At 45.9% G+C, this 69,682-nt stretch overlaps 4 protein-coding genes across 17 annotated transcripts in view; 3 read left to right on the forward strand and 1 right to left on the reverse strand.

Moving 5' to 3' along the window:
* The first annotated feature begins 483 nt into the window (after window positions 1-483).
* OXA1L (OXA1L mitochondrial inner membrane protein) lies at window positions 484-22,211 on the forward strand. The gene is made up of 10 exons (XM_047864390.1): window positions 484-602; window positions 1,034-1,195; window positions 1,911-2,124; window positions 20,208-20,351; window positions 20,604-20,689; window positions 20,865-21,029; window positions 21,200-21,304; window positions 21,417-21,579; window positions 21,665-21,745; window positions 21,828-22,211. Exons 1-10 carry the CDS (start codon window positions 540-542, stop codon window positions 21,953-21,955), a joined length of 1,311 nt encoding a protein of 436 aa, XP_047720346.1. The 5' UTR covers window positions 484-539; the 3' UTR covers window positions 21,956-22,211.
* Window positions 20,278-56,764, reverse strand: SLC7A7 (solute carrier family 7 member 7). Of its 7 annotated transcripts, none has more exons than XR_007153343.1 (11): window positions 54,700-56,063; window positions 49,860-50,403; window positions 28,188-28,313; window positions 27,072-27,216; window positions 25,572-25,695; window positions 24,918-25,021; window positions 24,513-24,609; window positions 23,837-23,986; window positions 23,470-23,653; window positions 22,879-23,109; window positions 20,278-20,411 (listed from the first exon to the last, which is right to left on the reverse strand). XR_007153343.1 is itself a non-coding variant. In XM_047864386.1 (10 exons), exons 2-10 carry the CDS (start codon window positions 50,356-50,358, stop codon window positions 23,003-23,005), a joined length of 1,536 nt encoding a protein of 511 aa, XP_047720342.1. In that variant the 5' UTR covers window positions 50,359-50,403; window positions 56,216-56,764; the 3' UTR covers window positions 22,574-23,002. The 7 variants fall into 7 exon arrangements, 5 of the variants coding, with proteins under 5 accessions (XP_047720342.1, XP_047720344.1, XP_047720341.1 ...); XR_007153342.1 differs by having other exon boundaries at window positions 20,286-20,408; XM_047864386.1 differs by lacking the exons at window positions 20,278-20,411; window positions 54,700-56,063 and adding an exon at window positions 56,216-56,764 and having other exon boundaries at window positions 22,574-23,109.
* Window positions 56,765-63,195: 6,431 nt separating this feature from the next.
* On the forward strand, window positions 63,196-66,670 carry MRPL52 (mitochondrial ribosomal protein L52). 8 transcript variants are annotated; one of them, XM_047864397.1, is made up of 5 exons: window positions 63,212-63,580; window positions 63,688-63,745; window positions 63,824-63,891; window positions 65,675-65,746; window positions 66,116-66,222. In XM_047864397.1, exons 1-5 carry the CDS (start codon window positions 63,553-63,555, stop codon window positions 66,220-66,222), a joined length of 333 nt encoding a protein of 110 aa, XP_047720353.1. In that variant the 5' UTR covers window positions 63,212-63,552. The 8 variants fall into 8 exon arrangements, with proteins under 8 accessions (XP_047720355.1, XP_047720353.1, XP_047720347.1 ...); XM_047864391.1 differs by having other exon boundaries at window positions 63,500-63,580; window positions 63,685-63,745; window positions 65,675-65,739; window positions 66,116-66,670; XM_047864392.1 differs by having other exon boundaries at window positions 63,536-63,580; window positions 65,675-65,739; window positions 66,116-66,670.
* A 1,498-nt stretch (window positions 66,671-68,168) lies between these two features.
* MMP14 (matrix metallopeptidase 14) overlaps window positions 68,169-69,682 on the forward strand; it is a 10,735-nt gene continuing 9,221 nt past the window's right edge. The window contains exon 1 of the mRNA XM_047864384.1: window positions 68,169-68,551. Coding sequence (XP_047720340.1) covers window positions 68,447-68,551 — 105 coding nt within the window. The 5' untranslated portion in view covers window positions 68,169-68,446. The remainder of the gene's footprint in view (window positions 68,552-69,682) is intronic.

Genomic DNA, 69,682 nt, shown 5'->3' on the forward strand with positions numbered 1-69,682 from the left:
AAGGTAGAGTCCCCTCTTGAAGCTTTGTCTTTTTATCTGGGAGGAAAATATTTCCTTCCTATAAGTTGCCTTCCCTCCATTTTTGTCAGACGCCAGACTATCCTCACATTTCACTTAATCTGCAATTACAATATTATCTAGCAATAAAAGTCGAACATCACTGGGCAGGAAAAATCTACGCCAAGCACAGCCAAGACTGTCTCGAAGCTATTTTTTAACTCTACAAATCAGAGGTGAATCGCGGATTTACGAGACGGAGGAAAAGAGCCCAAGCCCCAAAGTTTGCAGTCACTACCAGACCGCCTCTCCCGGGGCTCTTAATTTAAATCTTTCAAAGTCCTGAAAACACTGCACGATCTTGTTAAAAGGACCCTTAGCGTCTTCGTACCCACTTCAAATATGGCCGCCAGGTTTCAGTCCCATTTACCACCTGATCGTGGCAATAGCTCTGGCTTCAAGCCCATTTCCAAAAGGGCCTCTTCCCGCGAGGCTAAAGGTCTGAGTGCGCAGGCGCGAGCGCAAGGCTTCTTCCCGATAAAATGGCGATGGGATTGATGTGCGGACGCCGGGAGCTTCTTCGCCTATTACGGCCACAGCGTCAGGTAAGGATGCCCCAGGGCTGAGCGCCCGAATGCTACCCTGTCCCTGTGGCCCGAGCCCGAGACAGCTTGTGCCAGGGACAGCATGACCTGCCCACCAGGACCTGTCTCTCTTGACCTCGGCTCGCCTGAGGACGCGGGAGGGTTACGGCCCCGGCCGTGCGGCCTCAGCGGCCGCGTATAGTTAACTATTCACGGGTCCCGTTGTCACCCCTGCCACGGAAACCTTAGCCTCGACCTCTGTGCTCCCGGGTGGGTCTGTGGTAACTGAGAGCCAGGACTGAACAAGTTGCATGCCTTCGGGCCAGCCATCTGCGCGCGGAGAGTAGCAGTGCCCTCACCTGTGGTGGCGGGCTGCCTGCTTCGTGGCAAATGAGCATGATGAACGACATCTGCTCCGGTAAGAGGGCCCCATCCTCCTTTTACCCTCTCAGTTCCACAGCGTCGCAGGGCCCTCACATTGGCCCCGAAAACCGCTGACCGCGGGGCACCTCTTCCCAGCCGGCCGGTGCTGCGAGCGCCCGCACTATGTCCTCCTCGCGGCCCCTGGCCCACGGGGCCTCAGTACCTCTGTGATCTTGTTCTCAGAAGCCCAGGTAAGAGGCGATTAGTCCCTGCGACGTTAGGAGTGGGGTTTGTTGGTTGATTTGTTTCTATTTTGTTTTAACTACATGGAGAGGGAATGTGGCAAAGAGTTCTTGGCCACACTCCACACAGCTCCCCAAAATGGTAGTATCTCTGCCTGGGATAGATTTTCAAGTCAGTGGGGAAATGACTGACAGTACAGCAGGAGAGATTTAAGTGCTATACAAGGCATTGTTTGCCATAATGGTGGCAAGCTACTGATGGTTTAGATGTGATTCCAGGTGTGCGTGTGTATTAGAAAAGTTATAACTTGCAAATCAAGGACTTCATGGCTATTAATATTTCTGATGGTGAGACCAAGTAAATATTTTGGTCTTAAAAACTAAATTGTTTTAAGTAAAAATTTTGATAGTTTCAGTATCTGCAAAATCATGCCAGTGATGCTCAAATGACTGAAGTTTGGAAAACACTGATAGAAGAAATAACTTCCTAATAGGAAGAGAAGTCATGAAATCTTACTCTAAGTAACTTATCTTCCTGCCTAGAGGAGAAAGTAAAATGTCCTTTTTAAGCTTTGAATTCCATGTACACTGGAGACTAACCTGGGAGAATGAGAAATAGAAAGTCAATAGAACAACCTGATTTGATATTAGTTATTATTTTAGGGGACCTGTGATTTCTTATGTCCCCCCTACTGAGTATTACACATGGCTTCCTTTTGCACAGGTTCAGGCCCCTCCTGTCATTCCTGCAACTCCCCCACCCACAGCTATAACGGAGGTGGCTTCTGGAGAGACTGCAGATGTAATCCAAACTGCTGCAGAACAGAGCTTCGCTGAACTGGGGCTGGGGTCATACACCCCAGTGGGACTAATTCAGAACTTACTGGAATTTATGCATGTTAACCTGGGCCTACCTTGGTGGGGGGCCATTGCTGCATGTAAGGGGAATACATCCTGGTCAAGGGTAGAGGAAATGGGAACTTAGAAGTAGAACTTTAAAGATAGCAGTTCTATACGTGGATGGGAGGGATTACAGCTGACCCTTGAATAACCTGGGGGTTAGGGGTGCCAGCCCCACTCAACAGTTGAAAATCCATGTATAACTTTTCACTTCTCAAAACTTAACTGCTAAAAGCCAACTGTTAGAAGCCTTACTGATAGCATAAACAACTAATACATATTTTGTGTGTTATATGTATTCTATATTATATTCTTACAATAAAGTAAGGTAGAGAAAATACAGTGCTATAAAAAAAAAAAATCCCTGTATGAGGGGGCCCATGCGGTTCAAACCCCTGTTGTTCAAAGGTCAACTGTAGTTGCAGAAGTTTAGGGGTCAGAAAAGGAGATGACTCAGGTGACAGAGATTCTTGATACTTAGATACACTCTACTTATCTTTCCCTAACAGGTATTATCAAATCACTAGATCATCTGAGATTCAAGAAATGTGGATATTTGAATGTGAGCATGGGGTTAGATTAAGGAGACCTTGTTAACAGTGATGAAGCTGCCCTGGTTTAGGTGAATAGAAGGTCAGGCCAGGCACTTAAAACCCCCCAAAGTGGAAGATGCCCACATTGTTCCTCCTGTAGGCGAAGACTATAAATTCTGTTTCTTCCTACACCGTGCGCCAGAGATCATCCTGTCTCTTGTGTCTTTTTACTGCCCTATTCTGAAAATATAAACATGTTCAAACATACCATGTATTTCTTGAGGAAAAAGTCCCTCCATCCTTTGTTCTTTCTCCTTTCATAGCTGTTATTTTAAAAGACTATCCTGCATGCAGTGGACTTCTTTCCACTCTTTGACACTCAACAATCTGACTTATTAATAACACCTCATTTTAACTGTCTGTGACATCAGCTAAGCCCATATTTCTTTTCATATTCAGCCTTTCTGTGTTAGACTTTCTCCCCCAGTTTATTCTATTGGAGTGTAGTTGGTACACAATATTATGTTAGTTTCAGGTGTACAACATAGTGATTCAACATTTATACCTTATGAAGTAACCACGATGTCACCATATAAAGTTGTTAACAGTGTTATTAACTATATTCCCTGTGCTGTACATTGCATACCTATGTCTTCTTTATTTATAACTGGAAGTTTGTACCTTTGTTTTTTATTTATTTAAGCAATACCTGGCTCAGTCGGTATAGCATGCAGCTCTTGATCTCAGGGCTCAAACTCAACAACCCCGAGATCAAGAGTCGCATGCTCTACCAGCTGAGCCAACCTAGCACCCCTGGAAGTTTGTACCATTTAATTAATTAATTTACTTATTTTGAGAGCAAGTGGGGGGCGGGAGGGGGGAACACAAGCAAGCTCCTCGCTGTCAGCACAGAGCCTATTGTGGGGCTCAAACTCAGAAGCCATGAGATCATGACCTGAGGCAAATGCAAGATGCTTAGGGGCACCTGGGTGTCTCAGTCGGTTAAGTATCTGACTTCGGTTCAGGTCATGATCTGCTGGTTCATGGGTTTGAACCCTGCATCAGGCTTTCTGCTATCAGTGAGGAGCCCGCTTTGGATCCTCTGTCCCCCTCTCTTTTGCTTGTCCCCAACTTGTGCTCTGTCTCTCTCAAAATAAATAAATTTAAAAAAAAAAAAAAGATTTGGACACTTAACCGACTGAGCCACCCAGGTGCCCCAAGTTTGTGCCTTTTCACCTCCTATTCTACCCATCTCTGCCAACCCCCTCCCTTTTGACATCCAGATTGTTCTCTATATCTACGGTCTGTTTGGTTTTCTAGATTCCACTTATAAGTGAAATTATACTGTATTTGTCTTTCTCCTTCTGACTATACATAGCATAATACCCTGTAGGTCCATCCATGTCACAAATGGCAAGATCTCATTCTTTTTTATGGCTGCATAATATTCTGCTGTGTGTGTATACACTACACCTTTTTTAGCCATTCACCTATGAATGGACAGTTGCTTCCATATCTTAGCTCTTGTAGATAATGCTGCAATGAACTTAGGGGTGTATATATATTTTCGAAGTCTGTTTTCATTTTCTTTGGGTAAATCCCCAGCAGTGGGATGATTAGATCATATGGTATTTCTATTATTAGTTTTTTAAGGAACTGCCATGCTGTTTTCCACAGTGGCTGTACTATTTTACATTCTCACCAGCAGTGCACAATGAGTTTCTTTTCTCCACATCCTTATCAACACTTACTTCTTTTTTATTCTAGCCATTCTGACAGATGTTGAGGTGATAACTCATTTTGGCTCTGATTTGCATTTCCCTGATGATTAGTGATGTTTAGCATGTTTTCTTTTTTTTTTTTTTTTTATGTTTGTATATTTTATTTTTGAGAGGGGGGAGGGGCAGAGAGAGACTCCCAAGCAGGCTCTGCACTATCAGCACAGAGCACAATACAGGTCTCAAATTTATAAACCCATGAGATCATGACCTGAGCTGAAACCAAGTCAGCCACTTAATCAACTGAGCCACCTAGGCACCCCTCTGTCTCTTTTTTGTTGTTGTTTTTTTAATACTTATTTATTTTTGAGAGGGAGAGAGAAAAAGAGCAAGCAGGGGAAGGGCAGAGAGAGAGAGGGAGACAGAATCCCAAGCAGGCTCTGCGCTGTCAGGGTAGAGCCCGACAAGGGGCTCAAACTCACGAATCTTGATTTCATGACCTGAGCCGAAATCAAGAGTCAGATGCCTAACCCACTGAGCCACTCAGACACCCCTAGCACGTTTTCATTTGTCTGTTGGCCATCTGCATGTGTTTGTAGAAATGCCTATTCAGGGCCTCTACCCATTTTTTAATTGTACTGTTTTTTGGATATTGAGTTGTAGAAGTTCTTTATTTTGGATATTAACCCCTTATTGATTATATCATTTGCGAATATCTTCTCCCATTCAGTAGTTAACCTTTTTGGTTTGTTGATGGTTTCATTCACTGTGCAAAAACTTTTTGTTTTGGTGTAGTTTCAATAGTTTATTTTGCTTTTATTTCTCTTGCCTGGGAAGACATACCCAGAAAAATATTGCTAAAGCTGATGTCCAAAAATTTACTGCCTATATTTTCTTCTAGGAATTTTATGGCTTCTGGTCTCCCATTGAAGTCTTTAATCTAGTTTTGTTTATTTTTTATATGGTGTCGGAAAGTAATTCCAGTTTCATTCTTTTGCATGTGGCTGTCCAATTTTAACAACACCGTTTATTAAAGAGGCTGTCTTTTCTCCATTGTATATTTTTGCCACCTTTGTCAAAGATTAATTGACCATGTAAATGTAGGTTTATTTCTGGATTCTATTGTGTTCGCATTAGTTTATGTGTCTGTTTTTGTGCCAGTACCTACTGTTTTATAACGTTGTAATAGATCTTGAAATCTGGGATTGTGATACTTTCATTTTTGTTCTTATGATTGTTTTGGCTATTTAAGGTCTTATGTGGTTCCATACAAATTTTAGAATTCTTCTAGTTGTGTGAAAAATGTAATTGGTATTTTATTTGATAGGGATTGCATTGAATCTGTAGATTGCTTTGGGTGTATGGACATTTTAGCAGTTTTCTTCCAATCCATGAGCATGGTGTATCTTTTCAGTTATTTGTGTTGTCTTCAGTTTCTTTCATCAGTCTTCTACAGTTTTCAGACAGGTCTTTCACTTGCTTAGTTAAATTTATCCCTAGATATTTTATTCTTTTTGGTGCAGTTGTAAATGGAGTTGTTTCTTAATTTCTCTTTCTGCTACTTCATAATTAGTCTGTAGAAATGCAAGACATTTTTGTATGTTAATTTTGTATCTTGCAGCTTTATTTTCATTTATTAATTTTCATATATTACTTGTAATCATTTTTTTAGTGGAGTTCTAAGGTTTTTCTATGTATGTCATTTGAAAATAGTGACAGTTTTACTTCTTCCTTACTGATTTAGATGCCTTTTATTTCTTTTTTTTATCTGATTGCTGTGGCTAGAATGTCCAGTGCTGTGTTGAATACAAGTGGCAAGAGGGGACATACTTGGCATGTTCCTGATCTTAAAGCAAAAGTTCTTGGGGTGCCTGGGTGGCTCAGTTGGGGAAATATCTGACTCTTGATTTCGGCTCAGATCATAATCTCACATTTTGTGAGTTTGAGCCCTGCGTTGACAGCACAGAGCCTGCTTGGGATGCTCTGTCTCCCTCTCCTGCCCCTCCCCTACTCACTGGCTGTCTTTCATAAATGAGTAAATAAACTTTTTTTTTTTAATGTATTCTTGAATGCGATTCGGTAATATTTTGTTGAGGTTTTTTTGCATCTGCGTTCATCACAGATATCGGCCAGGTAGTTTTTTTTTGGTAGTGTCTTTGGTTTTGGTATCAGGGTAATACTGGCCTTATAGAATGAGTTTGGAACGCTTCCCTTCATCTTCAGTTTTTTGAATAGTTTAAGAAGGATAGGTTAAGAAGGATAAGATTAGCTCTTCTTTAAATGTTTGGTAAAATTCACCTATGAAGTTCTCTGGTCTTGGACTTTTGTTTTTTGGGAGTTTGATTGCCAGTTTCATTACTAGTAATCAGTCTGTTCAGATTTTCTGTTTCTTCCTGATTCAGTATTGGAAGATTGTATGTTTCTAGGAATTTATTTCTTCCAGGTTGTCCCATATAATGTTGGCATGTAATTATTTATAGTAATGTCTTACAATCCTTTGTGTTTCTGTGGTATTATTCTCTTTCTTTTTTATTTTTTTATTTTTTTAATTTACATCCAAATTAGTATATAGTGCAACAATGATTTCAGGAGTAGATTCCTTAATGCCCCTTACCCATTTAGCCCATTCCCGTCCCACAACCCCTTCAGTAGCCCCCTGTTTGTTCTTCATATTAAAGAGTCTCTTATGTTTTGTCCCCCTCCCTGTTTTTATATATTATTTTTGCTTCCCTTCCCTTATGTTCATCTGTTTTGTCTCTTAAAGTCCACATATGAATGGAGTCATATATTTGTCTTTCTCTAATTTCACTCAGCATGATACCCTCTAGTTCCATCCACGTAGTTGCAAATGGCAAGGTTTCATTCTTTTTCATTGCCAAGTAATACTCCAGGGTGTGTGTGTGTGTGTGTGTGTGTATAGTATTATTCTCTTTCATTTCTGATTTTATTTATTTAGATCCTCTTTGTGATGAGTCCGGCTAAAGGTTTATTAATTTGGTTTATCTTTTCAAGGAACCAATTCTTGATTTCACTGATCTTTTTTTTTTTTTTAATTTTTTTTTTAATGTTTTATTTATATTTGAGAAAGAAACAGAGCATGAGTGGGGAAGGGGCAGAGAGAGACAGAGACAGAATCTGAAGCAGGCTTCAGGCTCTGAGCTGTCAGCACAGAGCCCAGTGTGGGGCTTGAACTCATGAACCACGAGATCATGACCTGAGCCGAAGTCAGACGCTTAACCGACTGAGCCACCCAGGCGCCCCTCACTGATCTTTTCTGTCATTTTTATTCAGTCTCCATTTCATTTATTTCTGCTCTGATCTTTATTATTTCCTTCCTTCTACTAATTTTGGTCTCTTTTTTTCTGGTTCACTTAGGTGTAAGGTTAGATCATATGAAATTTTTCTTTTTTCTTGTATCGCTGTAAGTTTCCCTCTTAGAACTACTTTTGCTTCTAAAGATATTTGTTCCAAAGATTTTGAACCATTATGTTTTCATTTTCACTAATCTCAAGGTATTTTTCATATCCTCTTTGATTTCATTGGTTGTTCAGTAGCATGTTTTAGCCCCCACGTGTTTGTGGGGGTTTTGGGGTTTAGTTTCATACTCTTGTGGTCAGAAAAGATGATCTCAATCTTTTTAAAGTTCTTCACACAGAGGGTGTCCCAGCAGGACAGCTGAAGCTAAAGTGGATTTAGGCTGGGGGAGGGAAGGTGTTTTGGGGAGTTCCACACAGGGAGCACCCTGGCAGGATGGGTGGAGGCAAAGCAAGCATGTGCTGGGAGGTCCCAGAGCACTCTGCACCAGGGATGCCCTAGGAAGTCCTCTGAAGCTGAAGTGTTGCAGGTCTGGGATGTTTCAGGCTACTTTGTGCCTATGGCACCTTGGCCAGACAACTGGAATTATAGTAAGCACTAACTAGCATGTGCCACACAAGGGCTGCTTTGGTGGGATGGCTTGGACTGTTATGGGCTAAGATCTTGGGGCTCACTGAAGAGGTAGGCTGGCTAGGGTACTCAGACCTGGCTCCTGTCCATGCGATCAAGGTGGAAGGGGAACATAAATTGTGGCACTCGCAAGCCCCACTGACCTGAAGAGAGTTCCAGCAGCTGCCCTGTCATTTGGCGGAGTTCTACAACTGGAACCTTTTTAAACCACAGCTTTTATTTTTTCTGTAACCTAGTTTATCCAGGGTTGGTATGGGTTAGTGTCCTGGGGCTCGTGCGGCAGCAGGCCAGCTATGGCACCTAGACCCTGCCTCCCATCAGTGCTATCAAGGTGGAAGGACAATGTAAACTCTGACATTCTCCAGCCCCTCAGTGCTAGAGAGAGTTCCAGCAGCTCTCCACTGTTTGGCAGGGTTCTAAAACCAGTTGCTTTGTAATTTAGTTGCTGATTGATTAATCGATTGTAATTTACCCCCAGTGTAGGGCTCAAACTCACCACCCTGAGATCAAGAGTCTCATGCTCTATTGACTGAGCCAGCCAGTTGCTCTTTCATACTGCTGCTTTTTTTGTGTGCCCAGGGTAGAAGAAACTGCTTGTGATCCCTCAATGCAGTCCCTCCCCACTGCGGTTCACAGTGCTGGGGCGTGGAGGTTCCCTTCATTAGTGTGTGTCCATCTCTCTTGCCTTTCTCTATGTGATCTATCTTCCATTGTGCAGAAGCTGTTCAGTCAGCCCTCAGTTCTTCAGGAGGAATTGCTTTGTAAATAGGTGTAGATTTGGTGTGTCCATGTAGGAGGTGAGTTCAGTGTCTTCCTACATTGCCACCTTAGACAGGAAGCCCGGTAGTATGGACATTTTAATAGTATTAATTCAGTCCATAAACACAGTATATCTTTCCATTATTTGTATTGCCTTCAGTTTCTATAATCAGTGTCTTATAGTTTTCAGAGTACCATTGTTTCACCTCCTTGGTTAAATTTGTTCCTCAGTATTAATTTTGTATCCTGCAGATTTACTGAATTCATTTATTCTGATCATTTTTTGATAAAGTCTTTAGAGTTTTCTGTATATAGTAATGTGTCATCTGCAAATACTAATGGTTTTGCTTCTTTTCCAGTTTGGATGGCTTTTATTTCTTTTTCTCATCTATTGCTGTGGTAGGACTTCCAGTACAGGTATAACTTACTTTATTGCACTTTGTGGATAATGCATTTTTTACATATTGAAGGTTTGTGGCAACCCTGCATCTTGCAAGTCTTATCAGTGCCATTTTTACAACAGCATTTGCTCATTTCCTGTCTCTGTGTCACATTTTGGTAATTCTCACAATACTTAAAACTTTTTTATTATATTTGTTACAGTGTTTTGTGATGCTACCATTGTAATTGGTTTTTTTTAATTTTTTTTTTTAACGTTTATTTATTTTTGAGACAGAGACAGAGCATGAACGGGGGAGGGGCAGAGAGAGAGGGAGACACAGAATCGGAAGCAGGCTCCAGGCTCTGAGCCATCAGCCCAGAGCCCGACGCAGGGTTCAAACTCACGGACCGCGAGATCATGACCTGAGCTGAAGTCGGACGCTTAACCGACTGAGCCACGCAGGCGCCCCACCATTGTAATTGTTTTGGAGTGTCACAAACTGTACCCATATATGACAGAGAATGTAATCAATAAATGTGTGTGGTCTGACTGTTCTACCAACCAGCCGTTCCCCCATCTCTCTCCCTTTCTTCAGGCCTTCCCAGGGCACAACAATATTGAAATTAGGCCTGAAATTAGGGTTAATAACCCTACCGTGACCTCTCATTGTTCAAGTGAAAGGAATAGTCACATGTCTCACCATAAAAGCTAGAAATGATTAAATTTAGTGAGGAAGGCAAAAGTCATCACACTAACCAACAGATTCTCAACATGGATGAGAAGCCTTATATTGGAAGAAGATGTCATCTAGGACTTTCACAGCTAGAGGGAAGTCAATGTCTATCTTCAAAGGACAGGCAGACTCTTGTTAGGAACTAATACAACTGATGGCTTTAAGTTGAGCTGTCCTTGTTAGTATAGTGGTGAGTATCCCCACCTGTCATGTAGGAGACCTGGTTCGATTTCCCAACCGGGAGGCAAGACACCCTTTGGTGGCTGGGTGGCTCAGTCAGTTAGGCTTCCGACTTGGGCTCAGGTGATGATCTCATGGTTTGAGCCCTGCGTCAGCTCTGTGCTGACAGCTTGGAGGCTGGAGCCTGCTTCAGATTCTGTGTCCTCCCTCTCTCTCTGCCCCTCCCCCACTCACACTCTTTTCTCTTTTTTTTTTTTTTTCATTATGTATATTTTTAAATCTTTTATTTATTTTTGAGAGAGAGAGAGTCCAAGCTGGGGAGGAGCAGAGACAGAGACACAGAATCCGAAGCAGGCTCCAAGCTCTGAGCTGTCGGCACAGAGCCTGACGCATGGCTGGAACTCACAGACCATGAGATCATGACCTGAGCCCAAGTCGGATGCTAAACCAACTGAGCCACCCAGGCGCCCCTCTCTCTTTTTCAAAAATAAACATTTAAAAAATTGTTTTAATCCTTTTAAGTTGAAGCCAGTGCTCATTTCCCATTTTGAAAATTGCAAGGCCCTGAAGAATTATGCTAAATCTACCCTGCCTGTGCTCTATAAATAGAACAACAAAGCCTGGGTGACAGCACATCAGTTTACAACATGGACTGAATATTTTAAGCCTACCATTAAGACCTAGTCCTTAGGAAAAAAAGATGCGTTTCAAAATATTGCTCATTGACAATGGACTTGGTCACCTAAGAGCTCTGATGGAGGTATACAAGACTGATGTTATCATGCCTGCTAATGCAACGTCCATTCTGCAGCCCATGGATTAAGGAGTAATTTTAAGTCATAATTTTTAAGAAATACATTTTGTAAGGCTAAAGCTTCCATAGATTGTGGTTCCTCTGATAGATCTGGGCAAAGTAAATTGATAACCTTTTGGAAAGGATTCACCATCCTAGATGCCATAAAAAACATTCACGATTCATGAGAAAAGGTCAAAATACCAACATTAATAAAAGTATGATATAAGTTCCAATTCCAGTCCTCATGGATGACTTTGAGGGGGTCAAGACTTCAATGGAGGAAGTAACTGCAGATAAGATAGAAATAGCAAGAAAACTAAAAGGGAGCCTCAAGATGTGACTGAATTGCTGCAGTCACATGATAAAACTTGAATAGATAAGGAGTTGCTTCTTATGAAGAGCAAAGAAAGTGGTTTCTTGAGATGGATTTATTCCTGGTGCAGATACTATTAAGACTGTTAAATGATAAAGGATTTGGAATATTACACAGACTTAGGTGATAAAGCAGTAGCAGGGATTGACTCCAATTTTGAAAGTTCTAATGTGGATAAAATGCTATCAAACAGCATTGCGTTCTACAGAGAAATTCATAAAAGGAAGAGTCAATTGGTGCAGCAGACCTCACTGCCGTCTTCTTAAAGAAATTGCCACGGCCACCTCCAGCTTTCAGCAACCACCTGGTCAGCAGCCATCCATCAGTATCAAGGCAAGACCCTCCAGGAGCCAAAAGATAACTTGCTGAAAGCTCAGATGATAGCATTTTTTAGCAATAAAGTACCTTTTTTTTTTTTAATGTTTATGTATTTTTTTTTCAACGTTTATTTATTTTTGGGACAGAGAGAGACAGAGCATGAACAGGGGAGGGGCAGAGAGAGAGGGAGATACAGAATCGGAAGCAGGCTCCAGGCTCTGAGCCATCAGCCCAGAGCCTGACGCGGGGCTCGAACTCACGGACCGCGAGATCGTGACCTGGCTGAAGTCGGACGCTTAACCGACTGCGCCACCCAGGCGCCCCTAATGTTTATGTATTTTTAAGAGCAAGAGAGTGCAAGTGGGAGAGGGGCAGAGAGAAGTGGGGGAAAGAGGATCCAAAGTGGGCTCTGCACTGACAGCAGTGAGCCCGACATGGGGCTCAAACTCACAAACCATGAGCTCATGACCTGAACTGAAGTTGGATGCTTAACCAACTAAGCCACTCAGGTGCCCCAATAAAGTACTTTTAAGGTATGTATATTATTTTTTTAGACATAATACTTTTGCACTTAATAAACTACAGCATAGTATAAACATAACTTTTATATGCACTGAGAAACGAGTAAATGCATTTGACTCTATTGTGATAACCACTTTACTGGTAGTCTAGAACCAAAACTGCAACATCTCCAAGGTGCACCTCATGTTGTTAAAAGCAATGAGAATGGGCATCCTTGTCTTGTTCCTGATCTTAGAGGAAAAGCTTTCGGCTTTTCACTATTCAGTATGTTAGCTGAGGATTTGTCATAGATGACCTTTATCATGTTGAGATATATTCCCTCTATACCTACTTTTTTGAGACTTTTTTAAAACATTTAAAAAAAATTTTTTTAATGTTTATTTGTTTTTGAGACAGCATGAGTGAAAGAGGGGTAGAGAGAGAGAGAGGGAGACAGAATCTGAAGCAGGCTCCAGGCTCTGAGCTGTTAGCACAGAGCCTGACATAAGGCTCAAACTCATGAGCCATGAGATCATGACCTGAGCCAAACAAAGTCGGATGCTTAACCAACTGAGCAACCCAGGTGCCCCAGGAGTTTTTAATCATAAATGGATTTTGAAATTATCATCAAATGCCTATTCTGTATCTTTTGAGATGATTTTTATTCTTTTTGTTAATGTGTGTCAACATCGATGGGTTTGCATATATTTAACCATCCTTGCATTCCTGGAATAAATCTCACTTGATCATAGTGTGTGATCCTTTTAATGTATTGTTGCATTTGGTTTGCTAATATTTTGTTGAGGATTTTTACATATATGTTCATCGAGGATATTGACCTGCAGCTTTCTTTTTTTTTTTTTTTTGTGATGTCTTTGGTATCAGGGTAATACTGGCCTTATAGAATGAGTTTGAAAGCTTTTTTCTTCCTCTTCAGTTTTTTGGAATAGTTTGAGAAAGATCGGTATAAACTCTTCTTTAATGTTTGGTAGAATTCACCTGTGAAACTGTCTGATCTGGGGACTTTTGTTTGTTGGTAATTTGATTCACAATTCAATTTCATTACTAGTAATCAGTCTGTCCAGAGTTTCTATTCTTGATTTAGTCTCAGAAGATTGTATGTTTCTTCTGGGTTGTCCCATTTGTTGGCATATATTTTTTATAATAGCGTTATAATCCTTTGTGTTTATGTGGTATGGGTTGTTCTGTTTTATTTCTGATTTTATTTGGGCCCTCTCTTTTTTTTTTCCTTGATGAGTCTGGCTAAAGTTTATCAATTTTGTTTTATCTTTTTTTTTCTTTTTTTAATGTGTATTTATTTTTAAGAGAGAGGGAGAGTGAGTGCAAGCGAGGGAGGGGCAGAGGGGGAGACACAGAATCTGAATCAGGCTCCAGGCTCAGCTGTCAGCACAGAAACTGGAGTGGGGCTCGAACTCACAAATCACGAGATCATGACCTGAGCCAAAGTTGGGCGTTTAACCAACTGAGCCACCCAGGCGCCCCGATTTTGTTTCTCTTTTTAAAAGACCACCTCTTGGGGCACCTGGGTGGCTCAATCGGTTGAGCATCTGATGTCAGCTCAGGTCATGATGCGCGGTTTGTGAGTTCTAGCCCTGCATCGGGCTCTGTGCTGACAGCTCAGAGCCTGGAGCCTGCTTTGGATCCTGTGTCCCCCTCTCTCTCTGCCCTCCCCCGCTCATGCTTTGTCTCTCAAAAATAAAAATAAAATATTAAAAAAAAAAAAGACCATCCCTTAGATTTGTTGATCTTCTGTATTGCTTTTTTAATCTATTTCATTTGTTTCTGCTGTAATCTTTATTATTTCCTTCCCTCTACTAATTCTGGGCTTTGTTCTTTTTTTTTTTTCTTTTAATGTTTATTTATTTTTGAGAGATAAAGACACAGAGCATGAGCAGGAGAGGGACAGAGAGAGATGGGAAACACAGAATCCAAAACAGGCTTCAGGCTCTGAGCTGTCAACACAGAGCCTGACACAGGGCTTGAACTCACAAACTGCAAGACCATGACCTGTGCTGAAGTCACACACTTAAGCAATTGAGCTATGCAGGCGCCCATGGGCTTTGTTCTTTTTCTAGTTCATTTAGCTGTAAGGTTAGATTGTTTTAGATTTTTCTTGTTTCCTAAGGTAAGTCTTTACTATCTAAGCTGCCCTTTTTCAACTGCTTTTGCTGCATCTTATAGATTTTGGACTATTGTGTTTCCATCTTCATTTATCTCAAGGTCCTCCTTGACCCACTGGTTGTTTAGTAGCATGTAGTTTAGCCTCCACATGTTTGGCTTTTCCATTTTTCCTCTTGTAATTGATTTTTAGTGTCATACAATTGTTGTTAGAAAAGATGCTTGATATGATTTTAGTTTTCAGTTCATTAAGACTTGGTTTGTGGCTTAACATATATCCTGGAGGATGTCCCATGTGCAGTTGAAAGAATGTGTGTTCTGCTGTCTGGGGACTGTTGTGTTGTTGTTTTAATATTTTTTTAAGGTTTATTATTTATTTTTAGTAATCTCTACACCCAACATGAGGTTCAAACTCAAGATCAAGAGTTAATGCTCTTTTTTTTTTTTTTGCCATTCTTTTTTTTTTCTTAATTTTTATTTATTTTTTTAATTTACCCCCAAGTTAGTTAGCATATAGTGCAACAGTGATTTCAGGAGTAGATTCCATAATGCCCCTTACCCATTTAGCCCATCCACCCTCCCATAACCCCTCCAGTAACCCTGTCTGTTCTCCATGTTTAAGAGTCTCATGTTTTTGTCCCCCCCCATTTTTATATTATTTTTGCTTCCTTTCCCTTATGTTCATCTGTTTTGTATCTTAAAGTCCTCATGAGTGAAGTCATATATTTGTCTTTCTCTAATTTCGCTTAGCATAATACCCTCTCGTTCCATCCACGTAGTTGCAAATGGCAAGATTTCATTCTTTTTGATTGCCAATACTCCATTGTGTGTGTATGTGTGTGTGTGTGTGTGTGCGCGCGCACATGCACACACACACACACAACCACATCTTCTTTATCCATTCCTTCATCAATGGACATTTGTGCCCTTTCCATACGTTGGCTATTGTTGAAAGTGCTGCTATAAACATTGGGATGCATGTGCCCCTTCGAAACAATACACCTGTATCCCTTGGATAAATACCTAGTAGTGCAATTGCTGGGTCGTAGGGTAGTTCTATTTTTAATTTTTTGTGGAACCTCCATACTGTTTTCCAGAGTGGCTGCACCAGCTTGCATTCCCAAGGAGTCACATGCTTTTCTGATTGAGCCAGCCAGGTACCCCTGTATTCTGCTGTTTCGGAATGGAATGCTTTGTATATATCTATTAAGTCTCTGGTCTTATGTGTTGTTTAAAGCAACTGTTTCCTTATGGATTTTCTGTCTGGACAGTCTATCCATTGATGTAAAAGGGATGTTAAAGTCCCCTACCTTTATTGTATAAGTGTCAATTTCTTCCTTTTTGTCTGTTAACATTTCCGTTACATATTTAGCTGCCCCTGTGTTGGGTGCATAAATATTTCCAAGTGTTATATTCTCTTTGGATTGATCCTTTTATCATTATGTAATGCCCTTTTTTGTCACTCGGTTTTGTCTGATACAAGTATTGCTACCCCAATTTTCTTTTCATCTCCATGGAATATCTTTTTCTCAGTCTGTCTTCTTAGGAATCACATGTGAGTCTCTTACAGGCAGCATATAGACGAGTCTTGTTTTTTTAATCCATTCAGCCACCTGTGTCTTGATTGGAACATGTAGTTCATTTACCCTCAAGGTAATTACTGAAAGATATACTTTTTATCATTTTTTTAAGTAATCTCTACACCCAATGTGGGGCTCAAATTCACAGCCCCCTAAAAATCAGGAGTCACGTGCTCTACCAACTGAGCCTGCCAGGTGCCCTTACTTCTTACCATTTTTTTTTATTTCTGCTTGTTTTTGTAGTTCTTCTCTGTTCCTATCTTTCTCTTCCCTTGTAATTTGGTGACTTTCCTTAGTGTCATGTTTGTATACCTTTCTCTTTATTTTTGTGTGTATATTATAGGTATTTGCTGTGTGGTTACCATGAGGTTCATATGTAACATTGTATGTATATAACAGTCTATTTTAAGTTGATGGTTGCTTTAAGTTCAAGTGCATTCTAAAAGCACTACATTTTTAGTCCCCCTTCTCACATTTTGTAGGTTTTGGTTTTTGTGTTTGGGTTTTTTGGAGTTTATTTTGATGTCTGTTTTGTTTTGTTTTTAAGCTTTAAAAGCTTTTATTCAGAAAGCCTATGAAATAATTATGTGATACTTTGAATGGGTAGGTGGTACAAAAAATGACTTGAAAATTCCTACATTGTTTTTGACATATCTTAGAATTTAACATTTTGTGTATCTCTTGACTAATTATTGTAGGTCTAGGTGATTTTATTACTTTTGTCTTTTAACCTTCATACTAAAGTCTGTAGTCAGTTATCTGCTCCCTTTATTATATGTTTACCTTTGCCAGTGAGACTTTTTTCATAATTTTCTTATTTCTAATTATAGCCTTTTCTGTTTTGAGAATTCTGTTTAATATTTCTTATAAGGCTAGTTGGTGTTGATGAATTCTTTAGCTTTTGCTTCTCTGGGAAACTCCTTATCTCTCCCTCAATCTGAATGATAACTTTGCTGGGTAGGCTATTCTCAGTTGTAAGTTTTTCCTTTTGGCACTTTGAATATATTGTGCTCCTTCTGGCTTGTAAAGTTTTTGCTGAAAAATCAACTAATAGTCTTATGGGGGCTCTTTTTTTTTTTTTTTTTTTTTAATTTTTTTTTTTCAACATTTATTTTTGGGACAGAGAGAGACAAAGCATGAACGGGGGAGGGGCAGAGAGAGAGGGAGACACAGAATCGGAAACAGGCCCCAGGCTCTGAGCCATCAGCCCAGAGCCTGACGCGGGGCTCGAACTCACGGACCGCGAGATCGTGACCTGGCTGAAGTCGGACGCTTAACCGACTGCGCCACCCAGGCGCCCCCTATGGGGGCTCTTTTGTATGTAGTTGTTTTCCTCTTGCTGCTTTTAAGATTCTTTAACTGTTGGAATTTTTATTAATTAGTCTTAGTGTGCATCTTTTTGGGTTCATCTTTTTTTGGGATTGTCTCTGCTTTCTGGAGTTGGATGTCTGTTTCCTTTAACAGGTTAGGGAATTTTTCACCCATTATCTCTTCAAACAGGTTTTCTGTCCCTTTCTCTCTTTCTTCTGAGATCCCTATGATGCCAATGTTAGTACAGTTGATATCCCTGAGGTTCCTTAAATCATCCTCAGTATTTTTCTTTTTTCTTTTTGCTGTTCCCATTGGGTGATTTCCACTATCTTCTAGATATCCGATTCATTCTTCTGCATCACCTAATCTGCTATTGATTCCCTCTAATGTACTTTTTATTTTAGTTATTGTATTCAGCTCTCATTGGCCCCTATTTTATAGTTTCTGTTGAAATTCTGTTCATCCCTTCTTCTTTGGAGTTCAGTGAGTATGTTTATGACTTAGACCCTTGTATCTGGTAGATTGCTTATCTCTTCTTTGTTTAGTTCTTTTTCTGAGGTTTTGTCTTGTTCTTTTGTTTAGAACATACTTTTCTGGCTCTTCGTTTTGCCTAAACTCTCTGTGTTTATATTAGTTAGATCACTTCTGTCTCCTGGTTGTGAAGGAATGAGTTTTTGCAGAAGGTGTCCTGTGAGGTCCAGTAGTGCAAACTCCCCGGTCACCTGAGCCAGGTGCCCTAGAGGTTCCTTGTGTGAGTGGTGTGTACCCTTCTCCTGTGGCTGGGTCTCTGTTGGTGCAGACTCAATGGTTTGCAGAGCTGTCCCCTGACACAGCTGTCTACAAGGCTCAGCCACAGCTTCTTCAGGTGTGCTGGTAAGTAGAGCTGCCCCCCATCCTGTCTGAGAGGCCCAGCTACTACTACTGTTGGGTGGGCTGGTGTGAGGGTTTGGCCCCAGCATAGCTGGCTACCAAGCCCAGCTGTTGCAGGTGCTCTAGCAGGCAGGGCAGGGACCTCTTGGTGGGGGTGGCTCTGGTGCAGACTGAGGCCACCTGCTGGGTGGGAGGGGGAGGGCAGGGAGCCACTTAAGAGGGGCTCCTGGCCAGTGCATGAGTTGCGCTGAGCAAGCTGGTGCTAGCACAGTAGATGGAGAATGTCAGAAATGGTGCCCACCAGCTCTTCCATCCCCAGAGAATGTTCTAACAGATCCCTGCCCTGCCAGCACATGCCCTAAAATTAGTCTGTGGATCTCTTCCATGTGTAGCCCATTTTTCTAACTGCTGCCTCTGCACTGAACCTTCAGCAAGTGAGATTGTGCTGTACCCTTTAAAAGCAGAGTCTGGGGGCGCCTGGGTGGCTGAGTCAGTTAAGCGACCGACTTCAGCTCAGGTCATGATCTCACAGTCCGTGGGTTCGAGCCCTGCGTCAGGCTCTGTGCTGACAGCTCAGAGCCTGGAGCCTGCTTCAAATTCTGTGTCTCCCTCTCTCTCTGCCCCTCCCCTGCTCACGCTCGTCTCTGTCTCAAAAATAAATAAACATTAAGGAAAAAAATTTTTGTTAAATAAAAAATAAAAGCAGAGTCTGTTTCCTATTGCACTCCTGCTCTCCAGACATAAGCCTTGCTGGTTATCAAAACCAGATGTTGTACGGGGCTTGTCTTCCCAGTGCAGGTCCCCCAGTCCTGGGAAACTAATATGGGGCTTGGACTCCTCATTTCACAGGGAGAGCCTTTATGGTTATGAAGTCCCTCCCACTCGTGGTTCCGGACTAGACCATGTCTCTGCCTCCTATCCAGCTCAGAATGGCTTTTTCTTTATATCCTTAGTTGTATAAGATCTGTTCTGCTACTCTGAAGTTCTTTCTCAGAGACAGTTATATATGTAGTTACAGATTTTGGTATATCCTTGAGAGAATGTAAGCTCACGATCTTTCCTCCTCCTCCTCCATTTTGACCTCTTGGGACCAAGGTCCTGTATTAGACACTTTAGACCTTGAAATCTATCCCATGGCTTTTGTGATCATCTTTCCTGATTTTCTTCCAGTCTTTCTGACCACATTTTTCCATTTCCATTGCCCTTGCCCAGTTCTCAGTCTCCTCCTTCAGGGCTAGTATTCTCGGTTTCATCCTTAGCTTCCCTTCTCTTTCCACTCCACATCAGCCATCATAATGTTGATAAAGCCTAAGCCCATATCCCCCCAACTACCACTACCACCACCCTCTTTTTTCAGCCCAGACCCTCTTGCTTGTCTACAGATAAAGTATTTGTTGGAATTATCAAGAAATAGGAAATATAAGAAAAGAAATAGGAGCTAAAGCAGTAGGCCACCAAATTACTTCCTACCTTAGGGATTTCTAAGATAGTGGTTTTCAAACTTTATTCCTGGGAGCCCCAGAGTTCTATAATGGTGCCTCTGAGGAAAGAAAAAGCCAGAGCTTGAACAGTTCTGTAGCCAGACTGCCCCCTCATCCAGAGCAGCTCAATTTTATCTGTTACGTGTATTGGGGCTACACCTAAGAGTTGGGGGTGGGGGGTTCCATTGATAATAGAAGAGTTTGGAAACCACTGATCTAGAGAAGTATCTTCTGTCACCTTCCTTTTGTTCAAGGAAATAAACAGTATTCCTGGCCATTTGCTTACAGAAGTTAATGCTAGACATTGTGATATCAAAGCAGAAGACTAAGCCTTGAAGGAACTAAGTCACCCCTGCCCTTTGTTTTGGGCTCCTCCAGCAAGAGTCGCAGTGTTGAAAAGACTGGAATAAGAAAGAGTCTTTCAGTGAGGACCTAAAGACCTTCAGCCTTCTAGCTGCAGAACTGCTTTAATTTCACTTCAGTCCTAGTGTATGTTTTCCAGGTACAGTCCTTGCCCGATGCCTGGTGTTTCCTCTCATCGTGAAGGGCCAACGAGAAGCAGCCAAGATCCACAACCACTTGCCAGAGATCCAGAAGTTTTCCACTCGAATCAGAGAGGCCAAGTTGGCAGGAGACCATGCTGAGTGTGAGTCAACTGCAGAATGCACGTAGGAGCGGACCACATTTGCACTTTGCTGACATTCTGCTGAGGGAAGGGAATGACCAAAATCGGGAGTTACTAGAGGTGGGCAAGTTGTAAAGATGTACCTGCTCCTTGGGCCTAATGTTTGCAGTGACTAGCAAGGGTCAGGTAGAAATTTCATGGGCCAGATAGTAAGGATAGTGACCTCCACTGATGTAACTGTTAGCCCAACCATTAATTTCCCCTTGTTCACAGTTTACAAGGCCTCCTCGGAAATGACATTTTACCAGAAAAAGCATGATATTAAACTCTTTAGACCTCTTATTCTACCTCTGACTCAGGTAAGCAAAAACATTTTCCTTCTGATTTTATCCCATACCAGTCAGATAGCCTCCTCTGTGTTTCCCATGCCTTAGACCCCGAAAAAGCAGTGGTGGTGATACAGTTTTCAGTAATGGAGTAATGAGAATGTCTCCTTTGCTAAAGGGTCCTGACACTGTTTATCCTTTGTACTAGGCCCCAATCTTCATCTCCTTCTTCATTGCCTTGAGAGAAATGGCCAACCTTCCTGTGCCCAGCCTGCAGACAGGTGGCCTCCTATGGTTCCAGGATCTCACACTGTCTGACCCCACCTACATATTACCACTGGTAGTAACTGCTACAATGTGGGGTGTCCTTGAGGTAAGCCCAGGCTGGCCAAGTGCCAGGTCTGCAAAGTGGGGAGTAGGGGTAAAGTAGTTATGCAGAATGGTCATTCTTTGCCCCTTGGAGAAGTAGAATTGATGGGTTGAAATCTGTGCCAGATTCTTTAAAATTGATGTGCATTTGCTCCTTTTTTATTTTTTTGGCAGTTAGGCGCTGAGACTGGTGTACAAAGTTCTGATCTTCAGTGGATGAGAAATATAATCAGAGTGATGCCCCTAGCAGTCTTGCCCGTAACTATCCATTTCCCCACGGTAGGTAATGGCTTAGGAACTGGCTCCAAGCCCTTCCACCTAGCCTTGCCATCTCCCATTGAGCTAGTAACAGATGACAGTTTCTGAGTATTGTCTCTTTCTTTTCATCCAGGCTGTGTTCATGTATTGGCTCTCCTCCAATGTGTTTTCCCTGGGCCAGGTGTCTTGCCTCCGGATTCCAGCCGTACGGACTATACTTAAAATCCCCCAGCGTGTGGTGCATGACTCTGACAAATTACTTCCACAGGAAGGCTTCTTAAAAAGCTTCAAAAAAGGTAAGGGTGTGCCCTCAGTATAACAGGATTGGGGGAAACTAGTCAAAAAATGGGTAGAGGCCCAACTGCCTTCCTCTTTACACAGGGTGGAAGAACGCTGAACTGGCTCATCAGCTACAAGAGCGCGAACGACGCATGCAGAATCACTTAGAGCTAGCAGCCAGGGGTAAATAGCCCTTTCAGGCTAAATTCTGTGATTTGTTTCTTCCTTTCCTTTGTTCATTGAGATTTGTTTTCTTTTGCCCTAGGTCCCTTACGACAGACCTTCACCCACAACCCTCTGCTACAGCCTGGAAAGAATCAGCCTCCCAGCACCCCAAGTAGCAGCAGTGCCAACCCAAAGTCAAAGCAGCCCTGGCGTGACACACTCAGCTGAATTCCATCTCTGCTCACACTGGTAGGAACTCTCTCTTCAAAGGCTCAGCCTCAGAACAAGATTTGACGCTGAGTCATTGCCTCAGGCCTTAGAAACTCTGAGGTGTTGTACAGATCTTCATTGTAAAAGTGGATTCCACTACAGACTCTTACCCCTAAGTGTAAAAGAGCCGAGTGATCTTGCCATCCACAGAATTAGTAAACCTCTGTACTCCATGCTGTTTTCTGACACTTATTAAACAGGGAAATGAACTGAAGGATAGACTGATTGGTAATTGCTCCTGCCCATGCTCTTAGGAAGTGCCTCAGTGTTGTCAACTGGCATTATGATCTTAAACTCCTACCTCATACATGGATTTTTCCATCCATTTATTTATCTTGGATCCTATAAAATATTCAAGTAGATGTGCTCAATTTCTTAGTGATCAGTACGAAGGACAGGAGTTGATATCAACCTAAAATTTTGCTAGAGCAACTTAGGTGTGCTCTCTCGCATGGAGACTGGTTTCATCAGCTTCCAACAGCTGACTTGAGAGACAAGCAGAAGACTGGGACAGTTTTCATTAGGCTAGGAGGAACACTACAAGCAGACACCTATCTAAAATGAAGCCACTCAAAGTTTAGAACATAACGTTTATTGTCTAGCACCTGTGACAGTTTCATGTCTCTCTCTCTAAAGGAGACAGGAAGTTTGGAGCATTATTGGCCCTTTTAAAGGAAAGGAGTGGGTAGGCACACCCAGAAGTGAGTGAACATCTTGACACACGGGAATATGCTACTAGTACAACCAAGCCCACACCTGACATGCTCCCCACCACAGTCTGCTATATTGTCTCTTTTTTAAAAAAAATCTGGAACAGTGTGTAGCAAAACAAATAAATTACTTTTCATCTCTCAAAAAGCAAGTTCAAAAATTAGAGGCACCTGTCCAGAAGCCTGGTCTGAGCAGCTTCAACAAAGAAGTGTACTTTCCTTTTCTCTTCCTTGGCTCCAGCCAGCAAGAGACAAGAGGCCCCCGCTTTCCGCATCTTAGAATTCTAGATGGTGTTTAGTTAGACTTGGGATCTCGTTGCTTGGGTATCTCTCTTCCATCTTCCAAATCCATCTCTGCAGCAACTGACATACATAGGACCTGGAGGTACCATGTAGTGGATGCTACAAAGAGAAGTGCGAGTCAAAAGTGAGAAGAGGTCAACTGAGTTCAATTCAAGTGGCACTGAACAGGGCTGGCCTGGAGGACAATACATTTAAGCCTTAGTGTTAACAGGAAGAGCCAATGGCAAAGGTGACTTAGGGGGACAAGATTTGTGGAAAGGCCGTACACAATAGCTAAGCCAACTCGAAGATCCAGAGGCTTGGGGCGGTGGGGAGGGGTGGCTGGATGGCCCAGTTGGTTAAGCATCCAATTTCATGATTTAGGCTCCAGTCTTGATTTCAGAGTTGGGAGTTCAAGCCCCCACGTTGGACTCCACACTGGGTGTGGAGCCTACTTTAAAAAAAGACCCAAAGGCTTACCCACAATCCTTCGGAGGCAGTGAGGTCGCTTGTGTTCTGGCACTCTGATGATGAGGAAGTAAAAGGGCAAGCCCGAGAGAGCAATGCCAATGCCGATGAGGGAGTTGATGGTATCACTGTAAAGCGGTATGGCCACCAGGAAGATGGTGCAGAGGCAGAAGACAATGGGAAAGAAAAGACTGAGCTGAAGGGCACAAGACAAAACAATGGATGTTAGACAACTACAGTAGCAGTTTCTCCTGTGAAGACTACAGCACTGAGCCCTTCCATCCCCTTCATCTCCACCCACTACCACCACCAAATCCTAGGCAGAGGGTTCTGTCTTGAAAGAATCCCCTGGAGCAAAGGTAAGATGGAGGTGAATTACCTTGAGGGGACGAGGCCGATTAGGCTCCTTCCAGCGCAGATAAAGCTGACCAACGATAGAGAGCCCCACGAAGAACCAGTAGCTGAAGCTGTAGTAGTTAATCAGCTGAAAGATGTCCTCCACACACAAGTAGATCAGTGCCATGATACCCTGCAGGCACAAGCAGAAGTCAGCTCCTCCTCACAGCATTTGTCACTCAAGGGGTTTTTTTAATGCCCTTTTTTTTTAATCCCTATGCCCAGTGTGGGACTTGAACTCACAACCCCGAGATCAAGAGTTGCATGCTTCACTACCTGTGCCAGCCACATGTCCCCCCCCCCCCCACCAACCTATACAGTTTCTCTTAACCTAAAGCCCATCTCCACCTTTTGCTACCTAACATAAAAATCCACTTCAGATGCACTTTGTCCAAGAAGTCTTTCCTCATGCACCTTCTGCCCCCATGGAAGATCATTTCTTCCTTTAAACACTACAGCACTTACTAATCTTGGCAGTCATTTCATCTCAATATATTCAGCATGCTTTATGCCTTATCCTAGACCAGAGGAGGTTACCATTTTTTATGGAAGGCAGTTTTTCTGTTAGACTCTAGAGCTTTGAGGAAGCCAGAACAGTTGTGTGTACTGTTAACATTTCCCCCATAGTCTGGCTTTCAGCCCCATTTGAGATCACTTACATTGAAGAGCAGAGCAGGTACCGGTGTGAACCGCTCAACATGAATCATGCAGATGGCATCCGGGAGATGGCCTTCTCTTGAGCCCACAAAGAAAAGCCTATTTGGGGTAAGATGAAAGAGGCTGAGAAACTTGTGGGACACTGGGTATGGCTGGTTCGCATACCACATAGCCCTTCTTCTGCCATCCCCTCCTTCAAAAGAGTTTGAATAATATGGAATGGAGTTCAGTTATAGAGATTAGTGAGAACTGGAGGCTGCTGATGGAAACAAGAACAAAGGGGTTAATATCATTATCACTTGGGGAGCAGTGACTACACTCCGGGTCCTGTAAGTCCTACTCTTCCCTGCCATAGCTCTTCACGATACCCCCCCCCCCACACACCCTGTAAAAGATACCACTCTTACCTAGAAGCAGCCACAATGGAGGCATTGAGGCCACCAAAGCAGGATAATGCAACTGCCAATGGAATTGTCCAATTGAAAATTCCAAAAATCTGGTCTGCAAAAGTCTAAGGGAAAGGAACAGAAAAGTGTCATTAGCAGGACCTAAACAGGATGAAAGGCATGGACAAGCGTGCCCCAGATAGCCCCTACCTTGTTTAACTCTTCATTCACAACCAGGGTGACAGGACTTTGTAAGCCCAGTATGGTAAGCATACTTTTTTTTTTTTTTTTTTAAGATTTAATTTTAAGTAGGTAGGGGCGCCTGGGTGGCTCAGTCGGTTAAACATCCGACTTCGGCACATGTCATGATCTCACGGTTTGTGAGTTTGAGCCCTGCATTGGGCTCTTTGCTGACAGCCTGGAGCCTGCTTCAGATTCTGTGTCTCCCTCTCTCTGGCCCTCCTCCACTCGTACTCTATCTCAAAAAAAAAAAAAAATTAAGATTTAATTTTAAGTAATCCCTATACCTTCTATGGGGCTCATAACCCATAACCCTGAGATCATGAGTCACACACTCCGTCAACTGAGCCAGGCGCCCCTAAGCATATTCCTTTCAAGGACCACCCACTTTCCCACAAGTACACCCTCAGCCTTCTGCTAGTGAAAATCCTTTACCACAGCAACAGCATCACTGGCCAGGATGTCCCTCATGTCTAGCACAGTGTAATAAGCCACATTGGTCAAGATGTAGATGATGGTGACAATGGGCATGGAAATGCCAATGGAGAGAGGTAGGTTCCTATGACCAAATAGAATAATGCATGCATTAGTCCCACGGTCACATCCCCATCTCCTTTATTCCTTATGCTCCCACACCAATCCAGGGGTGGTGCCTCCTGTGCATTGCCCCACTGCTTTTGCCTTTGAAGTTACCTACAATCGTGACTTCATTCTTCAGAGTTCAGAGCTTAAAGGGCATCAAGGGAAAAGAATCTCACATTTAGAGAAAAGGCTGAGCAGAAAAAGGATTAACAGAACTATGTCACAGAATAATAGCACAGGAAACAGGGGCTTTTTGGTTTTCACATCCAAAGCCTCTTGACGTCAGGATTCCCTCTCAAGATTGTCAACGTTGGGAAATTTGTATTAAAGTGGAGAAATCTAAGAGGAAATTATGGAGGCAAATTGTGAAATCTAACATCTCCAGAGAATAAGACTCTTGTTGGGAAGAACACTATGTATCTACATAAGCAAGCTGGGAACTATGTCCATGCCCTTACTCAACTTGAGAAGCTTATGTGCCATCCTAACCAGTGGCCAAGAGAAAGACACAAGGACAAGGTCCTCTGGACCAATAAAGCAATGACCTTTATAATTTATAAGCATTCTTCACAGTGAGGGGGAGGGGGGATATTCTCAAGTCATTCAGCTTCTGTCCAGTAGGTGGAAGCACCACCCAGGCTCAGTCCTGCTTCTGTTATCTGCTCCCGGAATTGCAACACTGGATGTGTGCCAAGAAAAGTTTATTATTTTGATTTAAAAATTTACAGAAACTCCATTCCCTCATACTCTTAGTTCCAAGAATAATTGAATTTTTGATCCAGGAAGGGCTCTGGAGATCATATAATTCAACCCCCTCAATTTACACATAAGGAAGCAGGCAGAGTTGGCAGGGGACTCCCTCAAGGTCATCAACAAATCAGTGGAAAGACAGGCTCCAGGCTCTTTGACTCCCTGTCCAGTGCTCTTGTCACTGCATGACTACAGACTACTTTAGAATAAAAATGATGAAGCAATAGCATTCAATGCTGACATGATACCACTATGTCAGTATAAATTTGAGAAAGCAAAGGATCAAAAAAGAAATAGGACCGTTTGGGGGCATTTGGGACCTAAAGTTATCTATTTGAGGATAAAGGTGGAGGAGTATCAAGGAAAAGCCATATGAAAGCATGGATGAACACACGGTAGAACCTGCTTTAATTAATGTAGGAATGAATGAGCAGACGTGAAAAGGCCTGCTGTTACGGACTAGGTATTTGGGCTTTAGACCTCCCACCTATTAAAGTGGAACCAATAAAATCAGTCTCAGTGGTTGTGGTATGCTGTCGGGCACAACTCAATAAATGATAGCATATCCTTACTGCTGTGGAAAATTGATGGTGAGATACCTACCTCTCGGGATTCTTGATCTCTTCAGTAACATAGTTGAGGGTATCCCAGCCTGAGTAGGAGAACAGAGCCGAATACAATGCCAGGGCAATGTCCCCCACTGCAAATGATGAACCCTCAAAAGAATTCTCAAAGTGAGTGGAGGCTCCTGGAATCCAGAGAACATGGAAAGACAAAAGGATTAGTGGTTCGCCCTCAACTTTAAGGTGATCCAATAAAGGAATAAAAGAATAGGACAGTAATAGCTAGTGAGTGGCTTAGAACACGGTTGGCAGCAAGGGCAGTGGTAAAAGAACAGGGACAGAAGAGAGACCTCTACAATGATGGGCTGGAATGCAGGGAACAAACAGCATGGGGATCTTGACAGGAAGGACCATGGTGGTTTTCTAGGGTAAGAAACCATGACAGAACTGAAGGGCTATAGAACCTAAGTAATGTGGTTCTGCCCTATCCTGTAAGCTACCCGATCCCACCCCTTTTCTAACCCCACAGACAGCTGGTACAGAATGGAGGAAGGATAGGGCTTAGAAGGCCCAGGTCAATAGAGTAGTAGACTATGTGTTCCTACCTGGAAACTGGAGAGGAGTGGGTACAAGGGTTTCATTTCTGCCCTTACCCACTTCCACGGGCAGAACAATCACAGCCACAGCATTGGACTTAACAGTCTGCAACAGCTGGCAAGACCAGCTTTGGGGTCATCTCAGTACAAATCTCCACTAACTTACTAGCTAGGGACTAGGGCAAGATACTTAATTCTGCAGCCTCAGTTTCCCCCATCTATAAAATGGAACTAGTAGGGGCGCCTGGGTGGCTCAGTCGGTTGAGCGTCCGACTTCAGCTCAGGTCATGATCTCACACTCCATGAGTTCAAGCCCCGCGTCAGGCTCTGTGCTGACAGCTTGGAGCCTGCTTCAGATTCTGTGTCTCCCTCTCTTTCTCTGCCTCTGCTCATGCTCTGTCTCTGTCTCCAAAATAAATAAAAACATTAAAAATAAAATAAATAAAAAATAAATAAATAAAATGGAACTAGTAGTACCTAGCAAATGAGAATGCACAAAAAGCACTTAAAGAAGTGTGGCTCAAAGAACTGCACAAAACTTAGTCACTATTATGTCTTACCCTGGCCGAGTCTAACAATGCCTGCAATGATGACGGCGATCAATGCCAAGACTTTAGCATAGGTGAAGATATCTTGTACCAGTGTTCCCCACTTGACATAGGCACAGTTAATGAAGGTTAAGAGACCTGAAAAAATAATAACAATATTGATTGGGGACTGTTCCTACCACCCAGAGAACCTTAGACTTTCAAGCAATATTTCCAGTAGCAGTCATCAAAACAGAGCCTTTGGCCAAAGAAGTGTTTGGGTTCTGACCTGCTGTGTATTCAACACCTCTGCCCAGAATGTCCTCACCATTAGCATTCAAAGGCACCTGCTGAGCATCTGTGTAGGCAGCACCACACACACCCTTAGCACTTACACTAAGAGAGGAAAAACAAAGTAACTGGATTTGCTTACATACAAAAGTGCTCACAGCAGTGGGAGGCAACTGGTAGCTGTACAGGATTAGTGATGTTTTTCCGCTACTGGCTCCGAAAAGTCATGGTCTGTCCCAGCTTTCCACCCCTTTACCTCCTGATACGGGCTCCAGGACTCAGCGCTCTGGTATTGTTAACCTTGGTAGATCCTGTTGTGACTTATCCAATGCCTGGCCCAGCAGGTCAGAACATGTGGCCAGGGATTAGAATGGGGGCCAGACTTCCTGCTGCTGCCTGCCAGCTCAGCCACTTGTTTTTGTACTTGGAAAGATTCTTGGAGCTGAGGTTCCTATAGAGTGGGGACAGCATTTTTCCTGACTGGACATTGCAAAAGAGTGAGCCACACAGGTCATGATCTCACAGTTCATGGGATCAAACCCCACATCGGGCTCTACTCTACTCTGACAGCACAGAAACCTGCTTGGGATTCTCTCTCTCTCTCTCTCTCTCTCTCTCTGTCTCAAAAATAAACAGGGGCACCTGGGTGGATCTGTCGGGTGAGCATCTGACTCTTGATTTCAGCTTAGGTTATCTGATCCCAAGGTCATGGGATCAAGCCCCATTTCAGACTCTACTGTGCGTGGAGCCTGCTACTTAAGATTCCCTGTCTCTTTCTCCCTCTGCCCCTCTCCCTCACTTGCACTCTCAAAATGTAAATAAACATTCAAAAAAAACCCCACAAACATTCCTCAAGTCCTTCTACCTCGGGGGTAGAGGCAATCCCTTTACCTGGATGAGCTTTGGAAAAGTCCATGGATCACCCCTAGAGAGTTCTTAACCTACAGCTTCCACAATGCTTGAAATTCCTTGTAAATGGTTATGTATGTACACCAAAAATATATGCATTTTTCTAAGAAAAGCATCCTTAGCTTTATGTCAGAATTTCAGAGAAATCTGTTACCCCAAAAAAAGTTTCAGTTTACTACTTCAGAAGATGACATTCAAGAAGGGAAGCCCACACATGCTGTGAAGTTGACCGATAGCCCCAGGATGTGACAGGGAAGAAAGTCAAAAGAAATGATTCTGAAACTCAGCTGAATGTTCTCAATCCCCCACCAGCCTCTTAAGCAGACAGGCAGGCACTTGCAGCATGCCTTCCCCACCCTGGCAGAGAATCACCTTGCTGCTTCTGCCTTCCCAGCTCAGCAACTGGAGCACCAGGAGGGGCTTAACAGTTCCTTCCAAGAGATCCCAGGGTAAGATCAGAATCAGCCTGCCTTAAACTACAGAAAGTGAGGTCCAGTGCTGGACTTGCCTGTTTCAGGCTACCGACACGGAAGAAATACTCCCTGTCTCAGCTCTGGTGGTGGCATGTCCCTCAATGTCCCTAATCCTCCTGTTTTCTTGTGTCCTGGCCTCACCACACTGCCCCAGAAGCATCTTCATCCTGAGAAGCAGGAAAGACCAACCTCAAAGAACAGCTCATCTTCTGTCTCTCTCTCCCCCATCCCCCCTCCTTTATACCCCTATTCTCGCTGCCCAAGTTCTTTTCTGCTCTTCAGTAGAAGGGGCATTCTAGTCCTATACAAACACTTGCCTTTCTGCCTAATAAACAAGACAATAAACAACCAAAGCTTATCACAGGGCTGGGCAAAAATACACTGGTAACTCCTCAGTGCTCGGTTAATAATTAAAGACATGCATACTGGCTCCCAAGCACCCTACAAAATGACCAAAGTGCCTTTATCTCACCCTCCACAAATCTCTCAGCTCTGTTGATCCTCCCCAGTTCAATTACCCATCCTTCACTCCCCACTGGGCTTCAGTTTCCAGCCATTCAACAGCCCTCACGCCCCTTCTGTTCACCCTGTGACCCCTACACCTTACCCTCAGGCTCTGCTGCTGCTTCACAAATAACACAGCAGCCAGAGACCAAAAAAGGGCAGAAGTGGGGGAAGGGGAGCACCTGGTCGGCTACCAGTTGGTAGAGCATATGACTCTAGATCTTGGGGTCATGAGTTCGAGTCCCAAGGTGGGTGCAGAGTTTACTTAAAAAAGTAAAAATAAGGGGCGCCTGGGTGGCTCAGTCGGTTAAGTGTCCGACTTCGGCTCAGGTCATGATCTCACGGTCCATGAGTTCGAGCCCCACGTCGGGCACTGTGCTGACAGCTCAGAGCCTGGAGCCTGCTTCAGATTCTGTGTCTCCCTCTCTCTCTGACCCTCCCCCACTCACACTCTGTCTCTGTCTCAAAAATAAATAAACATTAAAAAAAATTTTTTTAATTAAAAAAAAAGTAAAAATTAAATAAAATAAAATATAAAAAGAAAGGCCAGGGACAACAGATGCTACAATATTCACAAGGGAATGGAATCACAGAAACTGATAGTTAGCCCTCAGGGTAACCACAATCACACCACCAACCCGGCTTCAGGGACTAATTCAGGTTCGGAGTCTGTCTGCAGCCTTGTGCCACAGCATCTGTTCTCAGCTCTGTCCAGGCATGTGGGCAGGGAAAAGACAACTCATCATCCTTTACCACAACAAATTCTGAAATGAAAATACATGGATTGTTTGCATTTTAATCCCTACTGCTTCTCTACTTGAATTCCATATCCATCCATTTGCATCCCTCCTTTTACCCACCAGTTTTTCTCCCTCCCCCCACACCTGAGCCTTCTTTCTCAGCCACCGACCCACCATCTTGCCCTGATCTACTGTGTCCTGAGCACCGGGACACAGGTTGAGTGAAGAAGGGAATCCTATGGAAGGAAACGGAGCAGGGAACTGCCTGAAGAGAGCTGGCCCTCACCTTCCCCAGAGCCCAGCTTCCTCCAGGGCCTCTTGGCCATGGGAGCAGGAAATGGGTATGGCAGGCAGCACTGCTGACTGGGCTGTTTGTCCTCGCCCACAGCGGATACAGCTGACCGGAGACCCCAAAGCCCAGCCTAGTGCACTGTTCTTAAAGTGGAGCCCAACCTCCTGCTTCAGAGGCAGGAAAAGGAGGGGACCACAGGCTTATAGTAATATGGAGGCAACTGCAAGCCAACCTCAAGGACAGAAATGCCCTACCCTCCTACCTCTAGGTGTAATTCCATCTCCACCCAACACTGGGCCAAGTCCACAAGAAGATGGCTGGAAATCACCTTGGACCCGTGACTCAGGTGCAGCTCCTTTCCTGCTTTGACCTGCTCTGGAGGAAGGAGAAGCCACTCCTATCATCATCTAAAGAGATGCCCCTGAACGGTCGGTCGGTCATCAAACCCAACTGCATGGACTCTCCTGGAGCAGAAGGCTAGTTCTAGCACTAAGGCCCAGCGTCAGCTGTAGAACTAAAAGCCAGGAAAGCACCCACATAGATTGATACAGAACAACAAAGCTTGTAGGCCCAACTCAGATCAGATGCCCAGATTTACTTTAGATGCCCACACTAAACAGTCCCTGAAAAAAGAACATTAAACCCACAATTCTCCCAGCACCGTTAGTTTTAAACACATAGAATGTAACACATGAAACTCTGGCCACTATTCAGTGTATTTTCTGCTTCAAATTCCCAGAGACTATAAAACCTCAATACTTTATTTATTAGACAACTCATTCCATTTTTAAAGAGATCAATAGCTCTTCCCTCCACTAAGCCAAAAACTTCTTCCTCATAACTTCTACCCAGTAGTCCTAGACCTCTCCTCTGGAACTACACAGAATCCAGATAAATGGCCTCATTTACATAATGGCCCTTCCTATCAAACATTAACACCCTGTCCCTTTTGATACTTCCCCCCATTGAAGCTAAAAACCCAGTTTCTTCAACCTCTTGTGTGACAAATGTCACTTCCAGATCACTCACTCACCATCGAGTTCCCTCCTCTCCATTTACTTCACTTTGTCAGTATGTCCCTGGAAACATGAGACCACACAGAACACTCCAGACATTGTTGCAGACTATGGGGTTTCAGTTTGAATTCACTGTCAACTACAACTCCACCTCAAACTAATGAGCTTTTCCCTATCCCCCTTTCAGGGCCTAAAAAAGGGATTTTTTTTTTTTTAATCCTAAATAGGAGACCTTAACAATTATTCCCAGGAACTTTCCTCTGTAAATTTTTAGGTATCATTCCCATCTACTAGAAATGGATTTTCCCTCCTAATTTTATTAAGTAGTTCAAATGCCTTCAATTTGTGAAATCTGCAAATTTGATTAGCATACCTTCTGGGTCCTCCCTGAAGTCTTGATGAAAATGTTGACTAGACAGGCAGAGCCCTGTAGTCTATCATTAGAGACCTTCCTGTATGCTGTCATTATTCTACAACATCAACCAAGAATCCACCAAAGTATTCTTTTATCTAGTCCACCTTTTTCTACCTTGTCAACAAGAATATTGTGAGAATTTGCCAAGAACTTCTCTGAAATCTGTATAAACGTGTCTCTGCCCTTGCAATCTAATGACACAATCAAATGATTCAATGAAATTAGAACGCATTTATAGAATTTGCATAGCTATACCACGTAAGAGTCAAAAATTAGAAATAACCTGGGGCTCCTGGCTGGCTCAGTCAGTAGAGTATGCAACTCTTTTTTTTCTTTCTTTCTTTCTTTCTTTTTTTTTTTTTTTTTTTGGTAAGATTGTTTTTAATGTTTTTTATTTATTTTGAGAGAGAGCACACATGTGCATTCAAGCAAGTGAGGGAGGGGCAGGGAGAGGGAGAGAGAGAATCCCAAGCAGGATCCATGCTGTCAGCCCAGAGCCTGATGTGGGGCTCAATCTCACAAACTGTGAGATCATGACCTGAGCCAAAATCAAGAGTTGGATGCTTAACCCACTGAGCCACCCAGGTCCTCTTTGCCTTTTTTTTTTTTTTTTTTTAATATAATTTCTACACCCAATGTGGGGCTCAAACTCACAACCCCAAGATCAAGACTCACATGCTCAGGGGTGCCTGGGTGGCTCAGTCAGTTAAGCATCCAACTCTTGATTTCAGTTCAAGTCATGATCTCACGGTCATGGAATCAACCCCTGAATGGGGCTCTCCATGGATTATGCAGCCTGCTTGGGATTCTCATTCTCTCTCTCTCTCTCTCTCTCTCTCTCTCTGCCCCTCCCTTGCTCACGCTGTTTCTCTCTCTCTCTCTCTCGCTCTCTCTCCCTGTCTCAACATAAACAAGCATTAAAAAAAATAAAGGAGACAGTCGCATGCCCTACCAGCTTAGCCAGCCAGGTGCCCCTGAGCATGTGACTCTTGATCTCAAGGTTGTGAGTTCAAGCCCCATGTTGGGCATAAGGTTTACTTAAAAACAATAATAATAATAATTGTAAAAAATAATAATTATAAATAATCCAAATGCCAATCAACAGTAGAGTGACTAAGTAAATACTTAGAATACATAGAATATTAAACAATAATATGATCCATCTACAACTATAAAAATATAAACTTCACAAACATATTAAGTGAACAAAGACACAAAAAGAATACATATCCTGGGGTGCCTGGGTGGCTCAGTTGGTTAAGCGTCCATCCAACTTGACTTCGGCTCTGGTTGTGATCTCACAGTTCGTGAGTTTGAGCCCCCTCATCAGGCTCTGTGCTGACGGCATGGAGCCTGCTTCAGATTCTCTGTATCACTCTCTCTCTGCTTCTCCACCTCCCCACCCCTCTCTTTCAAAAATAAACACTAAAAAAAAAAAAAAAAGAGTGCATATCCTTTATATCCACTTACATTAAATGGCCAAAATGAATCTATGCTACTAAGAATAATAGTAATTTCCCTTCATGTGTGCATGGGGGACAAGGGGAGTGACTGAGAAGAACACAAGAGGAGTTCAGAGGGCTGGTTTTTTGATGTGGATGGTGGTTACATATGTGAAAATGTGTGAAAAGTCATCAAGCTGTACACTTACGACATGTGCACCATTCCTTTTATATTACACTTGAATAAAAAAAATAAAGTTGAGGGGCACCTGGGTGGCTCAGTCGGTTGGGCGGCCGACTTCGGCTCGGGTCATGATCTCGCGGTCCGTGAGTTCGAGCCCTGCGTCGGGCTCTGTGCTGACAGCTCAGAGCCTGGAGCCTGTTTCAGATTCTGTGTCTGCCTCTCTCTGACCCTCCCCCATTCATGCTCTGTCTCTCCCTGTCTCAAAAATAAATAAAACGTTTAAAAAAATTAAAAAATTAAAGTTGAACTGGGGCACCTGGGGGGCTCAATCAGTTAGCAGCCGACTCTTGGTTTCAGCTCAGGTCATGATCTCACAATTCATGAGTTCAAGCCCTGCATCGAGCCGTGTGCTGACAGCGTGGAGCCTGCTTGGGATTCTCTCTCTCCCTCTCTCTCTCTGCCCTTCTCCCCCACCCCCATCAAAAATAAATGAACTTTAAAAACAAAGCAACAGTATGCTTTATTACTATCTCCTCAATTCTCTTGGTCTTGCTTTTTTGTTAGCCTAGATCTGTTTTTTACTGAACCTTTTCTAGGTTAGCAATCGTTCTGCTACATACAGTTAGAAGGAAAACAGGACTGGGCCTTCTCCTTTCTCTCTACCATCTGTTATTGCAGAACTAACTGCCCTTGCTGTTTTCACTCTATATGTTGCTTCTAGAGCTTTTTATCATCCGCAGTGTCTTCTTCAGATCTTAGCTGATGCTGGGCACCAACCTTCGGATGCTTTTCTTACAGCTCTGGGCCACTCCTGCATTTAATCTTTGTTATGCCACCTCTCCCCATCTCTTATGTATCTTGTTTCTAAAAATCTCAGCTTATCAAAAAGCAGTATGTTTAATCACATTGGTTTGTTCACATGATTCTCCTCTTCCTAAATAAGAGAATTTTTTTAATTTTATTTTAGAAAGAGAGAGAGCTCAAGCAGGGAGGAAAGGCAGAGAGAGAGGGAGAGGGAGAATCTGAAGCAGGCTCCAAACTCAGCATGGAGCCTAATGCAGGGCTCGATCCCACCATGCTGGGATCATGACCTGAGCTGAAATCAAGAGTTGGATACTCAACTGACTGAACCACCCAGGCGTGCCCTAAATAAGATAATTCTGATAAAATAGGTGAAAATTTCATTTTGGAGAAGCTTCTGGTCTTTTTTTTTTTTTTCAATCCCTATCTATTAGAGTATAAATTCTTTTCCCTGAACTTTTCCATCATCTCTTTGCCAAACTTTAGAGTGTATTTCTGAGGAAATGCACCATTTCTTTTTCTGAGAGGTACAAACTCTGAGTAGGTATAGTCACTTTCACACTAGGACTCCACATTTGCCCTGGTTATGTTAAATTAATAATAACGATAAAACAACAACAACAACATCCTTATGGAGATTCACAATGACACCTTTACAAGTTAAATGGTATGATGTCTTCGATTGGCTTGAAATAATCTAGTGGGGTGAAGAGGGTGGTTGGAGTATAGATAAAACAATGGTGATTAATCATTCATGCTGCTGCTTGAACCCTGGGAGTTCATCATATTATTTGCTCTAGTTTTGGATGTTTGACGTGTTTTATGATAAACCTTTAAAAAAAAAAAATTTATAGAGGTACGGCTTCTAATGGAATAAAACGGATTTTAGCGAAAAGCAAATGTTTATTAGCCTTATTTAACATTTATGAGTCCAAAAGCATCATTCCCAACCTTCTATCCTATTTCTCCAAATGCACTACTCAGCAACTTTCCACTTTTATCCTTCTACATGATTCCTCACAGCCTCTAAAATACCCAGATTTAGGGGTACCTGGGCGGCTCAGTAGGTTAAGTGTCTGACTCTTGATTTTGGCTCAGGTCATGACCTCATGGTTCATGAGATTGAACCCCGAGTTGGGCTCCACACTGAGCATGGAGCCTACTTGGGATTCTCTCTTCCTCTCTCTCTCTGCCCCGCCCCCACCAACTTGCACACATGCACTCTCGCTCTCAAAATAAACATTTTTTTAAATACCCAGATTTGTACCTTCATCTGTGCATTTTTCTCCTTTCCTTTACAATTTCAGGTTAAAGCCACACTAAACACATCTCTCCCAATCTCCATGAAATCTGCTCTATCCCTTACCAGAGTTTATCCTCCTGGCATCTTAGCATTTACAGTCAGGTACTCTGCTCTAGGTTCTCTTTCCTCTTGCACATGCACAGCCTTCAATTAACAGAGATGAAAATGCCACCTGCCACTCAGTTCACTATCTTGACGTTCAGAGTCACCAGTGACACACCTCAGGTATCCTCTGACTGGTAACATCATTCATCCCACGGGATGGCAAAAGGATAGCCATCTGTGGGTTCAAGTGATTCAAGCAAGCTCTTTGTGGTAGGTTGCTCCAGAAAAACCGCATGTCTCTGCATTAGGCTGGTCTACCTGCAGCCAGAGTCACACCCCCTGGGGAGCAGCCGAGACTCTTCACTGGTTTGCTCAGGCCTGCTAATACCCAGATGTTTCCAGAATACTTTACCACTGCCCTTTCCTCACAAGGACCAGATGTAAGGTTTCTGAAAAAACCTCAGTTGTGTTACCTAAACCCAGAAAGTTCAAGTCTCTCCTCTATTTACCTGCTGTATTTCTGTGTGTTGTCAGGGATACTCTCTATACCTTAAATATCATGTTTTCAGGGCACCTGGGTGGCTCAGTGTGTTAAGCGTCCAACTCTTGATTTTGGCTCAAGTCATGATCTCACGGTTCGTGAGATCAAGCCCCGAGTCTGCTTGGGATTCTCCCTCCCCACCTCTCTCTCTGCCTCTCAATATGCACACTCCCTCTCTTTCTCTGTCCAAACAAATAAGCTTAAAGATAAATAAATAAATTTTCTTCCTGGCTTCCTTGACGTTTGTTTCTTCCACCCTTCCTAGGTGCTGTAATAGGTCTCAGACAGCAGATGGTCCTCAGGTTCTTTTACCTTTCAGGGTACAGGACCATTTTGATTACTCAGACATCATGGGTAAGAACAGCAGGCAAGACAACACACGGAGCATAAACCCTACGGATCACTGGATCAGAGTCTTCCTACTATGCCCCCTGGAACCCAGGCAGCGTTTTGGTCACCGCGGCTCTGCACCACTCTGAGGGAGCAAGCAGGAGGTCTGTACCAGGAGGCCCTCATATTAAACCACACTATCTGCTCTCTTCTCAAAGCCAGCTAGTCCTTATCGGTCCGATCCTTACTGGTTTGTTCAGCTAGGTACAGTTTGGGTCCTCAGAAACGGGACCCCAAGCTTGAGCGAGCATCAGAATCACCTGAGGCATGTTACCTAGGGTTTCAGGGCTCCAGAAGTTCTGGATGCAGGAAGTCTAAGACGGGGTTTCCCAGAGGAGTCATGATCTGCCTGCTCTGGGTGTGCTGCCTTAGGTAATCACTAGACGAAATAATCACCTACAGAACAGCCTTGATCAGAACAAGCCCAAACCCTTCCCTTAACTCGGTGCTCCTTTATCCTGGCTGCACACTGGCATCGCTTTACAAGCTTTAACAAAGTCAGCGCTCGGGCCCCACCTAGGCCAATGAAGTCAGAAACGCTGGGGTGGAGCCCAGGCACCAGCGTGTTTTTGAGGCTTCCCAGGCAATTCTAAGGGACAGTGACAACTGAGAACCTTTCTGCCCAAGGCCTCTATCAGTTCTCAGCAGCAACTTTTCTACTTCCCCAGTTCTCGTTCTCCAAGCCAATTCCCATTCTTCTAACCAGTGGCTCAGATTTATTTGGTTGGGGAAACAAAGTGGGAGAGGAAGGGGCCATTAGCATTTTTCTAAAGCCCAAGGTGATTCCAATGTACAGCCAGGGTGGGGGCCCACTCTCCCCAGCTCCTTCCCAAGCCTACTTTAGCCTGTCCCCTCAGCCTCTCCTGAGTCAGAGAGAAAGAACAGAAGAAAGAGAAGACCAAGGGTGAACCCCTGAAGAGCCTTGAGGATCCAACCAATACAGAGCTCTACCCTCTGCCTGCAGAGGAAGGTTTGTGCCGAAGTTCATGTCGGCCCTACCCCAGAAAGAATCCAAGGCTCTGACTCCAGCCTATGCAGTGTGTGAATGTGGGACGTGAAGTGGAAGCTTCCTCACCTCCAACCTAAAGTGGCTCTTGAGAAAACTCCTCTGAGCAAGTACCTAGCTGCCAAGTAGAAAGTGTGAAGGGCAGAAATCAGTTGCGGGCCCAGCATCTGCCTATTCCGCTTCATTAGCCACAAGTACGTGAAGTCAGTGGTCGGGTATCAGAAGAAGCTGCACAAGGACACATGGCCCAAGCTCTCAGACAAACACGCAGAGATCCAAAGTCCTCTACAGCCCACAAGCGGCTCCAGGAGACCCGGGGTGAGCTCTCTGCCCTCCCTCGTGCCTAGCCCACAGTGGGCCCAGCCCTCACCCAACCCTGAGAGCCAAAGGCACACAATGCCCTTCTCCGCCAAGCCAAATCTAGAGCCACATCTCCTGTTTGTGCATCCAGCTGCCATTTATTGAAGCACCTACTACGTGCAAGTCACTAGGGCCAAGCATCGGGGACACACCTGATCCCCGAAGACCAGCGGTCTGTTCCCAGAGGGGCCTGAGTATGTGCTGCTGGCTGACTGGCACAGTGTGGGCAGACCTCCTGTGAAGACACAGGAAGTAAGAGCTCCTGTTCATGAAAGGCAAAAACAAAACAAAAACAAAAAAAAACTAGACCAAAGATCGTAGATCACAGGGCAGGCAAGCACAGACAGGACAAGGCAGGAGCAGAAGCGTCCAACACGGCTAACAGTGGCCGAAGCAGGCTGGCTTTCAAGAAAGAACGGTCAGGTGGGGCTGCACTTGGGGACACCTCGCTCTGACTCTGCCTAGGGAAAAGTTCCCCTGTCTGGCAAAGAGGAAGAAGGGTCTCAGCTCTCCTTTCTTTAAAAATAAACTTTTCCAATGTTTATTTTATTTTTGAGAGAGAGAGACACACACACACAGCATGAGCGGGGGGAGGGTCAGAGAGTGAGGGAGACACAGAATCAGAAGCAGGCTCCAGGCTCCAAGCTGTCCGCACAGAGCCTGATGCAGGGCTCAAACTCACGAACCGCGAGATCATGACCTGACCCAAAGTCAGACGCTCAACCGACTGAGCCACCCAGGCGCCCCTCAGCTCTCCTTTCTGATCCCTGGAACACTAAAACCACTTTTAAGTCATCCAAAGGTGGAATGGAAAGTAAAGTTTTTAGAAATTAATAAGATGCATATGACTGAATAGAATTTGCAGTAGGACACACCATTTGTGACTAACAGTTAAGTGTTAGGTGCCTTGCATTCTCATAGATATCATCTAACTTAATGTGACAGAGTAGGTGTATTATCTTTATCTTTTTTTAAGTTTTATTTATTCAAGGAATCTCTACACCACAGATGGGAGTCGAACCCACGACCCCAAGATCAAGAGTCACATGCTCTTCTGACTGAACCAGCCAGGCACCCCAGTCTTTATCTCATAATTGAGAAAACTGAGGCCACTCAGGCAGTGTGCAGCTCCAAAACTTGTATACACCGCAGCACGCCATGCTGTCCCTATTGTATGCAAGGATGTGGGACTGTGAGCGAGATGATCTCCCCCTGGGGTGATGGGGCTTCTGGCTGCAGAAAACTGGGGCAGTCCTCTAAGAACTCTGAAAAGCCAGAATAATCAGCTCTAGGAGGGGCCATCTGCACACTTCTCTGGTTAGGAAAAGTAACAATTTATAGTACCCTGGCGGGAGGGACAGCAAGGTGTTTTCAGAACTCCTAATTCATTTATTCCTTTATTCATTCATTCATTCAGCCAGCCAGCCAGAGAACAAGTATGTACTGAGCACTGACTGTGCTCCAGGCCTTGTACAGACCCAGTCCTCAGCCTTTACAGAAAAGTGAACATGGACAATTATAAGAACTGGGTGATGGGGCGCCTGGGTGGCTCAGTAGGTTAAGTGACTGACTCGATTTCGGCTCAGGTCATGATCTCACAGTTCATGGGATTGAGCCCCTCATCGGGCTCCATACTGAGCATGGAGCCAGCTTGGGAATCTCTCTCTCCCTCTCTCTTCTCTGCCCCACCCCTTGCTCACACACTTTTGTGTGAGTTCTCTCTCCCTAAAAGTAAATAAACTTAAAAAACAGAAAAACCCTGAGCCTGGGTGGCTCAGTTGGTTAAACGACTGACTTCAGCTCAGGTCATGATCTCACGGTCTGTGAGTTCAAGCCCCGCGTCAGGCTCTGTGCTGACAGCTCACAGCCTGGAGCCTGCTTTGGATTCTGTGTCTCCCTCTCTCTCTGCTCCTCCCCTGCTCGCTCTCTGTCTCTCAAAACTGAATGAACATTTTAAAAAAAACTTTTTTTTGAAGAAAAGATAGTTTAAAAAAGAATAAAAACTGGGTGCTGTGAAAGTCACTGTGAGGCAACCCATCCAGTCTAGGGCAGCGAAGGGGGTGCAGGTGGGCACCAGGACCACCGTTACCTGGACTGAGCACAGGGAGGCTCATGCTGGGGTTGGGGGATGGGAGGACAAACTCCTGGCAGAGAGGAAAGCACGTGATTACCCAGGCAATAAAATCAGCAATGAGTGAAGTCACCCACGCATAGAAAAAACTTACTTAAGCAATAATCAGTAAATGATTTCAAGGTCTATTCGCAATAGTAGCCTATCTAGCATTGCAGTTCATCAGCAGTTCTAAAGGAAAACTATATCTATAGAGGGACAGTAAGCCACCATGACGGGAGCAGAATTTATTTGCTTTCCTGAAATGGTCACTGTTTGAACAGAACAGGATTAAAGTATGGTAAAAATATAGATCAAGCCTCTAGGAGATAGAGACTCCATTATACAGATGAGGAACCTGAGACTAATAATTTGACCTGATTCCATGCTCTTAACCACCACACATTCCTGCCTCCCAAAGGGATGAGTTCAAGGGAGAGAGATGCTGACCCAAGCACTCTACCCAACCATGGAGAAGACGTGACTGTCGGGTATGGATTCTTCATCCAACTTTTCCAGAAATATACCCCCAAACCAGCCTAAGGAGGACTGAAGTCTTCCCCATAAACCCCTCCCTCAACCTCGGTCCCTCCCTCTAAGAACCACACTTCCTGTCTACAGAATCAGTCTTCTGGAAAGTATATCTACATTCCCTTCCTTTCCCTTGACTAATATCCACTCTACCACTCCACTGAAGAGGGACAGTTTTCCTGACCTGTTATTTGTCAATTCCAAATGGCATTCCATTCCTTATCTTACTTAACAGTTCCTCAACAAAGGCTACTTTTGAGAGTAAACCCATCCCCCTTGGGTGTGCTGCCTCTGCTTTTCCCCACAGTAACCACACTGCAATAGAATAGTTTATTGATGTGTCTCTACCATCAAGTCGGAGCCAAATGAGGACAGACTGAGTAACAGTCACTTCTGGATCCCTAGGCCTCGCCCAGAAGTAGGCATATAGTAGATACTCAGGTTTCACTGGATGAATAAACAATCTCTCTGAAATCTGACTCTACCCTCACTGCCCTGAAATTTCCCTCTCCAGAGTACGGTGACTTCCTGTTGATATATCCAAGCAACCGCCCTCCTTATCTAGCTTGGCCTCTTAGCAGATTGGACACCGTTGGCCACCAACTCCTTCTCAAATTGCTCTCTTTTACTCACCAACTCCCATTTCCCTCTTATCTCTCTGGACGCTTCTTCTCCTTGTTGTGGAGTATTTATCCTTCAGTGTTGGCATTCCTGAGATGCTAACCTCGCCCCTTTCCTCCTCTCTTGCTACATCCGGTCAAGATCATCTCATCTGCTACTGTGATTTCAATGACCACCTCTACACCGAGGATTCACGAAAGTATATCACCAGCCCAACCACCGTAATTTCATATGCATATGAATATACAACCACCTACTGGACGTCAGCAGACACAAATTCAACCTATCCAAAACTGATCAATTTCTCTTAACCTACTGCTCCTTCAGTCTGACTCCCTGTAAGTAACTGGCATCACCATCCACCCAGTTGCCCGAGACAGAAACGTGGTCATCTTATCATCCTCAACCTCCACCCATATCCATCTAATCAGTGTCTAAGTCTTAACCAGTCTCCTCATCTCTCATCCCATGACTCTAATCCAAGCCCCTATCCTCCCTCACTGGGATCATGGCAATAGCTTCCTAAGTGGTCTCCCTGCTTTTAGTTCTGCAAACTGAAGTCAGAGTAATCTTTCTAAAAATCACAAATTCTACAATTTAATCACAAACAACACAAGTCACTCTCTGCTTTACTCTCAGAGGTTTTTTTTTATTACCATAGGAGAAAGCCCACCAAACTCCTTAATATGGTTTGTACAACAGATTGTATTTTCCAAAGATGTCTCAACAACATTTCCCAACGCACATGCTTTTCATACAATGTGACTGTAACACTCTGCCCATCAAGAGATAGGGTCTGTGCCCCTTCTTTTAAGAAGAGATATTCTTCTGTGAATGTTTCTACCTACAGCGTTCAGCAGGAAAGACACCCTGTGACCTCAGAGGCTAGGTCATAAAAGGCACAGCTTCCACTCTGGTTGCTGACATACTCCGTTCTGGAAGCCTTCAGCTGCCAAGTAAACAGTTTGATTGCTCTGGGGCCGCCATTATGTGAGGAGACTCAACATAGTCCCTATGGAGGGACCACTTGGAAAGACACATCTAACACAACACGAAGAGAAAAAGATGCCCAGCTAGCCCCCATCTTATTCAGCATCCCCTCGTTCTAGCTCCTGCCACCATCTGACTACCACCACACAAGACCCTGAGCCAGCACTGCCCCAGTTACCCCTTCCAAAATTCCTGAGCTACAGAAACCATAAAAGAAAACAGCTGTGGGGCACCTGGCTGGCTCAGTCAGAACATGCAACTCTTAATCTCGGGGTCATGAGTTCAAGCCCCACATTGGGTGTAGAGATTACTTTAAAATAAATAAATAGGGGAGCCTGGGTGGTTCAGTCAGTTAAGCGTCTGACTCTTGGTTTCAGCTCAGGTCATGATCTCACAGTTTGTAGGTTTGAGCCCTGCATCGGGCTCCATGCTGACAGCACAGAGCCTGCTTGGGATTCTCTCTCCCTGTCTCTCTGACCTTCCCCAGCTGTTTCTCTCTCTCTCAAAATAAATAAATAAACCTAAATAAATAAACAAACAAACAAACATAAATAAATAAATAAATAAATAAATAAATAAATAAAATGACTATTATTCTATGTCACTAGATGATTTATTATAGAACAATAATAACTACAACTAATAAAGCCCTGAACAAACTATCCTACCATTTCCACCCACCTCTGCAGGCCAGCTGTCAACATTTCCTACCTTAACCTCAGTATTGCAGCCCACCCTGAGCTCCTTTACTGAAAGGAGTCTCAAAAACGTCCTTCTTTCTTGTCTTCAGAGTTTTCATACCTCTTGTTCTTGCTGCCTGAGATGCAACTCCACCCTCTTTTGGTTAATTCCTCATTCAGGTGTCAGCCTAAACTTCCTTACAGAGTTTCTACACTCCTAGGCTAGCCTAGGTCTGCTCCCATGGCTCCCTGTGCCTAAGAAATCACAACACTCATTATAATCCATTGTAACCTTGCGTTGGGTTGCCCACCCTGCCAGCCCCCAGCATGCTCACGCACACGCATTTGCTCACCCACACAGTGAGAGCTCCAGGAAGACAATGATCAGTGCTGGGAAAATAAACATTCAACAAGTATTTACGAAGCACTTGCCTATCTCCAGCCCCATCTCTTTACTGAGCTCCAAATGGGCACATCCACCTCCTATCCTACAAATTTCAAATTCAACATGATTCCATCCTCCCCATCCCTGTAAACGATGCCACCACCTACCAACTGCCCAAACCAGAAACCTCAGCTTTTCATCCAAGGAATAGTTATCAAGCTCCTCTCTTGGTTTCTTTGCTGGGGATACAGTGGATCCTAAGACAGGCTTAGCCCCTGGGATACAACATTTACAAGCTGGTGGGTGTTTTCCTCATCACCTACCTCTCTCTCTTACACCAGACATCCCAATAAGTATTACTGGTTATACTGATTATACCTCCTAAATTGCTCTCCTATCTATCCTTTCCTGGAGACGTCATCTCCTAAGTAAGCCACAGCCCCGCTGCCACTGCCCTCATTTGGGCTTTTGTCATTTCCTGCCTGGATTGCCACAAGAGCTTCCTAACTTGTGGAATAAAATCTTAACTCCCTAGAACATGAGCGTCGTGTTCTAGCCGCTTGCCTCCTTTTGTCCCCTCACATCCCACAATCGCCCCCGCGCACCCCACACTCCATTCTTTTTCTCACCTTTGTGCTTTACATTGCCTTTCCCTGTGCCTAGAATGTCCTTGCCCCTTCTTCATTCAACATATTTATTGAGTACCTAGCAGATGCCAGGCACTGTTCTAGATGCTGGATATTCGGCCATGAGCAAAACAAAGTGCTTACTTTCATGGTGTTTACACTCTAGAGGGAAAGATAGACAACAGACAAGTAAACAATTAATGTCAGGTGGTGACAGGTGCTATCAAGAAAAACAAAACAGGATGGGAAACTGAGAGTGACCATGAGAGACAGGAGAAGTCTCTGGCAAAGTAACGTCTGTACAAAGACCCGAGTGGACTGAGGGGATGAGCTCTGAGGACATCTGAGAAAGAGCCTTCTCAGCAGAAGGAATGATAAAGTACAAAACTCCCAAAGCAGGAACAGGCCAGGCAAACTGGAAGAAAAGCAAGAAAGCCGGTGTAGCTCCACAGAGAGAGTGAGGGGGAGAGAGGTCTGAGAGAAGTCAGATGGAGCACGCCTTGTAGGCCACGGCCAGTGGGCGCTTCAGCCACCCCTTGACGCCATTTCATCCTTCAGCGTTGAATACAGACATCTCCTGAGTAGGGCCCACCCCACCCGCTCCCAGCACTTACCCATATGAAGTGTGTAATTGACTACTTCCTGTCTCCTCCACCACACCATGAGTGTCCTGCTCTACCTTTCAGCTCCGTATTTTATAAAACCCATCACGTTCAGTAAATTTGTCTCCAGTAGTCAAAACTTTCTCCCTTGGCTCTGATTCCATGCCCTGAGAGCAATCCCTGATTCCTCGATGGGTTTCCTAGCGACTATGGCATTAAGAAGCCTTGACAGTGAACCCACACCTTCTGGTCATTAGAAATTATGCTAATGATGTATGCTCATCATTGTACATTCCTAGGCTGCCATCATCATTTACACATCAGTCTCTGTTTTAAGTATGACTCAGTTGATGGGACAGTGACCGACTCTAGGTCATGATGACCCAAGGAGGGCGCTGCTCATGGAAAGGCCACATAATCAGCCTAGCAGAAGCTCCAGATGCCCCTCTACTCATCCCTCAGCTCATCTTCCCTATTTCAGATGGAAACCCCATCACCGCCCCCCTGTCCAAGCTTGAATTCTTAGCATCACCTCTGAGAACTGCCCCCCACCACCACACACACCCATCCAGAAGTCCTAGAAACCCTGCCTTATTACTACTTTTCTATCCACCCCCTCATCTCTGGTCCAAAGGCTTTGCTCACCAGCCTTCAAGTGGACTCAGGTGTCCACTCCCTAAACCGCTGTGCCTACCTTCTGATTCTCACACTTGCCAAAAACACTCCACCTGGCCACCAGTGTTCTTCTTCCAAGCAAATCTAATTTCACTTCCCCACTTGCAATCAACAACTTCCCACTTTCCAGATAAAGTCTAACCTGTGTGGGCAATGTATAAACCAGTCTTGGAGCTGGCCTTGGGCTACGTTTCCAGTCTCTGCCTTCTCACCCTCTCCCACCCTGCATTCCAGCCATACCAACCACCTGGAAATCTCTGAACATTCCATGCCTGTCTGCACCTCCACATCTTGTCACACAGCAGTTCCCTCAGTGAGAAGTGTCCTAGGAGACAGCTCCGTATCTTTCCAAAATTCAGTTCAGACATCATGGTCTCTGTGACATCCTCCTATAAGCCCTCTTCCCCAAATGAAGAAAATTGTCCTGCTTTCTCCTACAGTGTCTCTATCACCACATTTCCTACATTGCATGACAATTATTGGTTAACCTATCTGTCTCTCTCCTTGACTAGGAGTTCTTGGATGGCAAAGTCCAGACTTTATTCTTCTTTGCTTCCCAGCATTCATTGGAATATCTAGCGCAGAGAATGCTCTAAATGTTCCGTGAATGAATGAAAGTTCTGTATTAAATCCCTATTCTCGCTAAGTTCAAAGATTCAGCCTCAGTCCTCACTTTGCGCATACATTGTTGGCATATATTTGACAACTTTGGTGGAGTGACAAGGACACCAGACCTGTGCCTGAAGGAGGGCTCAGTAGTGGCAAGACATTGGGCAAGTGCAGGGATGGTTTACTTCCAGGCCACTCTGCAGATGAAGTGAGGCTGTGAAAACCATAAATCATGACTCAAGTGTAACATATTAATGATTATTGTGTTTAAAATTTCTTTCTTGGCTGCTTCTAGGCCTTTTGCTCTACCTTTCTCCTGAATGGCTATGGCTAGATAAACAAGATATTAAGATAAACAAGATATTACTGCATAGGTAGTGTATGGACAGAATGTTCATGTATTGGGTGCTCGTTAGACAATGGTTGAAGGAAGAAACTCATGAATCATATGTCCCTAAATTCTTAATTACAATCTTGGTTGCCCTTTTGAACCTTCTTCCAGATCTCTAGGTCCCTCTGAAGTAATTAAAGACAGAACAAAGTCCTGGAAGCAGCCAAAAGAGAATAATTTCAAACATAATAATCACCAATACATTACACCTGAGTCATGATTTATGGTTTCCACCAAATCTCACTTCATCCACACAGTAGCCCAGAAGTAAAACAGTTACTGCACCCTGCCTAGGGTCACGCAGGCTCAAACACAGATCTGGTGTATCTGTCACTCCATCAGAATCATGTTATATATATGCCATAAATCCATGCACAAAACTGTATCTTTTGATTAACTGGGGAGCTCTGCGGACAAATCATAACTGTGGCTACTCTGCCCATATCCTTACAAGGGTGTACCTGCATGTGTATGTGCACCCAACTGTAGGGTCTGAGGACATCTCTGTCCCCAATTAGACACAGCAAATTAAAAAGGGGTGACTGACGCCTGGGCGGCTCAGTCAGTTGAGCGTCCGACTTCAGCTCGGGTCACGATCTCAAGGTTCATGGGTTCGGGCCCCACATCGGGTTCTGTGCTGACAGCTCAGAGCCTGCAGCCTGTTTCAGAATCTGTGTCTCCCTCTCTCTCTGCCCTTCCCTCACTCACGCTCTGTCTCTGTCTCAAAAATAAATAAACATTTTTTAAAAAGGGGTGGCTGATGGAGGTAGGCACAATGCCAGAGTCAAGGAACAACAGCTGTCAGACATGACACAGATGGAACTCATAAAGAATGAAACTGCTGAACTAAAGTCAGGCCAGCACCCTGGAAGCTCCTGAAGAAGTCAACACTCGTCCCCGCCCCAGCGGCCTGAGGCCTCATAGTCATATAAGAATTGAGATGTGTAATGGTGACTCTGAGTCACCAAAAGAAATGTCAAGTTATGAAGGCAGGCAGACATATCATTGGTTTTAAAGAGATTTCAACAGAGATGGTTAAAATTATTGGATTCTAGTACTTCAAGTGATGCAGCCATCTTGGAAATTTTGCTTGGAATAATCCCTACACCACACAAGATACATAACAGTATGCCCACACTGGAGAGCGCCTCAAGACTGACAGATCCTAAAATTAGTTTCCCCAGTAAGTCAACTGTAAATGACGCAAGAGACATTACAGATCACATCTGAGACCTCAAGGGAAAGCCTCCTTCTTGTAACAAGAGACAGTGCCCTCCTCCCCTCCCTGATTGTTGCCATGCCTGACAAACATCCCCATACACGAAGAGGAGTCCAAGCCACAAGCACGGACGCACAAAGCACAAGGGGGCCCCATGGAGACACCCAGGACTCCGCACAACAGTCAAAGGGGGGAGGCTGGAGAGGAAGCTGAGAAATAAGATGGGACAGTGGAGAAACCTCGAGAAAAGAGGACACAAAGCCGACTGGAGAGGATTGATTCAGGGAGCAACTACACCTGGTACAAAATGCCCACACTCCGCAGCCACCACTGCTGGGGAAGGTGCCCCTTAAAATGACAGAATTTCAAAGCTTCTCCACATTAGGGGTGTGGGAAGGGTCTCCAAGATTTCAGGTGACGAGGGCATTTTTCCAAAACAGAGGCCCCTGGGGGATGGGGCTATAGCCGATCAGCTTCTCGGGACCTCCAAAGTGGCTTTGCTGAATGTATAGGCTTAAATACATTATTTATGAGACAGAGCAAAAGTCAGGGTAGATTGAAATGACAGTTTTAAGAATCTGGCCCACAGAAAAACTCGTATAAACAATAAGATATTCATTGGCGCATTACCTGTGTGACTAACAAATTAGAACCCGCTTAAATGGCCACTAAGAGGACTGATTTGTTAAATAAACAATACATCCTTGACATTAACATGGAATAACATAAATAATTTTTTTTTTTAAATAGATCCCTAAGTAGAAAATGTCACTGGTAAATTCTGGGAATAAAGCACAAACTGAATTATATGTGTACCATGATCCCATATTTTAAAAACAAAACAACTACCTCTCTCAAAATAAACTTTACAAAAAATAAAAACAGAAGAAAACTACATTTTTTTTTAACTACACTTCTTAAAGGAACAAGAAAAAGTCAGGAAGGGCATACGAACTGCTAGTGGGGCTACCGTGGGAAAGTGGGGAAGAGGTGAAGTGTTCTCTTTATTGTTGCTTGTTTTTACACGTTGCTACCATTTGAATTTTCACACGAAACCCACACTAATTTAAAGACAACAAGAGGGGGCGCCTGGCTGGCTCAGTCGGCAGAGCATACAACTCTTTTTTTTTTTCTAACGTTTACTCATTTTTGAGAGATGGAGAGAGACAGAGCATGAGCAGGGGAGGGGCAGAGAGAGAGGGAGACACAGAATCCGAAACAGGCTCCAGCCTCCGAGGTGTCAGCACAGGGCCCGACGCAGGGCTCGAACCCCCAGGCCCCGAGATCCTGACCTGAGCCCAAGCACTTAACCGACTGAGCCACCCACTTGCCCCAGAGCATACAACTCTTGATCTAGGAGTTGTAAATTCAAGCCCCACGTTGGGTGTAGAGATTACTTAAAAATAGAATCTTTTTTTTTTAATAATAAAATGAAAACAAGAGTGTATGTTGGATGCATTCGCTTCCAGCTCCTTTCTCACTGGCTTACTGGACTCACATCCCAGCCTCTGCCCTGGCGCTCCAGCCCACACCTCCTGCCCTGGCCCCACTTACAGATACAGGCAGCAGCCAGCAGGCGCCCAGCCGCATAGGGGGCAAAGCAGCTCGGGAAGATGGGCTGCACCATGTAGTTGGCAAAGGTGATGGCAATAATGGCCTGGCTGGTGGGCTCAATGATGAGGAGCGAGGTCCACAGTCGGATGAAGGCAAGGAATCCCCCGAAGGCCTCGAGGATGTAGGCATAGCTGGCTCCAGATTTCTTAATGGTGGTGCCCAATTCCGCATAACAAAGGGCCCCAAAGACGGAGAAGAGGCCCCCAACAGCCCAGATGACCAGGGAGAGGCCAAAAGAGGCACTGTACATGAGCACGCCCTTGGGGGAGACAAAGATGCCCGAGCCGATCATGTTCCCCACAATCAGGCACACGCCATTAAGCAGCGAGATCTCCTTCTTCAGCTTTACCTGCTCAGACCCTGAGCTGGCTTCATCGCCCAAAGGGGAGGCATCCCCCTCTTGCTGGGAGGCCACTTCATATTTAATGCCGTCAGCCATGGTGGAAGGAGAAGAAAGCCGTCACCAGCTTCTTGGCATCGCCCTCTAAGGAAGAAAGATGAAGATATAACTCAGGTGGCTGGCAATTACCTAAAACTCTTGCCTATGGTGGTCAACAGGGACAATATCCGGCCCACCATCTCAGAGAGCTCACTCTGGCCTCCCATCTCCCATTAACCTCTTCTTCTCCAGCTGGCTCCTTGAAACAACCCCAAGTGGAATTTTTAAGAGAAGGCACTCATTCTCTAGAGAGAAAGCAGCATTTCTCCTCATTAGGAGGGTGCTGCCCCCCAGATTTCCAAAATAGAACATTAAATCCTGGTTCTATCGGACTCTGCTGGGATACAAGGCAATTTGGCAGTCCCCAGGTATAACCTTCCTGATTTGAGCCTGTGTTTTTTAGCCTTGCCCCAAAAAAGCCTGTCTCCCTTCCAATTCCAGTCTCACCTGTTACCTGTGCTGAGCTGCAACATTAGGAACCAACCTTGCAAGCAGCCTCTCTGTGGGTTCCCCTCACAAACTTCTCTCCTCCCCAAGGACACTGACTCTGGCAAACCTAAAGGCTTCATGGACCTCTTGCCGGAAACCTACAACCATCCCCTTGCTCAGGGAGCATCTCTTAACCACCCTGAGGTGAAGTCTGCAGTCCTAGCAGAGCCCAAGCAGCCCCACTCCTCTCTGAAAGAAGACAGATTATTGTCCTCTTTTCCTTCCCGGACATCTCTCTCTCGCAGCCCCTAGTGTTCCAGCCTCCTGCTGTCCAATCCCCCACGGCAGCATAGGTGCATCACCCAAAAAGGTATGAATGGGAAAAGGGTGATACAACCTAGGGATGATGGGAGGCAGCTGATGATAGCTCCCCCGCCCAGGAATTGCAGCTGGAGAGCTGAGACCCAAAGACCCAAAGCTGAGGCAAGTAGCTAAAGCGGCAGCAGGTGCCCGAGAGCACTGCAGAGTGGGAGACAGCGGAGAGGAAGAGAGGAGAGACTGGCGGACCAAGTGGAGAGGTGCTAGGGCCTGGGGCACTGGGGAGAGGAAGTGATTGGACAGTGCAAAGCAGCACAGGGGGTGGGCGAGGGGAGGAGGTTGCTGAGGGGAGGGCGGGAAGCACACTCACTCCCTGAACCTGGGTTCCAGCAGATTCCCGCTGTGGCAGTCCTGGGGAGCCACAGCCTCCAGGCACTATGGCCTGACCACTCCTCCTTTTCAGCCGGCAGTCAGAGGAAAGGCCAGGCAAATGCTTATGGATTTAAATCAAATGGAGAGGTCAAGACGAGAGGAGGGAATGAGGGAGGGGGAGAGGAGTGTTAAGCAACTGTCTGGGTCTAAGGTTCACTGGCCTTTCACATCTGCAAAAGGGGCAGCCTGGAGCTCTTGGCTCAGCACTTTCTGTGATAAGAAGGCGCTCTCTCAGGAATCTCCTTTGTCAGCGCTGCTCCAGGACTGAGGGCCCAGAAGAAATGACAGTCCACTGGGTGCAGTTTCTTTAGCCCCAGGGAAGTTGGCCCTGAGGAAATTAGCTGAGGACGGGGCGGTGGCCTGAGAAGGAATGCACAAGCCTCTGTCCTCCAGGCCCCACCCTAGCCCCACTCCCCCCTCGCCCCAAACAAGAAAGGCAAGGCGGGGAGATTGCACAGGGTGCCACAAAGGCTTGTTGCCCGTGCTGACATTAGAGGAAGTGTAAGTCCAGTCCCCATGCCTCGTGATGGGCCTCGTAAGAGAAGAACTCTGCACACTTCCCTTAAAGCAAAGGATGGCTGCCCCCAAATTTGAGCCACGACCTCAAAGCTGAGCCTCAATCTACTTCCAAGGCAACAAGGTCAAGAAATGAAGCTCTGGGGTGCATTCGGTTAAGCGTCTGACTCTTGATTTCAGCTCAGGTCATGATCTCATGTTCATGGGTTCGAGCCCTGCATCTGGCTCTATGCTGACAGCAGTGCAGAGCCTGCTTTGGATTCTCTCTTTCTGCCGCTCCCCTGCTTGCTCATTCTCTCTCTCTCTCTCTCTCTCTCTCTCTCTCTCTCTCTCTGCAAATAAGTAAACTTTAAAAAAATTAAAAAGAAAATGAGACTCAAACCTCTGGCTGCATCCCCTCCCCATTCATGTGCCCTCTCATCCTTAAAAAAATAATAATAATTCCTATAAACAACTTCCCCACATACAAGTTTAGTCCAATTTCCTAAAAATATGGGGAACTGAGATTTCATTGAGCTATCTTGCATAGACAGGCCAAGAGCAAAGAAGTTGAGCATTGTTTTGGGAAATCACATATTCTAGCTTCATAGTCCATCTACTTCGGTCTGGTATTCTGGTTCTCTTTTACCAACAGAAATACATCCTATCCATCCTGAAATCTGCCGGTCCCTTCCCACACCCTTTCTAACCCTCTTTGGTTAACCTAAGAAGGAAGATCTAAAAATCCCCAGGGTGTGGGGGAGGGTGGCTTATCTCTACCCTACATCTTTGCATTCTGGTGAGCTCGACCTTCCCAGAGATCAAGCTTCTCCTAAGCCATCCTCACAAATACCTAAAATCCCTCCAGAGGAGAGAGTCCTTTTCTTCCAGCAGCCCCCTCAACACTCATGTTAATGATAGCTGTCACCTATGGAACACTTATCAGGTGCCAGACATACTGCTAAGCACTCCAATGCTTGATCTCATCCAAGCTTGCCTGCAGCCCCAAGAGGCACTAAGTCACATGTCGGGGTGCCAAACCAGTGAAGGAGGCAGGTGGGCTCACCAGCAGAGCCCATGCTCTATGCTATCTCCCCTACCTCCCACCAGTTCCAACCGGCCTTCCCCTCAGACAGGAAAAGGCTTCTGATGGTTCCCTAATGAATTACCTGGGGGAGGGTGTGATTAGATTAAACGGAAAGCCTCTGCCATCCTTCAGCCTGATGCCTAGGCTACCTCCTTCCCAGCCTGCTCCTCCCCTTTCTCACCCCTTTGCAGGGATGAGGGGCGACTACAAGTCTTCTTGGCGGCGATGCTATTGCTAGGATGGCCACTGCCTGGCACATAAAAACACATCATGCCGCCTGCCCTTTTAAGACCAAATTTCCTGGCACCAAGGGGTGGGCATATGTCCTAATGGAACATAAAGGAAAGGGATGAAGGAGAGATGAGGAAGGTGGGACAAAGGAAGGGGAAACTGTGGCGGAAAGTAGCGAAGCAGTGTGCAGGGTTTAGTCCCGGGCTGGGGGTATGTGAAAAGTGAAGTCCTTTATCTTGGAATCTTGAGACAGATACCCAGAGGAGGGGGGTGAAACCCACACTCCAGCAGGACAGCACACCCTAGCGGTCTCACTAGGAAGTGCCGCCAGTGGAATCTTCCCTATCTTACTCCTTAGTCTGTGCAAACTGGACAGGGGAGAATGCCCTTCAGAGAAAAGATGCCCCCTCTTAACCACTGCTTAGCATCACAGCCGTGGGCAGGAAGGCACCGTCTTTGGCAGCTCACATTCCTCCCTGAGAGCCTGGCTCTCGGGTAATGCTTCCACCGTTCAGGAGCCTGGGACCAGCAGGACCTCTCCCAAAGGGCTCTCCCACGCCAGGCTTTACAGGGGAAACTTGTACAGTCTGGCACCCCAGGAGATACCGGCCTTCCTGATACACAGCACCCTGTCTTCTTCCTGCCTGAGGTGCATTCATCCCTGAGTACCCAGTGGAGGTTACAGGACAACACTCATAGCCTATGGGTGAAGATTCAGATTCAGGGTTTCAGGGAAAGTGGGCACAGGGCCCACAGCACGCCATGCCTAGCACAGCAGCCAGTGGAGTCCTGGACCCAAACCCTACCTGTGAATGACAAAGCCAAAGCATACTTCTTCCAGGAACGAGAACACAGTTCAGGGTCTTGGCTGTTCTGTCAAGCTCAAGAGCTAAATGAAGAAGACACTTTCTCCGCTAGAGACCCCATGTCCTGCCTTCCTAGCTCCAACTGGTCTGTGTTTCCCCCTCTAACAACAGAAAGAGAAAACACATACACTGTGGTGCAGCCAGATCCCCCCATCACCCCAAGCTGGAAGCTCAGCTCCTCCCTCCCCAGTGCTCCATTTGTTTTTCTATATTCCAGTGAGACTACAATAGTCCCTTTAAAAAAAAAAAAAAAAAAGTGAAACAAGAAAGAAATTGTTTACTCCTGCGGCCAGGGCTCCCATTAGCGTAGGGCTGAAGTCTCTGGGCAGAAAGAGGGCTCTGCCTAGAGAGGGCCGGGGCCAGGGCCAGGGCCGGGAGACAACGGGCTCTTGGGTCTCCGGTTGGCCAATTTGCAGGACGCTCACTCCATCCTCCTCCGGCACTTCCCCTCTGGCCCATAGTCCCTCCTCTCCCACCTCTTACCTGTCCCGTGACCTTTGGGCAGGTGCGAGGAGGAGGGGCTACCCGCAAGCAGGGGGTGGGGGCGGGGGAGGGGAAGGTGCTAGGAAGGGAAGCCAGCTAAGGCTGGAGCTGCAGCAGCTGCTGACTCCGAGGAGCTGAAAAGGCAGAGGGTGACGGGGACCGAAATGGAAAACAGGAAAACACATGTGTGACTCTGGCCGGCAGCGGGGAGGGGCCAGGGGACGGGCTGGAGCTGGGACTGCCCGGTCAGACCCAGAGGACTTCGACGCCTGCTGGCCTCTAGGCACCTTCTCTACTCAATCTCAGCTCCTCCTCTTCCCCACTTCAGCCCCTGAACTTCCTCGTTGCCCTATGTTTACTGAGCACTTAAATTCTCCCAGTGACTGGCAGTCCCCTCCTGGTGCCCTTAACCATTCCCCTGTTCCTGATTCCATGTCCTAGTCATCTCCCGCTCATATATGACCTATCCTTGGTCCTGCAGAGGGCATAGGATCTGTCATTAGGGCACCAGAACTCAGCCCCTATGTAAGGCAAGACACGCCAAGCAAGACTACTTGTGGGGGTACAGCCAAATGCCCAACTGCAAACGCATCCACTCACAGTTCAGGTCCCCAGTTGGTTCAATGGGTGCACGTGTTGCCGGGTAAGAGCCAGCCCTGGCACCCTGAGCAAGCCAGTGAGTTGGCACCCCTTCAGACCCGGCTCATTTAAATATCTGTTGAATGTTTTACTTAGCAGGGGTGGAGGAATACCAATTTTGTTGGGATAAAAACGGTAAGCCTCATTCTTTCCATTCAGAATTAGAGCTTATTATATGAATTCATCACATGCAGCTCTCTGAAGCAGTTTCTCGGTGGGCATATTAAACCATTTAAACTGTAGACAATAGCATAACGCTCTCTCAGGGAAGGGCACTTCACACTGGAGGGCACATTTGCAGAATTCCAGCTGTGACTGCTGCCTTTAGACAACGCTGGCTGGCCGGTCTTGGGGGCCACACCCTGCAACTTCTGCCTGTACCTGCACGTTGCAAAATTATTCTGAAGACAAACAGTCCAGGTAAGCAGTCGTCAAGGATTCTGTCAGTGTATGGGAGCCAATTTACGGTTCACCAAGAGACCCAGACAGAAATCAGAGTTCATTGGCACCAAATGTCAGAATTACCCCAAGGATAATTTAGTGCCCTTTTCTACCCAGGCCGCTGCCCAGCTGGCCTGCCCCTTAATTCCAGTCTGGGGTCAGGCCCAAGTTGCAAATGAGGGAAGTCCTAGGAAGACAGCCCTAGCGCTGCCCCTGATGGCACTGGCCCGTGCACTGTCACTCCACTCAAGCCACAGCGGCCTCCTTGCTGTTGCCACACAACAGACATGCTCCCCTCTCGGAGCTTTCGCAATTGCTGTTCCCTCTGCCTGCGACATTCAGCCCTCCCCCCCACACCCCACCCCGTGATATCGGTCATCCCTTCGCTCACTCCATTCAGGTCTATGCTTAGACACCATACTACCAGAGGCCTTCCCTGAGGAGTCTGTGATGGAGCAACTTCCTCCCTCTGTCGGTCTTCACCCCTTCACCATGCTGGACTTTCTTCAAGGGCACGACCACCCCCAGAGTTCGTCTGTTTGTGGGCGCCTCCCTCACTAGAAGCAAGCACCACCGGGGCGTTCTTCACCCTGTATCCCCAGGGCAGAGCACATGTCGAGAATAATTGCTGGAAGAATACAGGAATGAATAAACAATGCTGTTCCTCCTAGACTGATTTCCCAGCAGCCTGGGCTCTGGGAACGTCCTTGAACTTGCCCTTCTGACCCACTTCTATGCGTCTGTTGCTCTGGCTCCTAAACCAAGCAAGTCGTATCTGGAAGTATTTATTCCTTTTGACAGTAATGGGTTGAAGGAGTGGGAGGTTACCATTTTGTTTTACTGGGAGGCCTAGAATGGTTCGGATTGAACTTGTTTCATTAATGGGAAAACAAAAGGCCCCGCATCTAACGCGCTTTCCCGGATCCGAAAAGCTCTCGGCCGCTTGGTCCCACGTCCAGGCTCAGGTGACCGGTCTGCGCGCTGCGAGAGCAAGATGCGACGGCCGCTCAGCGACGACTAGGCAGAGAGAGGCGAGGCTCAGGTTCAGGAGAACGCAGGCGAGTTCAAGAGTGGAACCGCAAACCCCGTAGGGGACGCCCTCCCGCAGTTCTCCCCTCCCCCATGACCCTGGCCCCACACCCCTCCGCCCCCGCCCAGCCAGCAGGCCGACCTCACCTTTGCCCCTTTCTCCCACACTCCCCAGCCCCCAGCCCCGCCTCGCCTTCCCCTGCCGGCTCCCTTTAGTACCCTCTTTCCCTTGGCCCCTGGGTGTTCCGTATCCGCAGCCCCGAGACCTCGCCTTCCCAAACCCCGACCCAGCCGCCGCCCACCCTCAATGCTCCTCTTAAAAGCTTGGTCGCCCCCGACGTCCAGGTCTGGATACGGAGGCCAAACCGGGGCCTGCCTTGAGGGACCAGCAACCCACCCCAGCCGGCGTCCCCTTCCCTTCCTTCCCCCTGGCCAAGCAGCCCCCGCCCCTCCCCAGGCTTCAGGAAGCGCTGGAGGAGGGGAGCGTGGTGGGTGGAGGGAAGGGCGCCAGGGTCCGAGAGCCGAGGTGGCCTGCAACCCGCTCCCCTGCCCTCTCTTCGCTCAGGCACAGCTGCGCTACCCCTGGGACAGGGAAGTGTCTGCGGATACCCTTGGGTGCGTCCTCCGCCCCAGGGACGCTCAGCTTCCTCTTCCCACCCTCCCAATCCTGCTCGCGCTGGCTGCCCGACGGGGGTCGGGCCAGAGCCCCAAACCCTGGCAACCCCGCCTCCGGCCCCGAGATGCAAAGCTGAAACTCCGGAGGGACTCTGGACTGCAAAGTCCCGTGGGGGAGGAGGAAGGGAGCGGCGCCCGCCGGGAGCCAGGGGAGGGGTCTCTCGGATGGGCGTCTCAACTCCCCGCCCCCTCGGGGAAGCTGTTGCATCAGCTTCGAGATCCCCAGTTAAAGGAAGTGGTCTCCACCAGGAGGGGAAGGTGTCGGGCAGTAGAGCTGCCGCCAGGAGGCAGCACTTAACCAAAAATATCCCGTTCTCGGGTGTCGGAGAGGCTGGAGTGCCCAAAGCATCTTTCATCTGAAGTCTTAGTGGCAGTGTGGACCCAACAACAAAGGGTGTTGCTGAGCTGATTCAAGGAAAGGGATCTGGAAACGCTTCACCATGTGTTAAGGCTAAAAGATGACTTGTAAATAATACGATTGTTTGTACACCTTTTGGACAGTCCAACTGTGGCATTTTTAAAGCCAGCATTGCCACTCTGCAGAAATTCACCAAGAGCTACCCACCTTCAAGACCAGTCTGGTGTGGGGCGCCTGGGTGGTTCAATCAGTTAAGCGTCAGACTTCGGCTCCGGTCATGGGCTCATAGTTTGTGATTTCGTGCCCTGCATCAGGCTCTGTGACTTCTTTTTGAAAGACCACTCTGGTGAAATGACACACAGCTGAGAGATTTCCCAGCTGCAAGAAAAAAGAGTAGCCCAAGGTCATAATTTACCCATCTTGAAGCTGGATGATTTAACACAAAATTTAGCCCGAATTGATTTAGCAGCCATGGGGAAAGAAAAGGAATGTGTTACAATAAATTGTGTGTTAAGGAAATAATATGCAAAGCAACATATTGTGTAGGGGTGGCCTTTAGTTGCCACATTTCTTGCATGGGTTGACAGCGATTGTTGTTGAGTGGTCCTAAAGAGGAAGATAATGAAGGAAGGTAAAATAAGATACTTCCCAAATAGTTTGCTCTTCAAACTTCAGTTTGGTCATAAGCGTGTAAAAAGGAGAACGAGTTACTAAATGAAATGGAATTGGTCACCCTGAGTCAGTTTCACTGATATTTTCTCCAACATCATCATTATTCATCTCGATGATTTAAAAAGCACCTAGCTTCCCAGAGGCACCTGGCTGGCTTAGTCAGTGACTCTTGATCTCGGGGTCCTGAGTTTGAGTCCCATGTTGGGCATAGAGATTACTTAATTCAAAAAAAAAAATTGGGGTGCCTGGGTGTCTCAGTCAGTTAAATGTCCGACTTTGGCTCAGGTCATAATCTCGTGGGGTTCATGGGTTAGAGCCCCACATAGGACTCCGTGCTGACAACTCAGAGCCTGCTTGGGATTCTTTCTCTCCTTCTCTCTCTACCCTTCCCTTGCTCAAGCTCACAAACTCTCTCAAAATAAATAATCTAAAAAAAATTTTTAGTTTAATAAAAATAAAAAATAAAAAGCATGTGGGGCACCTGGGTGGCTCAGTTGGTTAAGCATCCGACTTCTTCAGGTCATGATCTTGCAGTTCCTGGGTTCTAGCCTCACGTCAGGCTCTGTGCTGACAGCTCAGAGCCTAGAGCCTGCTTCGGATTCTGCGTCTCCTTCTCTCTCTGTCCCTCCCCCACTTGCACTGTGTGTGCGTCTCTCTCTCTCTCTCAAAAGTAAATAAACATTAAAAAAAAATTTTTAATAAATAAAATTAAAAGCACCTAATTTCTTAGAATAGTGCATTTGTACAAAAGCTACTGTGTACGGAACACACAGAAGGATATTTGAATAAACATACTGGACAAAAACATGAGTGGGTGGCAAAATATTAAAACCAAAATACAGGCTGTATTCCTTGAGAAGCAAGGAGTTTAAGAGAGGAAAGACATGAAGCTCAGATTCCTGATGCTTCCCATTGCTCTTAATTCCAGCCTTTGCCAGATGAAGTCCAGAGGTTGAAGAACATCTAGTTTGGAATGACAAAGCCACCTTCCTGTGGTTCATGAGTCTAATGAAGTCATTAAGGAGAGCTGTCCAATTGCCAGACCCCTTCCCCTGCCACAGTGTTCTATGAGGTCCCTGAGAAGGCTGCTGATGTTAGCTGTCAGCACTAGTGTTCTTTCTCTCTCTCTCTCTCAAAATCCTAAACCATATTTCCTGCAATTTACAACTCATGGATTGTCCACAGCATACTAACCACGTCAAAAGCTGAACTCGTCTTCCTTCCAAAGACATTTCCCCTCCCACATTTCTCAGTTTTCCCAATTAAACTTCCCATCCTGTCCCCCAAAGTTCTCCAGCTCTGGCTCCTCGATTCCCATAGATATTCAAGTATTGCACGTGTTCATTTCTGCACACAGAATTTATATTGTTCACATTATTTGTTCACCTTCATGTGTGTGCCCTTTTTTATAATTTTGCAAATTCAGAGCACCTGGCTGGCTCAGTCAGTAGAGTGTGTGACTCTTAATGTCAGGGTTGTGAATTTGAGCCCCACGTTGGGGTAGAGATTTTAAAATAAAATCTTTAAGGGCGTCTGGATGGCTCAGTCGGCTAAGCATCTGACTTCAGCTCAGGTCATGATCTCGAGGGTTTTTTTTTCTGGAGGGGGGGTTGTTGTTGTTTTGTTGGGGGTTTCTTTGTTTTTGTTTTATTTCTAGGTTCTTGACTTTAAGCCCCGCAATCAGCTGCTCACTGAGGTCAGTGCAGAGCCTGCTTTGGATCCTCTGTTCCCCTGTTTTCTCTGCCCACGCCCCACTCAATACGTGTTCTACCTCTTTCTCAAAAATAAATAAACATTTGTAAATAAATAAATAAAATCTTTAAAATAATAATAATAATTTTGCAAACCGATGGTGTCCCCCAAGTGTGTGAGCTACTGAAAGAGAGGAATATTGCTGGTTCAACTATTTTGTATAGTGATGGTGGTAGCCAGCTTGTCATCTTTCCTGTCAATCTTGACTGTTGACACGAAGGTTGTTTTTCCAGCCCCTGGCTTCTACTATTTGATTTGCCAACTGGGAACTATGTAATGGGATTCCAGTGCTGTCTACCTCAGCTGTCTATCTCAGAAACAGCCAAAGGTATACGGAGCCAGGCTTGGGAAAGTGGCATTCAGTCACTATTGCAACTGTCAAACTATAAATCCACAGCCACGTTTTGATTCCATTTCCTGATCTCTGAAAACTACAAGCAATCTGTTCGATTGCTTCCTGGACTGTCTTATCTACTTTACAGATGTATTATGAAAATCATGTGAAATCACTTATATACAAGTGTTTTGATAGGTGAAAATGAAGTGTATGAATGCAAGATGGTAATAGTTCCTTACTGTCTTATTGCCCTTGCCTAGTATTTTGGGATCCATTTGTTGGCTTATAGTCAAGGTTCTTTTGTTCCCATCCTTTTTTTGGTTCAGCCCTAGCTATACCACTCTTATTGTTATTGAAACAGCTGCTTTTACTTCTTAAACCAGGATCCACCCTTCCCCTCTTTCAAAGCACAGCTCAGAGCCACCTCCTGTGGAAAAACTTCCCAGTCTTGCAGAAGGAAATGATAAACTTCCAGATAGGCCATTGCACCACTCCCTCAGTTTCCCCCAGTCAGCACACATTAAGTGTCTAGCCTAGCACACGGTAATGGGCACTTTTGTAGGAGCTTCACCATTTATAAAGCATCTGTACTTACTTCAGTGTTTTAAGATGTGATATATTAAGGTTTTTTTTTTTAATTTTTTTAATGTTTATTTATTTTTGAGAGAGAGACAGAGAGAGAGAGAGACAGAGCAAGAGCAGGGGAGGGGCAGAGAGAGAGAGAGGGAGACACAGAATCCAAAGCAGGCTCCAGGCTCTGAGCTGTCAGCACAGAGCCGACATGGGGCTCGAACTCATGAACCATGAGATCATGACTTGAGTCAAGTTGGACACTTAAGTTGTTTTTTTTTTAAGGTTATTTAATTTTGGGAGGGGGGAGGGGGAGGGAGAGAGGGAATCCCAAGCAGGCTCTACACCATCAGCATGGAGTCCAACTCAGGGCTCATACTCAGGAACCATGAGATCATGAGCTGAGCCAAAACCAAGAGTCACACGCTCAACCAACTGAACCACCCAGGTGCCCCTAAGCTTTTTATGAAAAAATTAAGATAAATGAATTCCCCAAGACAAATAAATTATTCAAAAGAGGGAAGGAGCCACAGATCTGTGTTTTCTATGTACCAATACAGTAGTCCCACCTGATCCACAGGGGATACGTTCCAAGAACCCCAGTGGATACTTATAACCATGGTAGTACCAAACCCTGTATATATTATGGGGTTTTTTTTTTTCCCATATAGACATACGTATGATAAAGTTTAATTTAAAATCAGGCACAGTAAGAGATTAATAACAATAAAAATCATAACAATATATTGTAATAAAAGTTATGTGAATGTGATCTCTCTCAAAATGTCTTATTGTACCATATTCATCTTTCTTTTGTAGGTGATAAGATAAAGTGAGGTGAAATATGGGCACTGTAACTTAGCGTTAGGCTACTATTGACCTCACAATTTGTCAGGAGCATCTGCTTCTATAGGGCAACTGAAAGTGGATAACTGAAACTGCAGAAAGTGAAACCATGGTTAAGGGGGTACTTCTGTACCTGCCTTGTTGCTGCAAGGATTATATTAGACAATATGTGGTGGTAGCCCTTGTAAAACTGAAATCGGATCTTAGCTCCAAGACCTATTCCCCAAGAAAGCCTTCAGCTTTCTCCAGATCAACTTCCCATTATAGCTACAAATGGGTACTTGCCAACACTCATCTTGGAGGACTTCTGACTTCTGCTGCCTCCATTTTGACCTCAAACTTTTTTTTTTTTAATTTTTTAATGTTTATTCGTTTTTGAGAGGGAGAGAGACAGAGCAGGAGCAGGAAAGGAGCAGAGAAGGAAACACAGAATTCAAAGCAGGCTCCAGGCTCTGAGCTGTCAGCACAGAGCCCAATGTAGACCTCAAATCCACCAGCTGGGAGATCATGACCTAAACTGAAGTCGGATGCTTAACCGACTGAGCCACCCAGGCGCCCCTTTGGTTGGGTTCTTTCCAGCCAGTCTCTTGGCTCAGGTGGAAGACCCTGAGGGCATAGCAACCTCTGAGGAGAATGAAACAACCCAAGCAATAAGCACTGTCCCGAGACACAAAACACCACCCATGAATGACTCTAAGCAAAACACTGATAGATTTGACCTTCACTGCCCCCCTGCAGGTACTCGCCCACCTTTGCCCCTCATTTTCCTTGTATAAACCTGGAAGTATTTTCAGCGCTTTCAGACACTTGACCTCTGTCTTCCTGGTGTTGGTCTCACTGAACTAAATTCCTTTCTGGTTTCACCACTGTCTGTCTGCCTTTGGATTTTTGTCAGTGGCAAGTGGCCAGAACCTGATCTGTTTGGGATCCCCAGAACCAGGTGCTCTTGCATCCCTGTGCAGCTGCTAGAATCTCAACGGTACTGTTACAGTAATGTGGGTGATCATCATTGTCTTCTCTCGCTATACTGGGGACGCTATCAGAATAGTGATGACATCTGTTTTGCAGAATCCCCAGCACTTAGTACAATGCTTGCCACATAAGCTCTTCAATTGTGTTGAATAAATAAGGACGGAGACCCAAATTTTCCGATTCATTCTAGATTTGACACCTAGGCTGAGGAAAAACATGTTACAGTGATGCAGAAGACACAATAAGGGAACTCCTCTAAGATAATGGCATAAATTTCAAAGGACTAGACACCGCTGCGCAGAGATCGCTGGAGCAGCTCAGAACGATTCAGTCTAGGACACGACTTCCACTGAGGATGTAACCAGTACTGACGATTCATACGCAGACCAACCACTGTCGCCTAAATACTAGGGCCGCAGTTTTGTCCCTCTCTTCCGTACAATGGCCCAAGATGGCGGGGCCCGTGATTGAGAACCAGATTCAAGATGGCGGCTTCCGACTTCCCATGCGGCGTAGCGCGTGACACCGGGGCCACGCCCACTTCCGGCTCCGCTACTTCAGCATGGCTGCTTTAGGTACCCTGCTTTTGAGTAAGTGGGTGTGGAGTCGGTGGGCTCAGGGGCCCGCGGGCGCAGGGCTAGGACCCCTGAGTTGAGTGCACGGCCTCTCTCCCAACTCTGCCCTGTTTTCCCAGCAGGTGTCCGGAAGCTGCACAGTAGCTTGGCGGCTCGGGCGGGCAGTCAGTGGCGACTCCAGTGAGTTACTGGTTTAAGGGGGTCCTGGGGTGCCAGAAGGTGGGCTGAATCCTCACCGGAATGTTTTTCTCCACCCAGGCAGGGCCTGGCTGCTAACCCCTCTGGCTACGGGCCCCTTACGGAGCTCCCAGACTGGTCTTACGCGGGTGAGCGCTGATCTGACAGTTAACTGCCCCTAAGAGAGTTTCGCCGAGATGGAACGTCCCTGGACTGAGGGTGGGAGGGAGAAGGGGGTTAAGGTGGGGATGTGTGTGAGTGAACATAGTATTGAACTTTATATTTGGAGTTGGGGAGAAGCAGCCTGGTTACTTTGTATTTTAAATTATGCCTATAGAAAGTGCAGCTAGACAGGATCTTGTGGGGTGAGAAGATAATTCTAACTTGGGGCGCCCCGGGGGAGGGAGTGACAAGATCTTTACGTTTCTCAGGGGCGACGATTTTTAAAAAGGTAGAAAGACCCACCATTCTACCTGGTGAGTACATTGTTGAGAATTTGGTACCAGATGCAGGGAGAACTCTTTGAAAGGCTGCCTAAATGGACATCTCAGAAGAGAGGGGTAGAAGGCTGAGGACTGAGGATGGCGGGCTCCCTTCAGAAAAATTTCTTCCCTTGAAAAAAAAGGAAGGAAGGAAGGAAGGAAGGAAGGAAAAGGAAAGGAAGAAGGAAAAAATAGATATTAGACCTAGAAGGGAGGGATGATAGAAAAGTTGAAGCCATTCCCCATTCCCTATATGGGACTCCAGTTACAGGTGGGAAAACTGAGGCCTCAGAGTTCCTGTGATCAAACAGCTAGGTAATAGCAAAGCTAGGACTAGAACTGAGCGGGAGCCAGGCACCGTTCAACAGCACAGAGACCTGAATACTAATACCCTATTGGATTCTATAGAAGTGTGATCCTGAAGAGGATGGTGCAGGTTTTTCTGTTCGTTATTTACTGTAGGAAGCCTAGCACCTCCCAGAAGTAGTATGGAATATTGGAAAGACTCTGGAATTGAGTCTTAATTCAGGTTTCTTTACTTGCTAACTTGTAGTCTTGGACATGTTACTTAATTGTATCTCTCAGTTTCCACAAAACTTTTGGGCAGACTTTTCACTGTTTGCTTCTTACTCTGTAGAAAGTAAGTGTCCTTTTTCTTCAGCTCCATTATTAACTACTTCAGGTCAGATATTGCATCTTTTCACCAAGTCAGCAGATATTTATAGAATTTTGATTATGTGGTTGTGTGCCTACCCTGCACTACAGTGAAATCTAGGGATGCAATCCATGAAAGTCTGGCTGGGAAAACGGCATGACATCTTTAAAAATTAATAATAGTTCAGTGCTCTACCCCTTTCCAAGAGGATCTGAAGTGCCACATAAGGCCAAAACAAAACACAACAACAACAAACAAACAAAAAAGGCAATAGTACAATAAATGTCCCAAGGCAAATAGATGAATAATAAATAACCAATATGCACTTCTTTCATAAAGAGATTTGACAGAGTTGAAAAGGTTAGAGAATGGTTTCTGGGACAGATAGGGCTTGGAGGGGTGGGGGGCCTAAGGATGAGAACTGGGCTGAAAGGAAAGGAAAAGAAGGTATTTCATTACGGAGTGAGATGGGATTCAGCAAAGATTCATGGAGAGTGGAACGGTGATCAGATTGCTTGAGTGGGGGGTTTCTAAAGCTAAAATGAGATTCAGCACTTCAAAGGACCTTGAATTCCAGGACAATGAGGGGTAAGTGAAATCGAGTAGGAGTGTGCCTCAGAGCTTATTCTTGGCATATCTTACCTTTGACACTGAGGGATGGGTTTTGGAGAACTAAGCCATCACAGGTGTGAAAGTGGAAGAAAGGAACTAGAGACTGGTTCTTCCCTTGTCCCTGTCACAGTGCCTTCACAAGGTGCTGTCAGCCATCTCTAATACTTGTCTTTTTTTCTGCAGATGGCCGCCCTGCGCCTCCAATGAAAGGCCAGCTTCGAAGAAAAGCCCAAAGGGAGAAGTTTGCAGTGAGTGGCTAGAGCCCAAGCCAGGGCAACCTGTGTGTACTTGGAGGGAAAAAACTTTACATTTTAATTTGTCTTGAGCTGTACTGACACATAAGCTAACTCGTACCCCCTATACCGAGGTTTTAACAGCTCAAGGTTTTTACAGTGCTTTGAGGAGGGGGGAATGGAGTGAGCACTCCGAGGGTGGGAACCAGTGGTAGACATTCTGCTACACATTCTCCTTCCTCCTACTTCCCAACCCAGGACCTGGTCCCCCTCCCCACTCAACAGTGTCATTTTCCAGCTGAAACTTTTGCCTTTGATCTGTGAGTGAAAGGATATATGTGCAGAGCCCAAGCCCCAGATGTTATCCACCCTGTTTTCCTGTCTGTTTCAGAGACGAGTTGTACTGCTGTCACAGGAAATGGATGCTGGCTTACAGGCATGGCAGCTCAGGCAGCAGAAGTTGCAGGAAGAAGAAGGGAAACAGAAAAACGCTCTTAAACCCAAAGGGGCTCTACTGCAGAACCCACTACCAAGTCAATAAAAAGCAATACCTGTCTCCCTTTCCCAGCCTCTCTCTGGCTTTCTTCTCTATCACCTATATGCCTCATCCTGGTCAGAAGAGAGCCTTCACGTTCCCCATCTGTCTTCCCGGCACAAGAGCTTGGACACCAGAAAGAACAGCCTGTAAGATCACTGTCTGGAAGAGTTGGCTTAGTGCCCTCATCACTGGCTCCGTTCCAGTTCAGTGGAACCTCACTCTGGGATGCTTCCCTCCTTCACGAGCCATAGGACTGGCCCAACTATGAACAGTAGCTGCTCTGCGAACTGCTACGAGAAAGGGGCAGCAGTTTTCCTGGTGTTAGCTAGGCACTCAAGCCTTTAACAGCCCATACACAGCTCAGGCTGTGTGCAGTTACTCATTTAATAAATGCTTTGATAAAAAAGGCTTTCCGGCTGAGGTCCATTTCTTGGCAAGCAACTGGTGTCAGTTTTCCTAAGCTTCAGATACATGGCCCAAGAGGATACCCCCACTGGGAACACTGACATGGGAAGAACCAGACTTGGGTGTCGCATGTTCTGCTAAAGAGTTGGATTCTGAGGTTTCTTTGGTTCTGGCAAAATTCCAGAGGTTGGTTAGAGAGAGGACTGTACCTCCCAAACGTACTTTGTGTAGGGGAGCCCTGGAGGTAGGTGCTCAGCCCCCAAACAGTCACCATGGCATAGGTATCTAATACCCATCATATATCTCCCACAAACCTGTTAGCTGTCCGGGACCCAGGGAAAACTTTCATTTAATTGATCACGGATCCTGGGGGAAAAGGACCTTTGCTCCAGTTACAATACAGAGCACTGGGCTTTTCTTCCGTTATCCTGCCACAAACTTGTAATAGTTCCTGGATCTCTAGAATTTCTGGAGCTTCCTACCTGACCTAATTTCTGTCCAGCCTCCTTCATTCCTTGCTTTCTTTCCCTCCCTTCTTCCCCCCACAACCTCCTTCCTCTCTCGCTGACCAATGCAATTCTGGGATCTTAGATTTCGCTGATGGTCGAGTTTTCTGTCTCCCACACTTTCCTGCTTCTGTTGTGCTGCTTTTCCGGATCTAACTCAACCTCTTATCTGTCTCTCTCCCCCACTATCCACTTCAGCGTGCCCTTCCCTTCTGTATCCCTCCACATTTTGTTATCAGTTTAGTCAGTCCCTGAACTGCCTTTTTCCAGTGTAGAGGGGGAGCTAACCCCCCAAAGTCCTAATTCCCAATCTCTCTGGTCTAACAGTTTCCCTAAATTTGATTTGCCTTTCCCCACATTCCATGGCCTTGTACCTCTTTCCTCCCCAGCCTGCTCTAATTTAAGGAGCAGCCAGATTGCAAATGATGATAATTAAGGGAGTGCATTTGTCTTTCCATAAGAACCCCCAGACCCAATGTGGTTGTGCAATTTGTTGGTGGGTGGGTGGATTGTATAACCGTTGCATGTTTGCAGCAGGAGAGGGATGGAGGTGGTTGTCAAGATCCAGGGGCAAAAGTTTCAATTTGGTTGAGCCACAGGTCTCAGCGGACAAACCCCCAACCCAGGTGTCGTGGACATGGAAGACCTTCACCACCGTCATCCTGGACTCTGAACTCGTTTGCGCCAACCACTGGGCTTCCCAGTACTTCCCACTCTGAGGTGAGACAAATGCTGAATACCAGACGACTCAAGCCACCCAAAATATGCTTAGGGGGAGAAAGTCTCCCACATCCCGTCCGCTGGGTCCCCCCCCCCCCCCCCGACCCCTGTCCTTAGCTGTGGCCTCAACCCCTGCAGATGGCAGCCTCCACCACAGAAAGGCAACTTAGGGTGTTTTTTTTTTTTTTTTACCCGGCTCTTGGCTGTAATTGGATTCAGGCTGAAACAACCACGTCCGCACCGGGAAAGGAGGGCATTGGGGCGGGGGCGGAGAGGCTGTGGGAGAAGGGAGGGACCAGAGGAGAGAGTGAGAGAGGGCTCGCGGATCCAGTTCGCAGACTAAGCAGAAGAAAGATCAAAAAACAGAAAAGAGGGGACGAGCAAACAGGCGCTTTCAAGAGCAATCCCCTCATCTCCAAGCGGACAACGGTCTAGGAATCCAAACTCAGCGCCCACCGAAGACAAAGGCGCCCCAAGGGAGTGGCGGCACGACCCCAGGGCTTGGGCCCCACTGCGGAGCCCTCACGGCTGGTGGCCGGGACAGTCGCGGACCATGTCTCCTGCCCCACGGCCCGCCGGCGGTCTGCTACTCCCCCTGCTCACGCTCGCCACCGCGCTCGCCTCCCTCAGCTCGGCCCAAAGCAGCTTCAGCCCCGAAGTAAGTGAGCTCCTCCAGTCCTGCCGGGAGTCGCGCCCGCCGGGGAGGCGAGCCGGGGGTCTCCCAGGTCTCCCCCGCTTGGAGAGCAGGGCGCCGGAGGTCTCTGGCCCTCCGGCCCGCAGGAACCCCCTCCCTTCCTTTCCCTGCTCATCTCCAAACTTCCAAGTCGATCCAACTTCTGCTTCCCCCCAACCAACCCCCGACCCGCCGCCAACTTTCTTCCCCAGTCCTTTCCTGGGAAGAGCTTTACAGCGGGGCCCACCCCAACCCTCCCGGTTCTGCCGGGCTGTGAGTTCAGCTCCGGAACCAGGAGGGAGCCTGGTAAATACTTGAACTCGGCTCAGACCCAGCGCTGCCCTGGTTCCTTGTCATGTGCGCGAGATCGTTGTTTCTTCAACTTTCCAACCTTCCAGCGCTCTCCCGCCCGCGCCCGCCGGCGCTGGGGCTGCCAGGGAGGCTCGGGTGGACGGCGCCGCGGCTCCGGGCCCCCCACGCTGAGCGCCTCCCAGGCGGTCCCGGCCCTCCGTGGATGCAGGCGCCGCCAGGTGGGGTCGGGGCTGGACGGCCTGGCGGCCCCGGCCCCCGACCCACCCCGCCTCCCCGAGCGGACCCCTCTGTGTCCCCGGCCCGGAGCCCTGGCGTCGAGGGTCGCGGAGCTGGCGCCCTGGCCGCGTTTCCGTACACACAAAGCTCTCCTTGTGAGCCAGGGGCTCGGCCGGCCGAGCAGCCGCCTCCTGCCTCTACCCCCACTCACACCACCCGCCTCCAGCGACGCCTTTAGGCTCTTTTTGTTGCTTTTGTTAATTGCTTTTCTGTGTTAATTGCAGGGAGACTGAGGGCAACGCACCCGGGAGTAGGGTGAGAGGGCCAGGCCCAGGGCACCCCGCAGGGTCTCTACCGCCTCCGGCGAACCCCCCCCCCCCACTCTTTCCCAGACGCTGGCCCACCGGCCCGGGAGGAAGCCGCGTGGGAGTTGTCTGGGGAGGTTTTTCCTCTTTCTTTCTCTCTCTCTCTCTCTCTTATTTTGGGGTGAAGGTGGGAGACGAATTTGATCAGCTTCTTATTTTGGGCCATCCCAACCCACTCAGCCCGGCAGGGCTTGGGTGCGGTCGGGAGGGGCCGGGAAGGGCC

The sequence above is a fragment of the Prionailurus viverrinus genome, chromosome B3 (genome assembly GCF_022837055.1).
Source record: "Prionailurus viverrinus isolate Anna chromosome B3, UM_Priviv_1.0, whole genome shotgun sequence".
NCBI lineage: Eukaryota > Metazoa > Chordata > Mammalia > Carnivora > Felidae > Prionailurus > Prionailurus viverrinus.

Bases quoted from the DNA above. Each gene is read 5' to 3' on its own strand.
- OXA1L (XM_047864390.1), top strand. From the start codon at position 540: ATGGCGATGGGATTGATGTGCGGACGCCGGGAGCTTCTTCGCCTATTA. The intron at 2,125-20,207 runs GTAAGGGGAATA...TATGTTTTCCAG, and splicing joins GTGGGGGGCCATTGCTGCAT to GTACAGTCCTTGCCCGATGC. The intron at 21,746-21,827 runs GTAAATAGCCCT...CTTTTGCCCTAG, and splicing joins CTTAGAGCTAGCAGCCAGGG to GTCCCTTACGACAGACCTTC.
- SLC7A7 (XM_047864386.1), bottom strand. From the start codon at position 50,358: ATGGCTGACGGCATTAAATATGAAGTGGCCTCCCAGCAAGAGGGGGAT. The intron at 24,610-24,917 runs GTAAGAGTGGTA...TACCCCAAATAG, and splicing joins TCCATTGTGGCTGCTTCTAG to GCTTTTCTTTGTGGGCTCAA. The intron at 23,987-24,512 runs GTAAGTGATCTC...TTGTGCCTGCAG, and splicing joins TACCTGCTCTGCTCTTCAAT to GGTATCATGGCACTGATCTA.
- MRPL52 (XM_047864391.1), top strand. From the start codon at position 63,553: ATGGCTGCTTTAGGTACCCTGCTTTTGA. The intron at 63,746-63,823 runs GTGAGTTACTGG...TTCTCCACCCAG, and splicing joins GGCAGTCAGTGGCGACTCCA to GCAGGGCCTGGCTGCTAACC. The intron at 63,892-65,674 runs GTGAGCGCTGAT...TTTTTTCTGCAG, and splicing joins CCCAGACTGGTCTTACGCGG to ATGGCCGCCCTGCGCCTCCA.